The sequence below is a fragment of the Neoarius graeffei genome, chromosome 18 (assembly GCF_027579695.1).
Source record: "Neoarius graeffei isolate fNeoGra1 chromosome 18, fNeoGra1.pri, whole genome shotgun sequence".
Taxonomy (NCBI): Eukaryota; Metazoa; Chordata; class Actinopteri; order Siluriformes; family Ariidae; genus Neoarius; species Neoarius graeffei.
This window is the reverse complement of record NC_083586.1, coordinates 6880243-6952331: the sequence shown is the minus strand read 5'-3', so window position 1 is coordinate 6952331 and position 72089 is coordinate 6880243. Positions and strand designations below refer to the sequence as shown.

At 43.7% G+C, this 72089-nt stretch overlaps 1 pseudogene; it reads left to right on the top strand.

The window, feature by feature from the left end:
* The first annotated feature begins 15077 nt into the window (after positions 1-15077).
* Positions 15078-18387, top strand: LOC132866574 (uncharacterized; annotated as a pseudogene).
* Positions 18388-72089: the final 53702 nt, after the last annotated feature.

Sequence of the window (72089 nt, the reverse complement as noted above, 5' to 3'; positions counted from 1 at the left end):
TGAAGGATGGCAATGTTTGAAGTGGTCCACAGGCCAGGGGCACAGATAGTGGTGGCGGACTACCTCTCTCAGTGGGGGGAGTCAGCTGCAGGCCAGATGGCTCCCCAGCCTGAGTTGCATGGTGGACTTATGTGGCAGCAGGGGCGTGGTCAAGCACCAGTTTATGAATGGAGAGCGAGGCCAGGAAAGGTGAGTGGCAAAGTGGAAGCACCTGCTGTAAATTAATGTGCTGTCTGTGTGTGTTTGTGTACAGTGCAAAGGAACAGATAAAAGGGGAGCAGAGAGTGAGGTTCTCTTCCCCTGGCTGAAATCACATTGGTGCAGTGGCACACAGAAGTTTATTTTGGAAACTGCTGAAAAGTGTGTTGTGTTTTAAACTAACAGTTAAAAAATAATAATGAAAGTGACCTTGATCCCACCTTTCTGTTCCAGTGTCCACTGTACTACAGAAGCTGTTACAGTGAGTTATTCTAATTTTGCAGGGGATGGTTGAAGTCAGCCTCAGTAGCCTGAGTCTGTAGAAAAGCTATGTCTGTCACAAGACAAAGAAAAATGAGAAAACATTGACTAAATGGGTGATTCAGAAACACTTGGGCAAGGTTTGGCCTCTTTGGATGCCTGCTTAGTGATTTGGTCTGCTAAGTGGTTACCACTGGCCTCAGTTGAGTCACCAGAGTCATGACCTTTGGTCTTGATGATGGATATTTGTTTTGGGCAGGGAAGATGCTTCTAAAAGATCTGTGACAAGAGAGGCATGTTTACATTCCAGGGTTTCCCATACATAGACCTTTGTGTGGCGCAGCGCCACACAATGGATTCCTATCGCCACACAATCAGACTCGCGATTTTGAAAGGAAAAAAAACATTCCATTGCATATCGTTCTGTTCATTCATAGTGCTCTTTCTTCTTGTTCATGTGCACACACCCACACACAGAGAGAGAGAGACGGAGAGGCGTGTACACAGGCCTGCCGTTGCGCATATACCCGGACTGCAAGTGGCCTGTTAGGCTAATTAAAAATAATGCAGCCTTCCCGATTCACCTTCCGACCCCTTATTTTAAAAGGTAGCCTATGTTGTGCTCGTGATGAGCTTTATCATAGCCTTCTTGGCTTACATGAAATGGACATCCCTGAGTCAGGCTATAAACCAATTTTGATGCATACAGTAGCAGCTTGATGCAAGGAACCGGCCTTATTGCATCATCCCGTTTATCCCGCTTCAGCATTCATGCAAGTTATTAATAATGGCTTGACATTCACAATAAATAAGGATTTCCCACTAGCCTAAATAAAATGTTGTTATACTCGCAGGGATGCCTAGTTGATACTTTCTGAAGCATACAATCTGAATATTTTAAGAAACATCTTTATTAGCTTTATTGGCGAAGTAGATAAATCATCACTGTATCACTGATATGCACACACACTGGCAGCTGCTTCGCCCACTCCTCCTCTCCACGCATACTGCTCGAGGGCTATCAAGAGGAAAACCCAATGCTGTGTGATATTTAGCACAGAAGACGGTCAACGATATCTGGAGTCTACCAAAGGTTAGTATGATGTACTGTGCTCAAACACACCTGCCCAGTATGTAACTCAAAAAAGGTAGCCTTATGCTAGCGGGATTTCTCAGCTATGAATAGGGTAAGCACATAGAAACTCAGTATTCCTTTGTATATTTTTTTGATGTAATGGAAATTTTTAGTGCTTTGATGATGAAGAAAATATACTTTTTTATCCATAGATTAAAACAGACCTCAGGAATAGGCTCCAAGGGGAACACCTGGCAGCCTGCTTACGAATCTCCATAAATGGTCCCGAACCCAATGACTTCCCTTACAATAGGGCACTTGAGGGTTTTTTTCAGGAAGCCATGCAGAATTAAATGTTCTGATAGGGCATGCAGGCTTTGCACCAATTAGGGTAATGCTTTTTCATTATTGTTAGTTGCCTTGGTGTTACCTTAAGTGGTTTCTTACATCTAATTATGATATTTTATTTTATTATTATTTTGTTGTTACGTTATAATATTTATTTCATTTTAGTATTGGTTGAGGTAAGTGTTGAGTTCAATATTTAAAATAAAAACCTCCAGCTTGTTTTTGCAATTTATTCCTTGAATGTCAACTAAAGAATGATTGAAAGATTGCCACCAAAAAGGCAAAAAACTAAGGTAAAAACTAAACTTTAACTTCAAATTTTGGTGAGTAATTTTCATAAATTTAAAAGATCAACATCAAGCCCAGCAAACTAATAGCCTGCCCTGTAATGTAAAGTTGGGTCGAGGAATGAAACCAGGCAGGGTTCTGGTAAAAATTGTTTTAGCTGTCTTCTCTTAAAGAACTTAAAAGAATTTAGATTGAACTGAATAATCTCAAATGCTTCTTGTAGCTTTAAAATAGTCCCAGCAGGTGACTCTGAAGAAAAATACTGTGTTTGAACACCGCTCGCTGTAAACACTTTGCATACACCCCAATGACCAACTCCACTGACCGCCACGACACCACTGCATACAATTCCCTCATTGGCACAGTGGAGCACCACAAATTGCTACCTGGTCTGTGGGAAACACTGCATTCAGTGGCCTTAAAGCCATGCGAGTGATGAATTTTCCCCAAATCATAAGCAGCCACAAAGGCTAGAGTATCACAGCCACAAAGGCATAACAAGAATCTGTATAAAGAGAATATCCAAAACCTTTATGTTTTGTGTTCAAAACATAAAGGTTTGCCTTTATGTTTTGAACACAAGCTGTCAACAAACACATGTGCACCATGGTCAAAGGGAGTCTGAGACATCTCACACCTCACCGACGAGGTAGAGGTAATTTCCTCGAGACAGTTGTGTTCCAACCATGCTGGATCTTGATTTGTTTTTCAGCATCAGTCACCATGAGAGCAGAGGCTGCAACAGCATGTAAACAAACACAGGCATATCTTGGAGCTATCTTAAAGAGCATTGTATGGACTTCTGAAATGATGCACTTGTTCTGTTATCTGAAACAATCTCTCACATCATCTCTCACATAAGCTACAGGAGAATAATCTCTGCTATGCTCATGGGCCAGTGCCCCCACCATGATCACTCTGACTTGAGACATACAGGTGGAATGGCAGATTGTAGTCAGGCATGCCCAGTGCTGGAGCTGATGTGAGAGATTGTTTCAGATAACAGAACAAGTGCATCATTTCAGAAGTCCATACAATGCTCTTTGCTGCTCTTTGAGGCAAGACTTTCTCAGGATCTTGTCATGACGAGAACAGTCTGGAATGTATGGACAATAATAGTTAATGAGTCTGAGAAAAGACAACATGGCAGTCTAATGTGAGCGAGGAGCCACCTAGAGTATCACAGAGAGTCTATCAGATGAAAGACAATGCTCACCTTGAGAGATATCAAAGCCGAGGTATCATACCAAAGGCTGACAAAACTGCAGTTTGGACCATGCACCTCCAAATCCACACCTAGCCAGGTGCACAACAAGAGCCAGAGAGCCTTATTCACACTTGGACTCATCCACAGCTGGTAGCAGAATGTTGTCTGCATATTGGAGCAATGTGCAGCCATCAGGGAGGGTCAGAAAGTTCAGTGAGTCTCGAACAACAACAGAAAAGACCACGGGGGCATTGATAAACCCTTGAGATAGGTAGGTCTATGTATATTGTTGCTGCTTAAAAGTAAAGGCAAATATAGGTTGAGTCCTGTGGCAGCAGGGGCATGGCCAAGCATCAGTTTGTGAATGGAGGGCAGGGTCAGGGAAGGTTAATGGCAAAGTCAATGCACCTGTTGTCAGTTAGTGTGTGTGTTTGTTGCAGTGACAACATGGGGTAGAAAAGGAGGGAGACAGAGCAAAGAAAAGGGAGCTCTCCTGACCAGAACACGTGTGTGTCTGAGTAGTGAGCAAGTGAGTGAGCGAACAAATGAAGTTGAAAAGCGATGATCATAAAAATAAAGTGTGTATGAACATCAGCTCCCCCCTGCCATGCTTCAGTACTCCACCCACATCAGGGCTTACTACAGTGGTGCCAAAACCTGGGCTACTGAAGGGAACCACCCATGGAGTCCTCCCCATTCAAGGACCTCATCCATGCCCTTACTCCCACCCAACAAAACCAGCATCAAGCACTGATCACCCTCCAAAAGGAGCGGGAGCAACACTTTGAAGCCAGTCCAGCAGGAAGATCACCAGGTGTTCCAGCACCTGCTTGCATCAGCAGGGTCCTCGACTGCCACTGCAGTGGACCCTCCCCACGTCACCCTTATGAAGATGGGCCCACACGACAATCCAGAGGCCTTCATCACTCTCTTCAAGCAAGCAGCTGAAGCATGGGGGGGCAGTCGAGTAGCACATGGTGCACCTTCTTCCACTACTGACCAGTGAGGCACAGTTCGCCCACAGCTGGATCATATATGCAGACTTGAAGCAAGCCATCCTGCAGCGTGTCGGTCGCTCCCTGGAACAATGTCGTCAGTGCTTCTGGACACTGACGTTGGAGAAGGTTGGCCAGTCATTTGCATTCGGCCAACAGCTCCAGGATGCCTGCCGGAGGGCTGAGGGCAGACAACCGTGACACTGAGGAAATCAATCAGACGTGGTGACACTGGAACAGTTCATTGTGTGACTTCCGGAAGGAACAGTGGAGTGGGTCCAGTCTCATCACCAAGCATCACTGGAACAAGCCATCGAATTGGTGGAGGACCATCTGGCAGCAGTTCGGATGGCAGGCGGATGTGTCGCCTCTTCTCTTTTTCTCCCCCCCCCATTTTCTTCCCTTCCCCACCCTGTTCTGCCATTGCGGAGGCAGGGGCCGGCTCTTCCCCAGCTGGCCCATCACACCCATGGTGTACTCCCATCTTCCGCTTCTGTGTCTTCTCCCCCTCAGGTGAGTGACGCCTATAACACTGGTGCAGAGGGGAAGCCTGGGCCTGTGTGCTGGTCCTGCAGGGAGCTGGGACATCTTCAGAATCAAAGCTCTGTGATGGAGGTTGGAGCAGTGATCTGGATCCCCAACGTACCAGAGACTGCCCCCAATTGAGCCGGGGCATATCGCATACCAGTAAGTGTCCAAGGGGATATGTATCACGCACTGGTGGATTCCAGCTGTAATCAGATCTCAATCCACCAAAGCCTGGTGCAAGGTGAAGCATTGGGGAGAGCACAAATGGTGAAGGTTCTGTGTGTGCATGGGGATGTTCACAACTACCAAGTAGTGTCCGTCCACATTTTATTCCAGGGAGAAAAGCACAGAATAAAGGCAGCGGTTAATCCTCGTCTCACCCACTGTCTGATTTTGGGGACTGATTGGCCGGGATTCAAAGGATTAATGGAACATATAGTAAGGGGTGGGTCCTGCATTAGTACATCACAGGGAGATCATGTTGCATTGACTGGGGAAGCTGTCACAGAGCCATTGATGTCAGCACCATGTCAGGGCAATACGAGGAGTGAGGAGCAGCTCGCCCCTCCTCCCTCTCTCAGGGATTCCCTTGAGGATTTCCCATTAGAGCAGTCATGAGACAAGACCGTGCATCATGTGTTTGACCAAGTGAGAGTAATCGATGGTCAAACTCTCCAGCCAAATGCGAAACCAGCCTTCCCATATTTCGCTATTATTAAGGATAGGTTGTACTAAGTGACACAGGACACTCAAACTGGTGAACAGTTAACCCAATTGTTAATCCCTAAGAGCTGTAGGGAACTCGTGCTCCATACAGCTCACTTTAATCCCATGGCTGGACACTTAGGGCAGGGTAAGACACTAGCTGGAATAATAGCCTGGTTCTATTGGCCAGCGATTCACGGGGACATTCGTTGGTGGTGTGCGGCATGCTGTGAATGCCAGTTAGTAAATCCCGTGGCCAGTCCAAAAGTGCCTTTGCACCCTCTCCCTCTAATCAAGACCCCCTTCAAGAGAAATGGTATGGATCTCGTCGGGCCATTAGATTGATCATCATATAGATATTGCTTTATTTTAGTACTGGTGGACTATGCAACACGATATCCAGAAGTGGTGCCTCTCCATAATATCTCCGCACGCAGTATTGCGGAGGCCCCCTTCTGTGTTATCTGCTGGGTTGGGATTCTAAAAGAAATCCTGACAGACCAAGGCACTACATTTATGTCATGCACATTGTGTGAGTTGTATGAGTTATTGGGAATTAAATCTATCCATACCGGCGTTTATCACCCACAAATGGACGGTTTAGTAGAGCACTTTAACCGAACCCTCAAAAATGTAATTCAGAAATTGGTAAGTGAGGATGCACATAATTGGGATAAATGGCTTGAGCCCCTGTTATTTGCAGTATGAGAGATCCTGCAAGCCTCCATGGGATTTTCCCTGTTTGAATTATTGTATGGGAAAAAGCCACATGGCATATAAGACTTCGAAGGACCTTCAAAAACAAAATTCAATATGTTCTCGACCTGTGCTCAAAGCTCCACACTCTTACACGCTTAACTCAGGAGAATTTGTGGCAGGCACAACAATGTCAAGCCTGGGTGTACAACAGGGGAATTAGGGAATTCACACCGGGAGACAAAGTATTGGTGTTACTGCCTACGTTGAGCTCCAAATTAGTTGGCAATGGCAAGGGCCCTTCAAGGTCACAGGGTGAATCAGGGACGTTGACTATGAGGTGAGGCGAATGGATAGGGGTGGGGCTCTGCAAACATACCACCTCAACCTATTAAAACTAGGGAACGAGGGGGTCCCTGTGGCATTGGTAGTTCCAGAGAAGGTGGAGCTGGGCTGGAGGTAAAAAACACTAAAGTGACCACTCAAACCGATCTGGTCTTGTGTGGAGACCACCTCTCACTGGCCCAAGTCACAGAGGTTGCCAAGTTTTAAGAAGAATTTTCCAACATGTTCTCGCCACTTCACGGCCGCACCCACCTCATGGAACACCACATTGAAATACCCAGGAGTGGTGGTGCATAGCCACCCCTACTGCTTACCTGAACACAAAAAAGGTGGTTCAGGATGAACTCAAGGCCATGCTTGATATGGGCATAATTGAGGAGTCGCACAGTGACTGGAGCAGCCTGATGGTCCTGGTACCCAAAACTGATGGGTCGGTCTGGTTCTGTGGAGACTACAGAAAAGTCAACACAGTGTCTAAATTTGATGCATATCTGATGCCTTGCAGGCCGAATGGCTCCCCGCCCTGAGTTGGGCAGTGGGGATATGTGGTAGCAGGGGCATGGCCAAGCATCAGTTTGTGAATGGAGGGAGGGGTCAGGGAAGTTGAGTGGCAAAATCAATACACCTGTTGTCAATTAATGGTGTGTGTGTGTGTGTGTTTGTTGCAGTGACAGCAGGGGGTAGGAAAGGAGGGAGAGAGCGATGAGAAGGGCTTCATCACCTGTGTCTTCCCCAAGTCAGACTCTGAGAAAACAGCAGAAGCAAAAGTTAGGTTATCTGGTGTGCACAGAATAGTAAACCCTCTTCAAGTCAAGTCTATTTGTATAGTGCTTTTAACAATAAACATTGTCGCAAAGCAGCTTTACACAATTTGAACGACTTAAAACATGAGCTAATTTTATTAAATTTAACCCTAATCTATCCCCAATGAGCAAGCCTGTGGCGACGGTGGCAAGGAAAAACTCCCTCAGACGACATGAGGAAGAAACCTCAAGAGGAACCAAACTCAAAAGGGAACCCATCCTCATTTGGGCAACAACAGACAGCATGACTATAATATTAACAGTTTTAACAAGAAGTCAGTTTTGTTGATGTTATAAACTCTTCATTGATGGAAACTTGAGTGCAAAACTGTTCATGACAACTTCAGTCCTAAAGTTAGCAAGTCAACTGTAGTCCTCAGCCATAAAAGCATTACTGTAAGAGTCCAGTGCATCCTCCAAGTGTGACTTATAACTGTCCTCAAGGGCCCATCCTCCACAGGAGCGATGCGATGAGACTCCAACCAGAAACAGGGCACCATGATGGATCAGGCAGGTCCAAGGAGCAGAAGAGGTCAGCATCTCAATCCCAGGACCAACATGTAACTCAGAGGGACAGATTTGGGGGGGGGGGAGAGGGAGAGAAAACACAGGTTGTTAGGTATGACCAATGTCACCTGAATAAGTAGAAACAGTATACATATTGCATTGAGTACAAGCAGGGACTCCTGCAACTAACTATGACAGCATAACTAAAAGGGGCGAGCCAGAAGGTAACACAGGCGTGAGGGAGCCCCAGGATATAAAGCAGCCAGCCACTACACCGTCAACAAACTCGAGTGAGCAAGCAAGTGGGGACTGACAGCATCCATACATCCCAGTTTATCAAAACACTCTATGTCTGAGGACCCTCCAGATCTACACCTTTACCTCAAACACCATTAACAAAAGGCTTGACTAAACAGATATGTTTTCAGCCTTGACTTAAATGCTGAGACTGTATCTGATTCCTGAACATTACTTGGAAGGCTGTTCCATAACTGTGGGGCTTTGTAAGAAAAGGCTCTACCCCCTGATGTAGCCTTCACTATATGAGGTACCAGCAGATAGCCTGTACGTTTTGATCTAAGTAGGCGTGGCGGGTCATAGAGGAGCAGAAGTTCACTCAGGTACTGTGGTGCGAGACCATTCAGTGCTTTAAAGGTCAATAGTACTATTTTATAATCAATACGAAATTTGATTGGGAGCCAATGCAGTGTGGATAAGACAGGGGTGATGTGGTCATATTTTCTAGTTCTAGTAAGGACTCTTGCTGCTGCATTTTGAACTAACTGGAGCTTGTTTATGCACTTATTGGAACATCCAGACAGTAAGGCATTACAGTTATCCAACCTGGAGGTAACGAAAGCATGAACTAGGTTTTCTGCATCATGTAGTGACATTAAATTTCTTATCTTAGCAATATTTCTGAGATGAAAGAAAGCTATCTGGGTAATGTTATCAATGTGAGTTTCGAATGAAAGACTGGGGTCAATAATCACTCTGAGGTCTTTTACTGCTGCACATGAAGAAACAGAAAGGCCATCCAGAGTTACTGTGTAATCAGAAAACTTACTTCTAGCTGCATGTGGTCCTAGTACAAATACTTCAGTCTTGTCAGAGTTAAGCAGAAGGAAATTAATAAGCATCCAGTGTCTAATGTCCTTAACACATTCCTCAATTCTATTAAGCTGGTGTCTCTCATCAGGTTTTGCAGAGACATACAACTGTGTGTCATCAGCATAACAATGGAAACTAATACAATGTTTACGAATAATATCGCCCAGAGGTAACATATATAAAGAAAAAAAGCGGTGGAACCAAGACAGAACCTTGTGGAACACCAAACTTTACCTCAGTGCGTCTAGAAATATCATCATTTATATCAACATACTGATAGCGATCAGTTAAATAAGATCTGAGCCAGGAGAGGGTTGTTCCCTTAACTCCCACAACATTTTCTAGTCTATCCAGAAGAATGGAATGATCAATGGTATCAAATGCTGCACTAAGGTCAAGCAACACAAGTAGCGAGACACCGCCCTGATCAGACGCCAACAGTAGGTCATTTACTACTTTAACCAAAGCTGTCTCTGTGCTATGATGAGGTCCTGACTGATACATTTCATGGATGTTATTCCTACGTAAATATGAGCATAACTGCTGTGCCACAGCTTTTTCAAGGATCTTGGAGATAAAGGGGAGGTTTGATATTGGCCTATAATTGGACAGCTGACAGGGATCAAGGTCAGGTTTTTTAATCAGGGGTTTGCTAGTTTAACTGCTAGTTTAAAGGATTTGGGTACATTGCCAATCGTAAGAGAAGAATTTATTATTTTTAGAAGCAGTTAAATTACTTCAGGTATTATCTGTTTGAATAGGCGTGTAGGTAAGGGATCTAGTATTACTTCAGGTATTATCTGTTTGAATAGGCGTGTAGGTAAGGGATCTAGTATGCAAGTTGAGGCTTTTGATGCTGAGATTAATGAAAGTAATTCAGGGGAGTAAAACATTCTAATTGATGATCTGATACAGTTATACTGTTAACTACAGGGTCACTTACATTGTCTGACCTTAAATTAATAGTTTGAATTTTTTGTCAGATATTCCCAATTTTGTCATTAAAAAAATTCATGAAATCATTATTACAATTACATAGTGCAGGTGTGCATGTGTCAATAGTGGACTTATTCCTGGTTAATTTTGCTACAGTATTAAATAGGAATCTAGTATTATTTTTGTTATCATCTATTAGGGAGGAGAAATATGTTGATCTCGCAGGACTAAGAGCTTTTCTATACTTCAGGAAGCTCTCCTTCCACGCTAATTTGAACACTACCAATTTTGTTTGACGCCATTTACGTTCCAATTTTTGAGTGGTCTGTTTTAATATGTGAGTGCCATCATTATACCAGGGTGCTAATTTTTTGTCTCTGACCATTTTCCTTTTAAGAGGAGCTACATTATCTGAGGTATGGCGGAATGTTGACTCTAAGCATTCAGTTGCCTGATCAAGTTCTGCAGGGACTGACAGTGACCCAGTCAAAATTGATAACTCTGGGAGATCACTTATAAAGCTCTGTGCAGTAGTTGACATGAATGTACTTTTAATACAGTAGTGTGATGAGGTGCATATATTATTACTCAGACGTAGTTTGAATGAGATGAGATAATGATCTGAGATAACTTCAGACTGTGGAAGTAAGACTATATTGTCTACGTTTCACCCAAATGTCAGTATTAGATCAAGGGTGTGACCACCATTATGGGTCGGTCCTATGACATTCTGATTAATCCATACTGAATCTAAAATAGACACAAACGCTGTTTTTAAATGGTCTTCTGGGTTATCGAAGTGAATATTAAAATCTCAGACAACTAAAGCTTTGTCTAAAGAAATAACCAGATCTGAGATACAACCCCGATTCCAAAAAAGTTGGGACAAAGTACAAATTATAAATAAAAATGGAATGCAATAATTTACAAATCTCAAAAACTGATATTGTATTCACAATAGAACATAGACAACATATCAAATGTCGAAAGTGAGACATTTTGAAATTTAATGCCAAATATTGGCTCATTTGAAATTTCATGACAGCAACACATCTCAAAAAAGTTGGGACAGGGGCAATAAGAGGCTGGAAAAGTTAAAGGTACAAAAAAAGGAACAGCTGGAGGACCAAATTGCAACTCATTAGGTCAACTGGCAATAGGTCATTAACATGACTGGGTATAAAAAGAGCATCTTGGAGTGGCAGTGGCTCTCAGAAGTAAAGATGGGAAGAGGATCACCAATCCCCCTAATTCTGCACCAACAAATAGTGGAGCAATATCAGAAAGGAGTTCGATAGTGTAAAATTGCAAAGAGTTTGAACATATCATCATCTACAGTGCATAATATCATCAAAAGATTCAGAGAATCTGGAAGAATCTCTGTGCATAAGGGTCAAGGCCAGAAAACCATACTGGGTGCCCGTGATCTTCGGGTCCTTAGACAGCACTGCATCACATACTGCCATGCTTCTGTATTGGAAATCACAAAATGGGCTCAGAAGTATTTCCAGAGAACATTATCTGTGAACACAATTCACCGTGCCATCCGCCGTTGCCAGCTAAAACTCTATAGTTCAAAGAAGAAGCCGTATCTAAACATGATCCAGAAGCACAGACATCTTCTCTGGGCCAAGGCTCATTTAAAATGGACTGTGGCAAAGTGGAAAACTGTTCTGTGGTCAGACGAATCAAAATTTGAAGTTGATTTAAATTTGATTTATGGAAATCAGGGACGCCGTGTCATTCGGACAAAAGAGGAGAAGGACGACCCAAATTGTTATCAGCGCTCAGTTCAGAAGCCTGCATCTCTGATGGTATGGGGTTGCATTAGTGTGTGTGGCATGGGCAGCTTACACATCTGGAAAGACACCATCAATGCTGAAAGGTATATCCAGGTTCTAAAGCAACATATGCTCCCATCCAGACGACGTCTCTTTCAGGGAAGACCTTGCATTTTCCAACATGACAATGCCAAACCACATACTGCATCAATTACAGCCTCATGGCTGTGTAGAAGAAGGGTCCGGGTACTGAACTGGCCAGCCTGCAGTCCAGATCTTTCACCCATAGAAAACATTTGGTGCATCATAAAACGGAAGATACGACAAAAAAGACCTAAGACAGTTGAGCAACTAGAATCCTACATTAGACAAGAATGGGTTAACATTCCTATCTCTAAACTTGAGCAACTTGTCTCCTCAGTCCCCAGACATTTACAGACTGTTGTAAAGAGAAAAGGGGATGTCTCACAGTGGTAAACATGGCCTTGTCCCAACTTTTTTGAGATGTGTTGTTGTCATGAAATTTAAAATCACCTAATTTTTCTCTTTAAATTATACATTTTCTCAGTTTAAACATTTGATATGCCATCTATGTTCTATTCTGAATAAAATATGGAATTTTGAAACTTCCACATCATTGCATTCCGTTTTTATTTACAATTTGTACTTTGTCCCAACTTTTTTGGAATCGGGGTTGTAAAATCTGCAAATTCAGAAAGAAACTCAGAATATGGCCCCAGGGGCCTGTAAATAATAAGCAATGGAATTAACTGGGTAGACTTATTTTTCGAGGCTACATACATTATATGAGTATGAAGAACTTCAAATGTATTAAATTTATAACTAGGTTTGTGTGTTACACCTAGATAATCATTATAAATAACCGCACCGCCTCCTCCTCTGCCAGTTTGACGAGGCTGGTGTATATAACTGTATCCAGGAGGACTTGCTTCATTTAATGCTATATATTCATTTGGCTTAATCCATGTTTCAGTTAAACAAAGTACATTAAACTCCTGATCAGTAATGAGTTCATTAACCATTAGCGCTTTAGATGTAACAGATCTAATATTTAATAGCCCCACCTTTAGATCAAAGGTGCTGGCAGCAGCTGTACAGTCAGTATGATCTAATTTTATATTGATTAGGTTACTGGAACAAACTCTCTGAATGTGTCTGGTAGAAATAGTCTCGATGTAGTGGACCCTGAGTGACAACTCTGTGCAGCTAGCAGACAGTCGGTTTAGCCTGTTTGTCTGCTCCCTGGCCTTGGCTCTGGATTGTCAGAAATTAACTAGGCCTGTTCTGAGACTATGACCTATGCTGCAGGAAATGAGAGCAGCACTTTCCTGAGTGGGATGGATACCGTCCCACCCTAACAGGCCAGCAGTGCCCTCAAAATTAGCCCAATTATCTATAAAGCCCACACTGTTTTCAGAGCACCACCTGGACAGCCAGCAGTTCAGCGACCATAACCTGCTGTAAGCTATATTGCCATGCCGCATTGGGATGGGGCCAGAGCATACTACAGCATCAGACATCGCCTTCGCTAATTTAAACACCTCTACAAAGTTACTCTTCGTACCCTCAGACTGACAAAGGTGTATATCATTAGCTCCTGCATGGATCACTATCTTTGAGAACCTGTGCTTGCCTAGGACCCTAAGATTCCCTGCTATGTCTGGCACCCTGGCTCCCGGTATACACCTGACTAAAGCTGCTGGTGCCCCTGAAGGCTGAGCTAATTTCACGTGCCATATGATAGAGTCCCCTATAACCAGAGCTCTTTCAGGTTTCTCAGTGGGTGCATCACTAAGGAGAGCAAACCTGTTCGACATGTGACACAGAGAGGAGTGGTGCTCCCATGGGCGAGCCTCAGTGGTAGCTTTGGCTCTACGCTTATGCCGCCGAGCCGTCACCCATTTGCCCCGCTGTAAGGGCTCTAATGCCGGAGTTGGGGGATAACTAACTCCACCTAGGGCATCCAGACTTTCCTCTACAGAAACTACACTGTTCTCACGCTCACTGACCTTCTCTAAAGCCTGGACATGTGCTTCTAGCACTGTAATCTTCTCCGTCAGAGGGCTAACTAATCTGCACTTATCACAAATAAAGCTAATAAAGCTATTGCTAGTGATGGAGGCAGAATGACTAAACACCTTGCTCAAAAGAAAGAGTTTAGTCAAAACATCACAGCCTAATAGATTAAAAAGGGAGCTAGGAATGACAACAAAGCAATGCATGAAACGCAATTTAGGATTATCTGGTATGGTCACAAGTAGGGGAAACATCTTAGGGCATCTAACAGGAACTGCATTTATTCCCACAGAGTTAATAAGACATCCATCCATCCATTATCCATATCCTGTGCAGGGTCATGGGCAAGCCAGAGCCTATCCCAGCTGACTATGTGCGAGAGGTGGGGTACACCCTGGGCAAGTCTCTAGATCATTGCAGGGCTGACACATAGAGACAATCAAAAATTCAAGTTCACACCTATGGTCAATTTAGAGCCACCAATTACCCTAAGCTGCATGTCTTTGGACTGTGGGGGAAACCAGAGCACCTGCAGAAAACCCACACAGACACAGGGAAAACATGCAAACCCTACACAGAAAGGCCCCCATTGGCCACCGGGCTCGAACCCAGAACTTTCTTGTTGTGAGGTGACAGTGCTAACCACTACACAACTGTGCTGCCCACAGAGTTAATAATGGCCCTTGATACTGGCCCATTGTAAGATTTCCCACTAAAATATGATCTAGTGGTACCTGTGTCAACCATAAAGGGATATGTACTATCTATGCACTCAGAGACTCAGATTGTTTTGCAGGTCAAGGGGCCCACAGGGCCCCTCCTGGGAAAAAACAGGGGGCCCATTTCTACAATGGGGGCCCAGTGATTATCCTTCAGTTGAAGCAAACCTAGTGAGTGAAGTGAGCCCAATGAACAGCTGGGGCAGCCCAGGGGCTGTTTTTTTTTTAATTCTGTTTTTTTTTTAATATTAGAAGCCATATGAAGCAATGTAGATGACAAAAATCAATTCTTCAACCAAATATATTGAGATATTGTTTAATTAGTGGCAATATTTTTGGAATTCAACCACAGGCCACTATATCACATCTATATTATCTCCTCCTTGTAAATTATAATTTATTTTATTAACTTGTTTTCAGTTTGGTGTAGGTCTATAGTAGTAGTAGTCACCAGTGAACACACCCCCAGGGGAGCCCGAGAGGGGGGGAGAATGAGCACCCCAACTGGACGGACAATCAGGCAATGACCCATGCAAACGGACAACCGACAACGAATACCACATGCATATGTGGCAAGAGCTGTAAAAACCCGCGGGGTCTGAAGGTCCACCAGACCAAGATGGGATGTTTGGTGAAAGTGCAGCCAGAGCAGCACACAAGGAACAGCCTCAGTGAGCTGCAGGAGGAGCCAGTGTGGGATGGGCCCCACAGCCCCCTACATACTCCAGAGGACCTTGGTGAGACGCAGGAGGATCCGGGCCAGGAGTCACCCCACAGTGCCCAGAACCTCCATGCTCGGAGCCCAAGCACCAGACATCCCACAACACCAAAAACGGGTCAAGTGGCCTCCAGCCAGCAAAGCGAGTGAGTGGCAGAAGCTTGATGATGATTTGGATGGTATCCTGGAAGCCACAATGAAAGGAGGGGCAGACAGGAAACTCCAAATAATGGCCACCATGGTCATCAGCATCACCACTGAAAGGTTTGGAACAGTTGAGAAGCATGCTGCTGCAAACCCCTACTCCAAGAACCGCAGGGCAGAGAAGATCTCACAACTGCGACGGGAACTCCGGGACCTGAAGAACCAGTTCAAGGGTGCAAGCGAGGACCTGAAGCCGGGGCTGGCAGAAATTCGCTGTGTCCTGAGGAAGAAGTTGCTTACCCTCAAAAGAGCAGAGTGGCATAGGAGGCGGGCTAAGGAAAGAGCTAAAAGATGCGCTGCATTCCTAGCTAACCCCTTTGGGTTCACCAAACAGCTGCTAGGCCAGAAGCGCAGTGGCCATCTAACCTGCGCAAAAGAGGAGGTAGACTCGTACCTCCATGAAACATACAGTGATGCAGTGAGGGAGGAGGACCTAGGTGAATGCAGAGACCTGATCAAGCCACCTGAGCCAGCTTGTGAGTTCAACACCAAAGTTCCCACCTGGAAAGAAATTCAGACTGTGGTCAAGGCTGCATGGAACAACTCAGCACCTGGACCCAATGGAGTCCCCTACCTGGTGTACAAGAGGTGCCCCAAGCTCCTACACCATCTGTGGAAAATCCTAAGGGTGATCTGGAGGAGGGGGAAAGTCGCCCATCAATGGAGATCTGCAGAAGGGGTGTGGGTTCCAAAGGAAGAGAAGTCTACCACCATCGAGCAGTTTAGGACCATCTCGCTGCTCAATTTCTAGGGGAAGATATTTTTCAGTATCCTTTCCCACCGGCTGTCAGACTACCTTCTTCAGAACCAGTACATCGACCCCTCTGTGCAAAAGGGCGGGATCTCAGGGGTACCAGGGTGCCTGGAACACAGTGGTGTGGTGACACAACTGATAAGAGAGGCTTGAGAGGGGCAAGGGAACCTATCTGTGCTTTGGTTGGATCTAGCTAATGCATATGGCTCTATACCCCACAAGCTGGTGGAGGTGGCATTGGAGAGGCACCATGTCCCGTGTAACATCAAGGTCTTAATCATGGACTATTATAACAGCTTTTACCTGAGATTCTCCTTTGGCACAGTTACATCAGAGCGGCACTGGCTAGAGAAAGGGATCATCACTGGATGTACCATTTCAGTGATTCTCTTTGCCTTGGCCATGAACATGCTGGTCAAGTCTGCTGAGCCGGAGTGCAGAGGGCCCACAACCAAGTCCGGGATTCGTCAGCCCCCCATCAGAGCATTTATGGATGATCTGACAGTAACAACAACATCAGTTCCAGGATGCAGATGGATCCTCCAGGGCTTGGAGAAGCTTACCACCTGGGCCCGCATGCACTTCAAGCCGGAGAAATCCAGGTCTCTAGTCCTGAAGGGAGGGAAGGTGACCGACTGGTTCTGCTTCTTCCTAGGAGGCACCCAGATCCCATCAGTCACAGAGAAACCTCTGAAAAGCCTTGGGAAGATCTTTGACTGCTCCCTGAAGGATACAGCCTCCATCAGGGCTACCAACGAACAGCTGGAGGGCTGGTTAACTACAGTGGACAAGTCAGGTCTCCTGGGGAAGTTCAAGGCATGGGTGTACCAACATGGCATCCTGCCCAGGATACTGTGGCCATTGCTGGTCTATGAATTTCCCATATCCACCGTAGAAGGGTTTGAGCGGAGGGTCAGCAGCCACCTCCGATGCTGGTTGGGGCTTCCTTGGAGTCTCAGCAGTATCACCCTCTACGGCAACAACAACAAGCTGACCCTACCACTCAACAGCCTTACTGAGGAGTTCATGGTTGCCAGAGCAAGGGAGGTTCTCCAGTACAGGGAATCTAAGGATCCAAAGGTTGCTCAAGCTGGCATCGAGGTGAGGACAGGCAGAAGGTGAAAGGCGCAAGAGGCGGTGGACCAGGCAGAAGCTCGGCTGTTCCACAAAGAGTTTGTGGGATCTGTGGCGACCGGTCAGGCAGGACTGGGAACCATATCAACAACTCACCTCAGCAGGCTCAAGGGCAAGGACAGGCGGGACCGGGTCCAACTCGAGGTGCGGGCTGGAGTTGAAGAGCAGCGTGCAAGCCAGTGGGTGGGGCTAAGGCAGCAAGGCGCATGGACTAGATGGGAGGAAGCCATGGACAGGAAGATCTCGTGGCCGGAGTTGTGGAGGGCTGAATCGCTCCACATAAAATTCCTCATCCAGTCTGTCTATGATGTCCTGCCCAGCCCGTCAAACCTCTTCCTTTGGGGCAAGGGTGAAACTCCATCATGTACCTTGTGCCAGGGAAGGGGAACTCTGGAGCACATCCTCAGCAGCTGTCCTAAAGCACTTGGAGATGGTCGCTATCGCTGGCGCCACGACCAGGTGCTGAAGGCAGTTGCTGAGTCCATCCACTCTGCCATTGACTACAGCAAGTGCTTGCAACCACTGAGGCATGGAATAACATTCATAAGAGCTGGGGAACAACCTCCTCCCCAACCAAAGGTCCAAACAGGACTTCTGGGAACAGCGAAGGACTGGCAGCTAAGGGTGGACCTAGGAAAACAGCTAAAGTTCCCTGAAAACATCTTGGAAACCAGCCTGAGAACAGACATCATCCTACACTCAGAGTCTTCCAAGCAGGTCATCATGTTGGAGCTGACGGTGCCCTGGGAAGAGAGAATGGAGGAAGCCAGTGGGAGAAAGAGGGAGAAGTACACCGAGCTGGTGGAGGACTGCCGCAATAGGGGGTGGCGTGCAAGATGCTTGCCCATTGAGGTCGGGGGAAGGGGCTTTGCAGGGAAGTCACTCTGCAGGGCCTACAGTCTCCTAGGCATCACAGGGGCATGCAAGAGGAGAGTCATCTGCTCAGCTTCAGAGGCCGCTGAGAAAGAATCGCGATGGCTGTGGATACAGAGGGACAAGGCATGGATGAGTGCTTCTTGGACACAGGCCGGGAACTGATCACTCCAGGTCGGGTCGCCTGGGTGAGGGGGTCTGAAGTTGAAAGACCCGAAACCTCCCGTGACCCCAGGTACTATCACTGATGATGTGTCCAAGATTCTGCATCACAAGATGTATCTAACAACTGTAGTAGTAGTCGGCAGTGGTAGTAGTAGTGGTTGCTGTTGTAGTAGTTGATGTTGTTGTAAATCTAGTATGACTAATTACCTTGGGTATCAGGGGTATCAGTTTTTTCAGGTGAATGTACTCTCTTTCTGCAAAAGAATGACAAAATAGATGTATTTTTCTTTTTTTTCTTATCCATGTTTTCTTGTCTCTTTCGAATATTCGTACATAGACCGTAAGACGCCACCTAGCGAAAGACTTGGATCAGGTTTTACTCACTTGGGACGCTACAAACGGGGCAGCATAAATACACGAATGGGTCTGATGTATATTCAATATGGCGGCGGTCAAAACAAATTCATCCGATGCTGAAATCTGTTGAATATCCAGATAATTATATTGAAAATTGCATATTTGTGCAAGACTTTCGATATTGGGACCATGAAGTCAAGTAATACGCCACGAAACATTCCAAATAGGGTATAAAATGCTTGCATCCATATTGGCCCCTGACCCTCTCGACAATGCGTTCATTAATCGAAATAGTGCGTCTTAGACGCGGGCGCGCCAACAATCTGAGTCTCTGTGCACTCAAGATCTGTGAAGAGGATGATTGTCAGCTTTTTTGCAGACAGAAGATCAGGAAGGCACCCGGCCCAGATGGTGTGTCACCCTCCTGTCTGAAGGTCTGTGCTGATCAGCTGGCCCCCATCTTCACCCAGATCTTCAGTAGATCCCTGTAGCTGTGTGAAGTCCCCTCATGCTTCAAACGCTCCGCAATAATCCCGGTTCCCAAGAAAACCACCATCACAGGATTGAATGACTACAGGCCTGTAGCCCTCACATCTGTAGTCATGAAGTCCTTTGAGAGACTGGTGTTGTCACACCTGAAGGACATCACAGACCCCCTGCTGGACCCCCTGCAGTTTGCCTACCGGGCAAACAGGTCAGCAGATGATGCAATCAATATGGGACTGCACTACATCCTGCAACACCTTGACTCTGCAGGGACGTATGCCAGGATCCTGTTTGTGGACTTCAGTTCAGCATTCAACACCATCGTTCCAGACATCCTCCACACCAAGCTCACCCAGCTCACTGTGCCCTCCTCCACCTGTCAGTGGATTATAAACTTCCTGACTAACAGGAAGCAGCAGGTGAGGCTGGGGAGCATCACATCCAGCACCCGGACTATCAGCACTGGTGCCCCCCAGGGGTGTGTGCTCTCCCCACTGCTATTCTCCCTTTACACCAACGACTGCACCTCAAGAGACCCGTCTGTTAAACTCCTGAAATTTGCAGACGACACAACGGTCATTGGCCTCATCCGAGAGAGTGACGAGTCTGCATACAGACGGGAGGTTGAACAGCTGGTCTGTTGGTGCGGTCAGAGCAATCTGGAGCTGAACATGCTCAAAACTGTGGAGATGACACTGGACTTTAGGAGGAGCCCCACCCCCACCCTGCCACCCATCACCAACAACACTGTGACTGCTGTTGAAACCTTTAGGTTTCTGGGCTCTACAATCTCCCGGGACCTGAAGTGGGAGACCAACACAGTCACCATCATCAAAAAGGCCCAGCAGAGGTTGTACTTTCTACGCCAGCTCAGGAAGCTCAACCTGTCTAAGGAGCTGCTGACACAATTCTACTCTGCCATCATTCAGTCTGCTCTCTGCTCTTCCATCACTGTTTGGTTTGGATCAGTCACCAAGCAGGACAAGAACAGACTGCAATGGACAATAAGGTCTGCAGAGAAAATTATTGGTGTCAGCCTGCCCTCCATCCAAGACCTGTACCTGTCCAGAGTCAGGAAACGGGCAGGTAACATTTCTGCAGACCCATCACACCCTGGGCACAAATTGTTTAAACTTCTCCCCTCTGGAAGACGCTACAGATCACTGTACACAAAAACAACCAGACACAAGAACAGTTTTTCCCCTCAGGCTGTCTCTGTGATGAACAGCTAAAACCAGACTCAAATAATCAATAACATCAACTGTGAAATATCTGCACACTCATATTGTCATTCTGTGCACACTGTATATTTAGGGCCTGAGCACCGTGCGGTGCGAAGACCCTATAGTTTTTCGAAGGATTATTTATTTTTTTTCTGTTGCACTTGGCTTTTTTTGAGGAATTTCCCATGCACGAAAACTCATGAAATTTGATACACACATCAGTCATTGTAACCGCTTCTCAGCCACAGACATTTGGCCCCGGGCATGGCCCAGGTACTTCATAGCGCCCCTTTTTCCATTTCCCATTGAAACAAATGGGTAGGACTTTGGAATGATGATGTCATAAGGTCATTTGGAGTGATGATGACACATGGTCATTTTTAACTTACTCCTCCTAGACAGTTCATCAGATTCATGTCAAACTTGGCAAACATGATGCCAAGATATTGCTGAAGTTGAATTGTGAAGGGATTTTTGATGTGGTGTTATATGTTGAAATGGCAATAATGTCCCAGGGACTTCATAGCGCCCCCTATGCATTAGCCACGCCCAACAGGGCATGAGATAATTGGGCTTATATGCATTTGGACACATGACCATTTTTAACGTACTCCTCCTAGACGGTTCATCAGATTCATGTCAAACTTGGCAAACATGATGCCAAGATATTGCTGATGTTGAATTGCAAAGGGATTTTTGATATGTTGTAATATGTTGAAATGGCAATATGTTCTCAGCCACAGATGTTTGGCCCCAGGCATTGCCCAGGGACTTCATAGCACCCCCTAATTGAAACAAAACCCTTTAGAACTTATGGCTAGAACCTTACTCAGAACCCTTAGATCAGTACAAAAATGACATGAATCATGATAGTTGTCCTAGCAACCTCATAAGATCTTAAGAAGGGATTGGGCAACATGCACATCACCTTTGAACATTTGATGTATATATGACACATGACCATTTTGTTGGGTGGCGGAATGTCCTGGGTTGCAGAACCACACGTGCGAGGGCCCGTCAAGGCTGCTAGTGGCTTTAATTATATTTATATTTACTATGTCATCCTTGCACTATGCACCATTTTGCACCAAAACATTCTACATGTACATAGCTTTTTGTTTTGTTTTTTGTCTATGCTTTTTTTTATCTGTTTGTACTAAGAGAGCTAAGTGAAACCGGAGTCAAATTCCTCATGTGTGTTCGCATACCTGGTGATAAAAGTGATTCTGATATATGTTGCCATCTACACAAAGTTCAATTATGGGCAATGTGCTGGAATCAGTAGCAAGAATCAGGGACAGCATATTGGGGTTAGTGTCACCCTGCAGGCATCCCCATTGCTGTGATAAACTCCCATGCATTGGGATACTGCAGTGCACCTGTGTGTCTGAGTTTGATGTCTGTGGAGAATTAGGCAGAATACAATGTTCAACATGATGCTACCTTTTCTCCTGTCTACGTCACTTTTTCTGGCATTCACATTCCCAGTGACCAAGTCTACCACAGTAATAGCATTGGCCAGACTTAACATTGAACTTTCAGTCACCGGGGAATGATGTCTGCATTGTGACATCAACTGACGATTTACGCTTACCCATTGGAGACTTGGGCTTAATCACAGGGTCAAAGGCATCAGCAGAATCCAAGTCTTGAGTCTTACGTCCCCCTTCTTCAATGCTAATGTCATTTAGGGCACCTGCGGTAGAAATTCTCATACACAAGCATTTTCAGTTAACAGATTATTCAGAAAAGTTATGAAAAGCATGGTGAAATGCTTACCATCTGCAAGATCAGAAGGAATCCCTGCATGCTCATTCTACGCAATTTTAAAATGTAAAAAAAAAAGGTGGTGCAGGATTCATTCTGGTCTTGTTTAACACCTGTTATTTGAGCAAGATCAGAAGCAGATTGAAATTTATTCTTCAGAAACTTGATTAACTGTTCAAACATACTTGTAATGTGTTTTGCATCAGACCATGCAAAATAATACTCCCAATCATCCTCTGACCCCTGTGTAGGTTTGAGAGGCAGGTCATAGTAATCACTTAAAACTCTCACCACCTCCTATAACATAGCATCAGTGACCTCCAGCCCCAAAATGCATGTGAGAATACAGTGATAATCAGGACCAGTGAGTTGAGCACAAGTGTGAGAGTGTAATAAATCACAAATGGCGTTTACATCTTTAGGGCTAGGAAGTGCTTGGATAATAATAAGCATTAATATCAGATAAAATTGGGGAGGTGAAATGTGGTCATTCTCACCCATAACCACAAAAGGGAAGGCTGGGTTAGGTTGTGTATCAAGTGGCTATATGGGTTTGCAAATTTTCTGTTGAGCATTAGGTTTATTTTGAGAGCAATAAGTTGCATCTCGCCTGGAGAAAACAGGTACAATATTTGCATTATTTTCAATAGGGAGAGTCAGCTCAGAGGTGGGGTTAATAGAGGCTACAATGAGAGCGCTAACTGCTTCCACATGTGTGTTAGTCTGCAGAGGCACTGTGGGCTGAGCACGGTTCATAGATTCATAACACTGCGGAGCTGGAGCCTTTCCATGCATTTACAGATGATACAGGGACAGAGCACACCACCAATGCAGATTTGGTCAATTTCACATCTTTTTTCTATTAATTTTACCAGCCTTTCTTCTGCGAGTATGGGCACTATCCCAATTATGTTTCTGATTATGCCAAGCATTCAAGCACAATCAAAAGTGTGTTGTAGCAATGTGATTGGGTGATGATGATTGAATTGACAAAGCTAAGTTATATATGTATCATATAAATAGAAGATGACATCACTGGTTTTGACTATACTACTGCAGTGGTTTTCAAAGTGGGGGCTGCCAGGGGGCGCTAGGGGGGCCTCAGAAAGTTGGAGGGATGATAACAAAAAAATTGCGCAAAAAAAATATACTTATTAAAAATAATTATTAAATATATTGTAATTAGTTTTTAATCATTATTATAAAATATAATTATTAATAATAATACATCATATCGAAACGTTGTTTGCCATGCTCATCTCTCCGATTGCCTGTGATGTTGCAGTTTGCGCCATTTATCAAGCTGCTTTGCTCCTCAAACTAGTGTATTGCTAGCGCAAAATGGACAGGTTTTCAAAGAAGAGACCGAAGGAACAAACCAACAGCCCTGCTGTGGAGGACACTGCTACGAAAAAAACTAAGAAGTCCTGGCTAAATAAAATCCGAAAATATGAAGCAGCATACATTAAGTACGGCTTTACAGCCATACAGAAAAATGGCTATGATTGCCCGAAATGCGTCCTCTGTCTGGAGACCCTGTCAAACGAGTGCTTAAAACCTTCGAAACTTCAGCGTCACTTGGTACAAAAACATCCGACAGATGCCGAAAAAACAGTAGATTTCTTCAGACGCAAAGAAGAGCATTTGGTCAGGCAATCTGCTGCATTCACCCAGCAAGCTACTGTCCCCGAGCAGGCCCTGAAGGCATCATTTTTAGCCTCGTACCACATTGCTCATGCTAAAAATCCTCACTCAATTGGAGAAGATTTGATTTTACCAGCCACCAAAGACATTGTCCGAGAATTGCTTGGTGAGGATGCTGCCAAAAAAATCGATGCTGTCCCACTCTCTGATAACACCGTGAGCCGACAGATTGGTGACATGGCTCAAGACATATCTGCTCAGCTGTTGGAGCAGGTGAGAGCCAGCGAATACTTCGCACTTCAGCTGGATGAGAGCACAGATTTATCCAATGAGGCCCAACTGCTTGTGTACATCAGATTTATTTCACAGGAAAGATTTGTGGAGGAAATACTATTTTTAAAGCACTTGAAAGAAGAACTACTGGGAAAGACATTTTTCAAGTTTTGGATGATTACATCGAGTCTAACAGATTGGACTGGACCCGTTGTGTGGGGGTGTGTTCGGACGGAGCCGCGGCGATGACCAGGAAGATCAGTGGAGTGACCGATCTCATTAAGCAGAAGGCCCTGCATGTAGTGGCCACACACTGCATGCTCCATCGTGAGGCACTGGTCGCAAAAAGGATGGATAACGAGTTGAATCAGGTACTACAGGAGGTTATACGTTTTATTGTTCAGTGCGAAAATATTTATGTTGAAAACATGTTAGTTAATAATATTCTTATGCTAAACAAATGTAACAATTATTGAATATTGAATAAAAGTAAGAGAAAACATTCTAAAAGTTGATGTTTCTTTACATATTTTGTAGCATTGTCTGTGGGTTTGCAAAGGGGGTCCCCGGCCGGAAGCTAATGCTGTTTGGGGGGCCTTGGCATGGAAAAGTTTGGGAACCCCTGGCTTAACCAACACTTCAGCTGGGGTAAAGGAGCAGTAGGTGGACCAGGAGGGGAGAAGAGGGCTTGGGAATGAAGAGGCAGGTTAGCTCAATGGCAGGTGGATGGCACTGCTGATGAAAGGGAAAAAAGGGAGAGAGATGAAGTGGGGGCAAGGGAAGGCTCTGTCTGGCATGGGCTGTGACAGTTTTACCTCATGATTTTTTTTTAAATAAACATGAAAGAAATTTTGATTCTTGCAACACATTTCAAAAAAAGTTGGGATAGTAAAGGATTTACCACGTTATAATATTGCCATTCCTTCTCACAACACTTAAAAGATGTTTAAGGGCCTGAAGATACCAAGTAATGAAGCATTTCAGGAGTTATTTTGTCCCATTCTTCCTGCAAATATGTATTAAAGTGTGTAATAGTACAGGGTCATCACTGGCATATTTTTAATTTCAAAATTCACCACACATTCTCTATTGGTGAAAGAGGAGACAGGCAGCTTCTTCTTCTGCAGCCCTGCCTTTGTAATATCTATAGAATTTGATTTTCCACTATGTTGGTGAAATATTCCTGGAAAAGATGTCATCTTGAAGGCAGCATATGTCACTCCAAAATCTCAATGTACTTTTTTTAAATTAATGCTGTATTCACAGAAGTATAAATTACCTAGGAGCACTGACATAACCTCATACCATGACAGACCCTGACTTTTGGACTTGTTGCTGGGAACATTCCAATGGTCATTTTTGTCTTTGGTCTGGAGCACACTGCATCCATTTCTTCCAAAGAAGACATGTAATTCTGATTTGTCTGACTACAGTACATGCTTCCACTGTATGATGGTACATTTTAGATGCCTCCAAGCCCAGAGAAGTCAGTGGTGCTTCTGAACACAGTTAACATAAGGCTTCCTTTTTGCACAGTAATTTTATTTATTTCATTTTTAATTAATTTATTTATTTGGGTAACCACTACAGCTTACGCCAATTACAGTGGCCCCATTGTACCTAATCTGCATGTCTTTTAATTGTGGGCAGAAACCAGAGCACAGACAAAGGGAGAACATGCAAACTCCACACAGAAAGGCCCCACTGTCAGCCATGAGGTTCGAACCTGGAATCTTCTTGCTGTGAGGCGACTGCATGCCATGCCACCCATCAAAAGTTTTAACTGGCATCTGTGGATATAATTCTGTCTTGTAGTGCTTGACAAAGGTTTGCCAAAGTAATCCCAAGCCCATGTGGTTATATCTGCTATAGATGAATGATAGTTCTTTATGCAGTGCTATTTGGAAAGGTGGTCAGCTTAGGCTTGCCCCTTGCACCAAAATTCCTCCAGATTCCTTGAATTTTTTAATGACATTATGCACTGTACAGGGTGAAATATCAAAATCCCTTTATATCTTTCTTTGAGGAACATTGTTTTTAAACATTTCAATAATTTTCTCATTTCTTGACAAACTGGAGATAATCTTTGCTCATTAAAGACTAGGCCTTTCCTGGATACTGATTTTGTACAAGATAATGATTACAATCATCTATTTCAAATTGCATCATTATTTAAGTGTTTTACCTCATGACTAGCCCTAAACTGTCCCATCCCAACTTTTTTTTGGAATGTGTTGCAGGCTGAAATGCAGGAATGGATGCATATTAACAAATGAAATAAAGTTAAATCAGACAAAACATGAAATATTTTGGGTTCGTACTGTCTGCAATGAAACACAAGTCAAAATAAATTCATAAATCACTGCTTTCTTTTTTATTTGCATTTTCCATACTATCCAAACTTTTTTTTTTCTGATTTGGGTTTGCATATTGGGTTGTACTCTAGATTATACTCTGAATTGTATACCAGGTAACACAGGTTTTATAGTCTGAATTATGCACAATATTAGACTCTGGATTGTACATTGCATTGTTCTCTGGATTATACTCGGGTTAAATTGGGCCGGGGCTGTCCGGGGCTGAGCCCCGGCACATAAGCTCGGAACGGATGGCATATGATCACGCACACATCAAAAGCAACAAACCCTTTTCACGATTTTCAGTTCTGAATAATTAAATATTGTTTTATTAATCAATAAACCCATGACTTTAATAAGATAGATCATAGTTTTCCTGATAACAAGACGACCTGTCAAAGCTATTTAGAACAGAACTTGCGATCAGAGATTCTGGTTTCTGGAACACTGCGTGGGTTGCCAATTCTGCTTTTTATAAGTGACTTTGGGGTTTCTTTTTTTGTGAGCTCGCTTTAAAAAAAAATCAGAAGTCGTGGTTTGTGGGTTTTTGGGCTTGTGTTTCAGCGTTGTGACTTGTTTATAATTTTCTCTGTACACCGTCTCCCCTTTTACCTGCATACTATCCTAATCCATCAGAGGTGCTTGAACGAACTGTCTGTGCATTTGGCGAGTTCAATTTCCATAGTCCCCAGTTATCGACAGAAATTAGCCAGGGGGAAGGGGGAGATGTCAGTTCATTATCATATTTTTTATTATTAAAAACAAAATATCAAATAATACTGAAGAGGGGGAAAAATAATACTGATCTAAATATGTTGTTTTTATTTTTAGACAGTATGTGTTTAGCAAAACACATACTGTCTAAAAATAAAAACACAACATATTTAGATCAGTATTAAAACACATACTGTCTAAAAATAAAAACACAACATATTTAGATCAGTATTATTTTTCCCCTCTTCAGTATTATTTGATATTTTGTTTTTAATAATAAAAAATATGATAATGATTATGTTCACTGTATTGTTAATATTATTAGTGTTTTATTATTTATTGTTAATATTTAATTTAATGTTAATTTATTATTATTTATTGTTAATATTATTAGTGTATTATTAGTGTAATTATTATTGTTATTATGTATTCAATTATTTATTTGGCATGTGGTGCTTTTTGCATTGTCTAGAACATACATAAGATGAGCATATTATAGCAGCAAAATAGAAGCATTTTGCTGCATTCAAATGATTGTGCTTCTATTTTGCTGCTATAATATGCTCATCTTATGTATGTTCTAGACAATACAAAAAGCACCACATGCCAAATAAATAATTGAATACATAATAATAACAATAATAATAAATGCTTCCAATGTTATAGTGTTGTTTGTATTTGGTTGCATTCACTGCGTGAATATATTTGATTGATAATTTGACTGACAGTGTTTTGGCATATTTAACATTTATCCTCCAAAATAAATCAACTGTTTTGGTTTAAGATTGTGCAAGCCTTCAAATTTTCTCACTGAACATTTCTCCTTCACATTTTTCACCTGTAGGCATGTGACAAGATTTAAAATGATATTGCTCAACCTACCTCTGTAAAGTCAGCTAACAACTTATTAAAATGCACCAGAATTCAGCAAATAACATGTATGATAATAAAAAAACTTCTGGGGGAGGACCCCCAGACCCCCCACTAATCATTTCCTTCAAACCAATGTACAATAACCTGTACAATCTGTTACATTGGCCAACCAATCTACATTCAAACTGTCATAATATGTAGGGGGGGCACTACAAGACACACATAGGCCTACAACACACAGATAAGGTGTATATCTCTGTGCAATATGATATGGTTATCAAATTAGAGGGTTATTTTCCAAAAAGTATATTGGGGCAGGGCGGCGGGGGCAGGGGCGGGTACGAGGCAGAGCCCCCCCACATAACCAATCCCAATTTAACCCCTGATTATACTCATGATTATACACTAGATTAATTAGTGTCATATGACCCCATATCAATGGCAACCACGCCACCATGACAGGGGGTGCAGCCCCTCAGAAAATAGTACTATGCCAATCACCTCAGAGAATCCATAATTTCAAACAGAACCTCTCAGTGCATGGCAGTGGCAGCTGGTAGTCTTTCAAACAGGGGAGGCTGGTCGGTTACGATATTTCCAGATTTTAAAAGAAAAAACATCAATTTTGCCCATACTCTTGCCTCTGATCTGGCTGATTGTTGGCAGCATCACAAACTGAAATAACAGGTTCTTTTGGCCCATTAGCCTACTGTCCAATATATATGATGGTGGTGTTGGGGGGGGGTATATTTTAACATTTTATATTTTAAAATTGTGGCATGTTGTTTAAAAATTGACCATTATTGAAAGCAGCTCTTTGTCAGGAACCTCAGCAGTAGAGCTGGGTGCCACACATTTCATTCAATGACACTTTCCCTATATTTTACTTATTTTGACTGAGAAATGTTTTACTGACAATTTTGATAACCCTTCACTTTTAATCCAGGTCTGTAGTGTGAAATGTTCTCGGCTGTGTTTTTGTTTAAAAATGTTTTCCAGATTGTAGCTGTGTTTAATTCATGTCCAGAAAAATATATATTCCAATATAATATACTCAGCATAAACATTTTAAATAGATTCTATATTTTTGGTCCATCCATGACATATTACTAAAGTAGCCTATTTACTGTTGTTGATGTGGGTCACTTGCTGTTAGCCAATTCACTTTCTCGTACCAGGAGAGCTGAAGGGAATGAGTATTATTCCCTACCTTTTTCACCAAGTCAATTTGAGGCGTTGGTCTACCCTGCTCTTTAATTTTAATTTTTTCCTCGAAAGGAAGACTGGCAAATGGCTTCGCCAAAATTAAATCAGCAATGCTTGGCCTCCGTGCACAGCTTTCTTGCTAGCTGACTAGCCCCCTCAAGTTCAAGTTCAGTCACTCAAATAAATGAAATTTCTGGAACTAAGATAGCAAACTTGACAACACTATATTTACGCTTTATTTACAATGAAAATATATACAAACTAAAAAAGCTGGTAGAAACCGTATGTAATGAATGAAATCGAAATGTAAGCTGATCTCTTACAATACACCACAGCACTTGCGAATCCACATGGGACTGAACTGAAATTCACCGCTGCCTGTCTATAGTTGAAACGAGCTGTCAATCAAAGAAAATATCCGGCCGCTTTCACCAATCGCCAGTCTCCTCGTGGAAACTGCCATGTCCGTCCCATGTGAGGCTCGGAGTCCATAGGCGGGCATTTTCACAGTATTTGTCCAATAACTGTCTTGCATTTTGAGATTGAAAAGCGCATAACTCCCAAATGCCATTGAAGTCCACTGAGGCTGGGAGTCCGTGGGCGGGTGTTTTCGCAGTATTTGTCCAATAATCGTCTTGCATTTTGAGATTGAAAAGCGCAGAGCTCCCAAATGCCATTGAAGTCCACTGAGGCTGCGCTGCATCGTGCTGTCACGAGGGGGAAAAACTCACGCACACATTAAAGTTATAAGGGCATTTTTAGAGGAGGCTGAGCCTCCCTCATTGTCTTAGAGCAATCGCCCGTGGTGCATGGTATATTTGATTATTATACAGATTCACATGACCAGTATTACAGTTACAGGATTTAGGACTGGTATTGTAACTGTGTATACAACTGCCTTCTTATTCACCCCACAGGGATAGCTGAGGGATGTTTGTCTTACTTATTTTATGCTACATCCACACAGTACAAGGAAGTACACATTGCTTGGAGCCATTTTGAATCCAAATGGCCAGTTCACTTGTGTCAGCAGCCATCAATGGAAAACAGAAGTTGCCAATTGATACCATTATTTTTCTTCAAGTGAACAAAGGAAATTATTGTTGCAGTTTCTTGTTGCATTATGAGTTATGTAGCTGGATTAATTCATTTGGAATTTTTTTTTAAATGTCAGACATCTATCACACTACACTCTTAGCCTGTAATATATAAATATTTACTATTCACTAAAACACCTAATAATGATTATTTTATAATACTATATAACATTAACACATCATTTCCAGTCTAATCTAGCTATACATGATGGCATGAAGCTGAGGAATAATGGAACTTGAAGTAGAGAATGAAATGCCAAATGTACAGAACACAGTGAATTATTTTAATTTCAGTATTTGAGAAAACATGACATCTTTACAGTGAGAAAAATACCCAGCTTTACTGAGGAGTGCTGAATGTTCCACTGATGAGCTAAGTGAGTGACATTTTAATAAATAGATAACATTAAGTTTAAAATGGCCAAAAACAGCAATATAGCAAGTTTGAGATCAACAGGATGTCATACTGCCACAGTGCCAGAATCTTAAAAAGAGCTTTAGTTCTTTCCTTTCCCACACCAGAATAAAACAGGTCCTCCTCTAGATGGCACTGTCCACTTTCCACCCTTTCCTCTGGACTCATTCCATCTCCCACCTCTTTCTCCTTTCTTTCTTCAGAATCTAAACCAAAGTAATTGCCTGTGGCGGGCTTCAGAAAGCCGCGGCTCAGAGTGACGCATGTCTCATCTCATCTTATTATCTCTAGCCACTTTATCCTTCTACAGGGTTGCAGGCAAGCTGGAGCCTATCCCAGCTGACTATGGGCAAAAGGTGGGGTACACCCTGGACAAGTCGCCAGGTCATCACAGGGCTGACACATAGACACAGACAACCATTCACACTCACATTCACACCTACGGTCAATTTAGAGTCACCAGTTAACCTAACCTGCATGTCTTTGGACTGTGGGGGAAACCGGAGCAACCGGAGGAAACCCACACGGACACGGGGAGAACATGCAAACTCCACACAGAAATGCCCTCGCCGGTCCCGGGGCTCGAACCCGGACCTTCTTGCTGTGAGGTGACAGCGCTAACCACTACACCGCCACCAGTGATGCATGTCTGGATCATTATTCATAAGAGTACCAAATATCTCCCTTCCCCTCCTTTCAGGGTTTGGGACACAGCCAAACCAAGTAGTGCACACTACACTGATCCTACTCACAAAATAACAAGGTGAGGAGAAGTAATTCTGATATGGCTTTTAGTGGGATGGAGGTGGGCAGGGTGGGAGTGAAGATACACACACACACACACACACACAGGATTGTGGGACAATTTCATAGATAGCTAAAGTAAGATGATGCAACTCATGAAAAAACTCAGTCACTTTTCAGGAGCAAGAAGGACATGATGTCACTTTGACGTCACATTCCTGATTTACTCTTCAAAGAAAAAAAAAAGCTGCAAGTGGTGATCACTGGGGCCCAAGCAACCTTGCAGAAGTTGCAAACAATGATGGAATTAGAAGTGGTTCAATGTATTCAACAGCATAAGTGGCCAAGATATTGCAATGTTTCTGTTGTAGAACCCCTGATGGATAAAATACCACAAAATTTGCTGTGCTTCCAAGGAAGGTGATGAAGTGGTGATTAAGGTTCATGAAATGTTCACATTTAGTTCACAAGATACTGGCCATAGAGTCAACTGGGGTCACTCTTTAAAATTTCATTGGCTCAAAACTTTGAAACAAATGTGCTTATTACAGCTATTCTGACCAATTTGTTTCATATTTGGTACATGGCTACTATGTGCCAATAAGCATGAGTCTATAAAATTTGAAGTTTAATAAGGAAAAAAAGTAGTAAAAGAAATTTGGCCATTCATAATAGCAAATACTGTCTGGTTTGCTTTGATTGGCTGTTTGGTGGTGATTTTGGTGAACCAGCCATTTGACACTTTCAAACATGTAGGCAAATGGGGCCAAATATAAGTACACCAAATTTCAGATTCTTAGCTTAAGTCATTCTTGAGATATGGCCGTGTTAATTGTAGCACCCCCATGGATGAAATTTCATGAAATTTGGTGTATAGAATGTTGTACTCTTAGTGACTATCAAATTTCATTAAGTTTGGACCCTGACATCACAAGATATTAGCCATAGAGTCATTATAGGCCACGCCTTCAAATTTGATCGACACATAACTTTGAAACAGGTACTCAGATCAGCCTCTGAGGAGTTCATTGTATTTCCTGGTGCTGGTGGATTGATGCTGGTGATTGGTGATAGTAGACTGTTCACTAAGGTGGGCTGCTGGTATGCTGGAGAACCACACTGAATGTTGGTATGATGATAAAAGCCAGTGCACATGAAAATATTGCAGGTGTTTATGTGACATGTATGCTAGTAACTATCAAAATGAAGAAAATGTAAGGTTTTCTTAAGTTTGTTCAGTTAAGTTTTAATAAATAAACATACAAAATAACACCATGACAATATGAATATTTTTAAAACAAAAAGTAACAAGGAAATTATGACTGCACATCCACGGCACATTATTTCTCACATCCGTGCGTGTTCACACTAGGCATGCTTCAAGTCTCTACTCACATGCACACTGCACTCTGACTGACAAGGACTAATTATACACTTGTTCATGATCAAAGCACAATTATGGCATGTGCATATAAGGCCTTGGACAACACAGAACTTTGCAAAGTAATACGTTTGGTGCCTCCTGTCTGACCCTACCGAGTCTTTTGTTTCTATTGTTATTCTGGTTTTTGGACTTCCGGCTATATTTTGGACTTTGCCTTTTGTCTGTGCCTCCGATATTCTGTTTGTGCCCTGCCTGACCACTGATGATTATTCTACTCAGATTTTGCATGTCTATTTGGATCCGTTTGCCTGCATGTTTTTCAATGAACACTCTTCTGTGATAACATCCATTCATCCACTTCCATCAGTACCTGACCAATTACTTTGCCAAAACATAGATGGAGTCGAAGAGAGCAAGCACATTCCTCAATGCCATGCAAGGGTTTCTGTTCTTCAGTCTAAATCAATCATTTTTCTGCAGAGGCTAGAGTTGGACATACCAGCACCCTATAATGGAATAGATTACCCACCAGACAGATTTTTGTTCCAGTACAGATTATTTTGCCACAAGTTGGCCTAGTGGTTACCATGTCTGCCTCTTAACTGGGAAATTGTGAGTTCTACTCATGGTTGGGACATACCAAAGACCAAATAAAATTGGTACCTACTGATATCTGGTGAGGCACACCACAATACAGATGTGAGTTGGGAGCCAAACTCTCATGGTTACCAGAGGACTAGCCCTCCACTGTAACCCTAGTTATAGGGTTACAGTGGAGGGCTAGTTATAGTTAGTTGAGGGCTACCAAAATGGAGGTCAGTGATGTGGTATGGGGAGGACTTTGATTTGATTGCAGATTATTTTACAAGAACCTGCTGCAAATTTATGGGTGGGATGCGGCATGCTCACTGGGTGAGCATGCTGGTGGGCTGAGTACCTACTAATGGTGGAACACCCATGCCTCCAAGTCATTCGGCACAATGCTAATGTACTTGTTCCAGGCTCTAGTAATACGTTCAGTGCCTTGTGTCTGACCTTACTGAGCCTTTTACTTCTATTGTTATTCTGGTTTTCTGAATCCCCACTGTATTTTGGACTTTGCCTTTTGTTTGTGCCTTGTCAAGTCAAGATTATTTGTATAGCTCTTTTAACAATAAACATTGTCGCAAAGCAGCTTTACAGAATTTGAAGGACTTAAAATATGAGCTAATTTTATCCCTAATCTATCCCCAATGAGCACGCATGTGGCGACGGTGGCAAGGAAAAACTCCCCTCAGACGACATGAGGAAGAAACCTCGAGAGGAACCAGACTCAAAAGGGAACTCATCCCCATCAGGGCAACAACAGATAACATGACTAACATAAACAGTCCTAACAAAGTCAGCTTTGTTGATGCTATAAACCCCCCACCGACGGAAACCCAAGTGCAAAACCGTTCACAACAACCGTAGTCCCAAAGTCAGCAAGTCAACTACAGTCCTAAAGTCAGCAAGTCAACTGCAGTCCCCAGCCAAAAAAGCACCACTGCAAGAGTCCAGAGCATCCTCCAGGCATGACCCCCAACTGTCCACATGGGGCCACCCTCCACAGGAGCGATGCGATGAGACTCCAACCAGACGCAGGGCACCAGGATGGATCAGGCAGGTCCAAGGAGCAGAAGAGGTCAGCATCTCCATCCCAGGACCAACATGTAACTCAGAGGAACAGATTTGGGGGGTGGGAGAAGAGAGAGAAAACGCAGGTTGTTAGGTATGCCCAATGTCACCTGAATAAGTAGGAACAGTATACATATTGCACTGAGTACAAGCAGGAACTCCAGCAACTAACTATGACAGCATAACTAAAAGGGGAGAGCCAGAAGGTAACACAGGCATGAAGGAGCCCCGGGACATAAAGCAGCCAGCCACTACACCATCAACAAACTTGAGTGAGCAAGCAAGTGGGGACTGACAGCATCCATACATCCCAGTTTATCAAAACACTCTATGTCTGAGGACCCTCCAGATCTACTCCTTTACCTCAAACACCATTAACAAAAGGCTTGACTAAACAGATATGTTTTCAGCCTTGACTTAAACACTGAGACTGTGTCTGATTCCCGAACACTACTTGGAAGGCTGTTCCATAACTGTGGGGCTTTGTAAGAAAAGGCTCTGCCCCCTGATATAGCCTTCACTATACGAGGTACCAGCAGATAACCTGCACCTTTTGATCTAAGTAGGTGTGGCGGGTCATAGAGGAGCAGAAGTTCACTCAGGTACTGTGGTGCGAGACCATTCAGTGCTTTAAAGGTCAATAGTAGTAAAATTTTAAGTTCGTTTCTTAGACAAGGATATTTTTTAAGCTTGTTACCTCGTTAACAGTTTCGGCGAGAATCTCCCGCCTTCTTCAGAAACAGTCACCAGATGTCGAGTGGTGACGTGCCTTATCAGCTGATGTTGCGTTACGGAGGCGTGAACGTCCCGCCCAATTTGACAGGTAGTTCACGCCTCCTGCTGTCAGGTCGCTCCTCCAGGACGGTGCTCCAGGTGTGCGACAGTGCATACGCTCCCTCGTCCCGGTTCATCGTCCTCTGCGCCCGCTTACGTATCTCCACTGCCTCTAAAATCCAACGCTGGAATCTATTTTCTTCAGCGCGAATGACTCTGGCCTCTTCCCAATTCATTATGTGATTTTGCCGTTTGCAGTGGTCTGAAATGGCTGATTTTAGGTTTTCTTGGTTTGCTTTTTCTTTTTCGGATCTTGTGAGTCTTCTTGTTGTTTCTTTTTCACACTCTATTTGGTGTTCTTTCCTTCGAGTATGGAAGCATCTGCCCGTTTCACCAATATAGACTTTATTACATGAACGGCAAGGGATTTCATAGATGACGTTGCATTTATTGTCCAGTTGTATTTTGTCTTTGGGGTGAACTAGCAGCTGTCGGAGGTTCTTGTATGGTTTGACCGGGGTGTTGATGTGGTATTTCCTCATGGATTGTTGGATGCGTTCTGTGACTCCTTTTATGTATGGTAGTGTGACAAAGCCCCGGTTTGTTTTTTCAGTGTTTTTTCTTGTTTCTTTATTTTCTTTTATTTGTGTCTGTAATTTCCCTTTCCGAATTGCCCACAGTGGATATTGGCAGTTTTTTAATGCCTGTTGGATGTGTTGTTCCTCCTCCTGTCTGTCTTTCTCCTCTGTGATGCTCTGTGCTCAGTCGTATAGTGTTCTGATTACTGATATTTTGTGTGCGATGGGATGTTCAGATGTCCAGAGAAGATATTGGTCGGTGTGTGTAGGTTTTCTGTATGTTGTAATTCTAATGTTCCCTTCTTCTGTGTGGTGTATTTTTAAGTCCAAAAAAGCTATTGTCTTGTCCGTTTCCTCTTCGTGTGTGAATTTTATGTTGCCTGTCTTGTCTATGGAGTTTAAATGATCCGTGAGTTGTTGTGTGTGTCCTGTTTTGGTTATTTCGAGAATGTCATCAACATATCTTTTCCAGAAGATAGGTTTGCAGTTATCCGGTGCTGTTTCTATGGCTCGGGTTTCCAGATCCTCCATAAAAAAGTTACATAGAGTGGCAGATAGTGGGTCCCCCATTGCAAATCCCTCTTTTTGTCTATAGATTATGCCTCTAAATTGGAAAAATGTGGAAGTGGAAATGAAATGTAATAGTTTTGTTATGTCCTGTGCTGTAAGTTTTGTGCGTTTTTTCAGGGTTCTGTCTGCTTTTAACTGGTTTTCTACTATGTTGAGTGTGTTTGTGACCGGTGTTTTTGTAAAGAGGGATATGATGTCATGCGATACAAACATTTCATCCTTTTTTATCTTGATTTCCTTTAATTCTTTCGCCAGTTGTTTTGAGTTTTTGCAGTGGTATTCCGTAAGTCCGAGGAGTGGTTTGATTATGTCTGCCAGCGTCTTGGAAAGGTTGTAGGTAACTGATCCTATACTGTCTACTATGGGTCTTAGTGGTGCTCCGGGTTTATGAATTTTCGGTGTGCCGTATATCCGGGGGGTGATGTCTGCTGTGGGGATGAGGTGGTTGTATGTTTGTTTATCGATTTTGTTGTCATCCAGTAACGGTTTGAGTAATAGCTTCAGCAGGAGGCGTGAACTACCTGTCAAATTGGGCGGGACGTTCACGCCTCCGTAACGCAACATCAGCTGATAAGGCACGTCACCACTCGACATCTGGTGACTGTTTCTGAAGAAGGCGGGAGATTCTCGCCGAAACTGTTAATGAGGTAACAAGCTTAAAAAATATCCTTGTCTAAGAAACGAACTTAAAATATTTGTAATAGTTAGACATAATGAACATCCACTACGTATTAAAAATAAGTTATGGAGAAGATTGTGCCAAAGAGGTACGCTACCTGGAAAAGCTAGGAAAAAAATTGGCGCGACAAAGAAACCATCTCCGCTTCAATCTCCGCTGCCGAGACGAAGGCGTCATTCCAGCAAGCCTCTACATAAAAAATCCGATACCAACAAGAAACGCAGAAAGGACCATCGAAAGAGCGCGAATGACTCTGGTAAGAGAAAGAATCAGATGCACGACTAACAAAATCAACAATTTAAACACAGAAATAGCACAAAGAAAACAAGAATTCAAACGCCGGTTCAAATTCAGCAGTGAAATGGAAAAAAATATGGAAGAACATCTGAATGCAATACAAGAACAAGAGTTTTCAAAAACAAAAACACGCCATATTAAAAAACTGAACAGACTTATCAATAAGAAACAAAATAAATGCAAGGACAAGCAAATAAACGAAAAATGGATTTGCAACCTGTCTAAACACACACTAACAACAGCAGAACGCACCATACTCTCACGGGGACTAAACTATGCCATCACACCAAATAAAATCCCGCATGAAGAATTCGTATTAGCCACGGAACTAGCGTGCAATATGATACAGGACCAAGGACAGAAAGCTGCATTAAGGAACGAAATAGCAGGCATCCTCACCTCAGCTAAACCGCCACCCAGAAACATAACCAAACAGGAAATGGAAGCCATCAGAACACTTACAAAGAACAAGAAAATAACAATATTACCGGCTGATAAAGGGAGGACCACGGTTATCCTGGACACTAATCAATATGAAAAACAAATGAATGAAATGCTCACGGACCCAAACACATATGAAGTATTAAAAAAAGACCCGATGGAGGAAAAGAAAAGAAGACTAAAGCTATTACTCAAACTGTTACTGGATGACAACAAAATCGATAAACAAACATACAACCACCTCATCCCCACAGCAAACATCACCCCCCGGATATACGGCACACCGAAAATTCATAAACCCGGAGCACCACTAAGACCCATAGTAGACAGTATAGGATCAGTTACCTACAACCTTTCCAAGACGCTGGCAGACATAATCAAACCACTCCTCGGACTTACGGAATACCACTGCAAAAACTCAAAACAACTGGCGAAAGAATTAAAGGAAATCAAGATAAAAAAGGATGAAATGTTTGTATCGCATGACATCATATCCCTCTTTACAAAAACACCGGTCACAAACACACTCAACATAGTAGAAAACCGGTTAAAAGCAGACAGAACCCTGAAAAAACACACAAAACTTACAGCACAGGACATAACAAAACTATTACATTTCATTTCCACTTCTACATTTTTCCAATTTAGAGGCATAATCTATAGACAAAAAGAGGGATTTGCAATGGGGGACCCGCTATCTGCCACTCTATGTAACTTTTTTTATGGAGGATCTGGAAACCCGAGCCATAGAAACAGCACCGGATAACTGCAAACCTATCTTCTGGAAAAGATATGTTGATGACATTCTCGAAATAACCAAAACAGGACACACACAACAACTCACGGATCATTTAAACTCCATAGACAAGACAGGCAACATAAAATTCACACACGAAGAGGAAACGGACAAGACAATAGCTTTTTTGGACTTAAAAATACACCACACAGAAGAAGGGAACATTAGAATTACAACATACAGAAAACCTACACACACCGACCAATATCTTCTCTGGACATCTGAACATCCCATCGCACACAAAATGTCAGTAATCAGAACACTATACGACCGAGCACAGAGCATCACAGAGAAGAAAGACAGACAGGAGGAGGAACAACACATCCAACAGGCATTAAAAAACTGCCAATATCCACTGTGGGCAATTCGGAAAGGGAAATTACAGACACAAATAAAAGAAAATAAACAAACAAGAAAAAACACTGAAAAAACAAACTGGGGCTTTGTCACACTACCATACATAAAAGGAGTCACAGAACGCATCCAACGATCCATGAGGAAATACCACATCAACACCCCGGTCAAACCATACAAGAACCTCCGACAGCTGCTAGTTCACCCCAAAGACAAAATACAACTGGACAATAAATGCAACGTCATCTATGAAATCCCTTGCCGTTCATGTAATAAAGTCTATATTGGTGAAACGGGCAGATGCTTCCATACTCGAAGGAAAGAACACCAAATAGAGTGTGAAAAAGAAACAACAAGAAGACTCACAAGATCCGAAAAAGAAAAAGCAAACCAAGAAAACCTAAAATCAGCCATTTCAGACCACTGCAAACGGCAAAATCACATAATGAATCGGGAAGAGGCCAGAGTCATTCGCGCTGAAGAAAATAGATTCCAGCGTTGGATTTTAGAGGCAGTGGAGATACGTAAGCGGGCGCAGAGGACGATGAACTGGGACGAGGGAGCGTATGCACTGTCGCACACCTGGAGCGCCGTCCTGGAGGAGCGACCTGACAGCAGGAGGCGTGAACTACCTGTCAAATTGGGCGGGACGTTCACGCCTCCGTAACGCAACATCAGCTGATAAGGCACGTCACCACTCGACATCTGGTGACTGTTTCTGAAGAAGGCGGGAGATTCTCGCCGAAACTGTTAACGAGGTAACAAGCTTAAAAAATATCCTTGTCTAAGAAACGAACTTAAAATATTTGTAATAGTTAGACATAATGAACATCCACTACGTGTCAATAGTAGTACTTTATAATCAATACAAAATTTGATTGGGAGCCAATGCAGTGTGGATAAGACAGGGGTGATGTGGTCATATTTTCTAGTTCTAGTAAGAACTCTTGCTGCTGCATTTTGAACTAACTGAAGCTTGTTTATGCACATATTGGAACATCCAGACAGTAAGGCATTACAATAATCCAACCTGGAGGTAACGAAAGCATGAACTAGTTTTTCTGCGTCATGTAGTAACATTAAATTTCTTATCTTAGCAATATTTCTGAGATGAAAGAAAGCTATCCGGGTAATGTTACCAATGTGAGTTTTGAATGAAAGACTGGGGTCAATAATCACTCTGAGGTCTTTAACTGCTGCACGTGAATAAACAGAAAGGCCATCCAGAGTTACTGTGTAATCAGAAAACTTACTTCTAGCTGCACGTGGTCCTAGTACAAGTATTTCAGTCTTGTCAGAATTAAACAGAAGGAAGTTAATAAGCATCCAGTGTCTAATGTCCTTCACACATTCCTCAATTCTATTAAGCTGGTGTCTCTCATCAGGTTTTGCAGAGACATCCAACTGTGTGTCATCAGCATAACAGTGGAAACTAATACAATGTTTATGAATAATATCACCCAGAGGTAACATATATCAAGAAAAAAAAAGCAGTGGACCCAAGACAGAACCTTGTGGAACACCAAACTTTACCTCAGTACATCTAGAACAGTGGTTCTCAAACTTTTTTCACCAAGTACCACCTCAGAAAATACTTGGCTCTCCAAGTACCAGTAGGCCTCAGTATTCTTTAAAAACAAGGCGGAGGTTTTATTTAACAAGTATATTTAATATTGTTGGCCACTGTAACATTACACACAGTACTTTGAACAGTAACACTGTGTTTAAATATAGGAAAATAAAGCACTGTACTTAAATAATGAATCAAATAAAATTAATTGCACATAAAAGTGAAATAAACATTGTACTAAAATAAATATTAAAAGACAGTTCTTAAAGATTAAATGAAAATGTACTTAAAAGTTAAATAACTACTGTACTTAAATGTTAAGTAAAAAAAAAGCTCTGTACTTGATGTACTTGAAAAAAATCAAAACAGGCTATGCATAGCTGCTATTCTTGCCATTTCTTAACTCCAGTGACTGCTTTCTGAAACAGAAACACACACCCACAAACAGAGGAAGAACAATAAGATTAAGAATAAAACAAAAGTGAGGAAAAGCATTAAGAATAACAGCTGTAGTTAAATATACACAGACTATTGACTGATTGACTATTGATTGACAACTTACTGAACTTAATGTGATGGGTGTGCATGCCTCTGTGAACACAGTCCTGCAACGTCTGGGTCAATGGACGTCAGCTTCAGTCTCAGGTTTGGCTCAGCATCCACCCTGCTTCTGTACTTTGTTTTTATGACAAGTGAAGAGAAGCCTTTCTCGCACAGGTAGGTGGTCACAAAAGGAAGGAGAAATCGCACAGCCTTGTCAGAAAGCACAGGGTATTCACTGTACTGCTTTATCCAAAAGTCCAACAGAGTGTGCTTTCGGAAAGATGCCTTCAGTGTCGATATGAAGCTTCCTGTGCTTTGGCTACGGGTGTACCATAGGACAGAATGGTGGACTTGGACTGTTTCAGTTCATCACGTTTTCATAACAAAAAATCCATTGGTTTGTCCTTTAGTGCTGTGTGTTTGGTTGTAAGATGCCGTTTGAGATGCGATGGTTGCATGGACTCATTGCTCAGAATGTCGCCACATACAACACACTGCGGCCTGGGCAGCTCCTCTGTCCTGCTCCAAATGAATCCCAGTTTTATGTATTTTTTGTCATACTTCCTCCTCACTGATTTCTGCCGTTTGCTAGCAGTTCTGGGGCTGGTTTTGCCACTGTCGTTAGCATCTGCGCTCGGCTCACACACGTCCTCTTCAGTTCTCCCTCTCTCCTGATCCACGCTCCCATTCGCGGATTTAAGCCACGACAGTAATTTTGTCGTACTCATCATAATTAGCAAAGCCACCTCCACCTTTTCCCATCACAGCCTAGTCTGTAGCTACCAATGACGGATAACCGTCTGTCAGCGGAACTGGCGGGAATGCGTACGTACGCTACGTATGCTACGTACGCAAACTTTTTAAAATTATTAACTTTATTTGTATCTCCTTTCATTTTCTTGTCATCGGTTGATAAGATATTTTCATCTATTCAGATATTATGGACAGTATTTCACGTTTTATTTATTTAAAATTTATTTATATTTAATTAAGTGATTCTTTGGCGTGGGGGTGGTATGGTGGTGTAGTGGTTAGTGCTGTCGCCTCACAGCAAGAAGGTCTGGGTTCGAGCCCTGTGGCCGGTGAGGGCCTTTCTGTGGGGAGTTTGCATGTTCTGCCCGTGTCTGTGTGGGTTTCCTCCAGGTGCTCCGGTTTTCCCCACGGTCCAAAGACATGCAGGTTAGGTTAACTGGTGACTAGGGTGCATCAGTTGTCCTCACTTTTGTAAAATCTGATGCATTTTTGTTTGGGTGTTCCTTTTCACCAATAAAGACATCCTGTCAAATTTTTTGACCATATTCAAAAGTCTAATGGTGGCACCATGACTTTCATTTTTTGCCAAAAAACACTTATTTTATGTTTTTGTGTAAGGTTTGAATCACAATGTTGGACTCCATTTATTGATTTCTTGTGACCCAGAGATCATGTTTAGAACCTTTGCAAGGGATTGAGAAGCATTAATTTGATTCATAATGCATTTGTATTGTTTAAAAGTAGTTGAACAATGATTCAATGAACAGCTAAAACTCAAACTGTGCTTGATAATATATTTAGAATATGTACTAAAAATGTGTATCTAAGATATTTGATATACTCTATAAGGTGCCATAATGTTTCATGAAAAGTGATCGAAATGTTGTCATAAAAGTCATAAAATAGCAGCTTTTTCAATAACTTTGAGCTCCTGGTGCCACCATTAAACTTTTGAATTTTGTCAAAATATTTCACCCAGTGTGTTTTCTTACCAAAAGGAACATAAAAACAAAAATACATCATGATTGGAGGAACTTTTCATTTTTAGGGGGCAACTGATGCACCCTACTGGTGACTCTAAATTGATCGTAGGTGTGAATGTGAGTGTGAATGGTTGTCTGTGTCTATGTGTCAGCCCTGTGATGACCTGGCAACTTGTCCAGGGTGTACCCCGCCTTTCACCCGTCGTCAGCTGGGATAGGCTCCAGCTTGCCTGCGACCCTGTAGAACAGGATAAAGCGGCTAGAGATAATGAGATGAGATGAGATGAGATGAGATGAGATGACATGAGATGAGATGAGATGAGATGAGATGAGATGAGATGAGATGAGATTCTTTGACATACCACTAGATGGAGCCCACGTACCACTAGTGGTACGCGTACCACAGTTTGAGAATCACTGATCTAAGGTATGGCGGTATGCTGACTCTAAGCAGTCAGTTGCCTGATCAAGTTCTGCAGGGGCTGACAGTGACCCAATCAAAGTTGATAACTCTGGGAGATCATTAATAAAGCTCTGTGCAGTAGTTGATGTGAATGTATGTTTAATACAGTAGTGTGGTGAGGTGCATATATTATTACTCAGACATAGTTTGAATGAGATGAGATAATGATCTGAGATAACTTCAGACTGTGGAAGTAAGACTATATTGTCTACGTTTAACCTGAATGTTAGTATTAGATTGAGGGTATGACCACCATTATGGGTCGGTCCTGACATTCTGATTAATCCCTACCACGGGTGATTGCTCTAAGACAACGAGGGAGGCTCAGCCTCCTCTAAAAATGCCCTTATAACTTTAATGTGTGCGTGAGATTTTCCCCCTCATGACAGCGTGATGCAGCGCAGCCTCAGTGGACTTCAGTGGCATTTGGGAGCTCTGCGCTTTTCAATCTCAAAATGCAAGACAATTATTGGACAAATACTGCGAAAACACCCGCCCACGGACTCCCACAGACTCCCAGCCTCAGTGGACTTCAATGGCATTTGGGAGCTATGCGCTTTTCAATCTCAAAATGCAAGACAGTAATTGTACAAATACTGCGAAAATGCCCGCCTACGGACTCCGAGCCTCACATGGGAGGGACATGGCAGTTTCCGCGAGGAGACTGGCGATTGGTGAAAGCGGCCGGATATTTTCTTTGATTGACAGCTCGTTTCAACTATAGACAGGCAGCGGTGAATTTCAGTTCAGTCCCATGCGGATTCGCAAGTGCTGTGGTGTATTGTAAGAGATCAGCTTACATTTCGATTTCATTCATTACATATGGTTTCTACCAGCTTTTTTAGTTTGTATATATTTTCATTGTAAATAAAGTGTAAATATAGTGTTGTCAAGTTTGCTATCGTAGTTCCAGAAATTTTGTTTATTTGAGTGACTGAACTTGAACTTGAGGGGGCTAGTCAGCTAGCAAGAAAGCTGCGCACGGAGGCCAAGCATTGCTGATTTAATTTTGGCAAAGCCATTTGCCAGTCTTCCTTTCGAGGAAAAAATTAAAATTATAGAGCAGGGTAGACCAACGCCTCAAATTGACTTGGTGAAAAAGGTAGGGAATAATACTCATTCCTTTCAGCTCTCCTGGTACGAGAAAGTGAATTGGCTAACAGCAAGTGACCCACATCAACAACAGTAAATAGGCTACCTTAGTAATATGTCATGGATGGACCAAAAATATAGAATCTATTTAAAATGTTTATGCTGAGTATATTATATTGGAATATATTTTTTTCTGGACATGAATTAAACACAGCTACAATTTGGAAAACATTTTTAAACAAAAACACAGCCAAGAACATTTCACACTACAGACCTGGATTAAAAGTGAAGGGTTATCAAAATTGTCAATAAAACATTTCTCAGTCAAAATAAGTAAAATATAGGGAAAGTGTCATTGAATGAAATGTGTGGCACCCAGCTCTACTGCTGAGGTTCCTGACAAAGAGCTACTTTCAATAATGATCAATTTTTAAACAACATGCCACAATTTTAAAATATAAAATGTTAAAATATACCCCCCCCCCCAACACCACCATCATGTATATTGGACAGTAGGCTAATGGGCCAAAAGAACCTGTTATTTCACAGTTTGTGACTGTAGCGCGAACACTGTGTGGGTGGAGCACAGAGGACGGCAGGACAACGTTTTGGAGGTAGAGAAGGCTTATTTATTTTCCCCAACTTTTCAGTCTAGGCAACGTAAGCACATGCACTCTCAGACACATACACTCTTCCTCCAAGCCCGGGTCGTGCTCCCTCTGCTCTCTCTTAGCCTCCTTAAATAGGGAGTGGTTTACTGGGGAAAACACGCACAAAACACAGGTTAATTACCGTCAGGTGTAGCGATTCTGCCACTCACCTTCCCTGGCTCCACCCTCCTGTCACAGACCGACGCTTGACCACGCCCCCACTGCCACATACCCCCACCGCCCGACTCAGGCCGGGCGCCCGTCCGGCCCACAGCCGAATCCCCCCCCCCTTGACGGGAGAGGAAGTCCGCCACGACCATCTGCGCCCCCGGCCTGTGGACCACCTTGAAGTTGAAGGGTTGGAGTGCCAGATACCAACGGGTGATCTGCGCGTTGGCATCCTTCATGCGGTGGAGCCACTGGAGGGGCGCGTGGTCTGAACAGAGGGTGAAAGAGCGCCCCAGCAGGTAGTAACGGAGGGCGAGGACCGCCCACTTGATCACCAGGCACTCTTTCTCAATTGTGCTGTAGCGCCCCTCATGCACTGACAGCTTCCGGCTGATGTATAGGACTGGGCGATCCTCCCCCTCCACCTGCTGGGACAAAAGGGCCCCCAGCCCTCTGTCCGACGCATCCGTCTGTAACAAAAAAGGGAGAGAGAAGTCAGGGGAGTGTAGAAGTGGCCCCCCACACAGTGCAGCCTTTACCTCAGAGAAAGCCCGCTGGCACTGCTCCGTCCACTGGACCGGATCTGGTGCCCCCTTTTTAGTGAGGTCAGTCAGCGGGCTGGTGACGTCCGAATAATTAGGTATAAACCTACGATAGTAGCCAGCCAGCCTCAGGAACTGTCTCACCCCCTTTTTGGTCTTGGGCCTCGGGCAGGCCGCAATCGCTGCTGTCTTATTAATTTGGGGACGCACCTGCCCGTTACCCAAGTGGAAGCTCAGATACCGTACTTCCACCCGCCCAATCGCACACTTCTTCGGGTTGGCAGTGAGCCCCGCCCGCCTCAGCGACCTAAGGACGGCCCTCAGGTGTTGCAGGTGCCACTGCCAGTCATTACTATAAATGATGATGTCGTCTAGGTAAGCGGCCGCATAGGTGGCGTGGGGCCGGAGGACCTGGTCCATCAGCCGCTGAAACATAGCGGGCGCCCCAAACAGCCCAAACAGAAGTGTGACGAACTGGTGTAAATCGAACGGTGTGGAAAAGGCCGTTTTTTCCTGGGATAATGGAGTCAAGGGGATCTGCCAATATCCCTTCGTCAAATCCAGTGTCAAGTAAAAGCGAGCTGTGCCTAGTCGATCGAGCAGCTCATCAATACGAGGCATTGGGTACGCGTCGAATTTAGACACCGCGTTGACTTTTCTATAGTCCGCACAGAACCGGACCGAGCCGTCGGCCTTGGGAACCAAGACCACCGGGCTGCTCCAGTCACTGTGGGACTCCTCGACGATGCCCATTTCGAGCATGGTCTGAAGTTCTTCCCGAACCACCTTTTTTTTGTGTTCGGGTAATCTATAAGGACAGCTACGCACTACCACCCCCGGGGTCATCTCTATGTGGTGTTCTATGAGGCTAGTGCGACCGGGCAGGGGCGAGAACACATCCGAAAACTCGGCCTGCAACTGGGCGACCTCCGTGAGTTGGGTCGGGGAGAGGTGGTCTCCCCAGGGGACCGGAGAGGTACGTGATGCCAATGTCCCTTTTTGGACCTCCAGCCCCAGCTCCGCCTTCTCCGGAACTACCGACACCAATGCCACGGGGACCTCCTCGTTCCAGCGTTTCAGCAGATTGAGGTGGTAGATCTGTAGTGCTCCCTCCCTGTCCATTCGCCTAACCTCATATTCGACGTCCCCGACTTACCGTGTGACCTCAAAGGGTCCTTGCCACTTGGCGATTAATTTGGAGCTCGACGTGGGCAACAGGACGAGTACCTTATCTCCCAGAGTGAACTCTCTAAGGTGTGTGCCCTTGTTGTACAGGCGGGTTTGCTGTTCCTGGGCCTGCCGCAAATTCTCCTGAGTTAGGTGGGTGAGCGTGTGGAGTTTTGCGCGCAGATCCATAACGTACTGAATTTCGTTTTTGCTCTGGGAAGGTCCCTCCTCCCAGTTTTCCCGCAGTACAACTAAGATGCCGCGCGGCTTACGCCCATATAATAATTCAAACGGGGAGAACCCCGTGGAGGCTTGGGGGACCTCTCGCACTGCAAACAGCAGGGGTTCGAGCCACTTATCCCAGTTACGTGCGTCCTCACTTACGAATTTTTTGATAATATGCTTGAGGGTGTGATTGAACCGTTCAACTAAACCATCCGTCTGTGGGTGATAAATGCTGGTGCGGATCGGCTTAATACCCAGTAGCCCATACAGTTCGCTCAGTGTTCGTGGCATAAACGAGGTGCCTTGGTCAGTCAGAATCTCTTTCGGGATTCCAACCCGGGAGATGACGTGGAAGAGGGCCTCTGCAATACTGCGTGCTGAGATATTGCGAAGAGGCACCGCTTCCAGGTATCGCGTTGCATAGTCCACCAGAACTAATATAAAGCGGTACCCTCGTGTTGACCGATCTAATGGCCCGACGAGATCCATCCCAATTCTTTTGAACGGGGTCTCGATTAATGGTAGGGGGCGCAAGGGCGCTTTTGGAATGGCCGCTGGATTTACTAACTGGCATTCGCGGCATGCCGTACACCACTTCCGGACGTCGCCGCGAATCCCTGGCCAATAGAATCGGGCCATTATCCGGGCGAGTGTCTTATCCTGCCCGAGGTGTCCAGCCATGGGATTAAAGTGAGCCACCTGGAATACCAATTCCCGGCGGCTCTTTGGAATTAACAACTGGGTGACTCGCTCTTTCGTCTGAGTGTCCTACGTCACTCGGTATAACCTATTCTTCAAAATGGAAAAATAGGGGAAGGACGGGGTGGTGTTCGGCTGGAGCGTTTGAGCATCGATTACTCTCACTTGGTCAAACGCGTGTCGCAGAGTCTCGTCTCGCGATTGTTCCAGTGGGAAATCCGCGAGGGATTCCCCAATAGAAAGAGGAGGGGCCAGCGGCTCCTCGCTATGTCGTGGAGATGACATAGACGGCTCTGCGACCGCAGCTCCAGCCAAAGCGACACCGGGACCTTCCCCTGTCAACTGGCAGGACCCACTCTTTACTAGGCGTGCCATTAAACCCCGAAGTCCCGGCCAATCAGTCCCCAAGATCAAAGAGTGGGTAAGGAGAGGATTAACCGCCGCCTTCACTATCAATTTTTCCCCTCTGAAATGTATGTGGACCGACACCAACAGGTAGCTGTGAATATCCCCGTGCACACACAACACCTTCACCCCTTGTGCTCCCCCCAATGCCTCGTCTTGCACCAGGCTTTGGCGGATCGAGGTCTGATTGCAACCTGAATCCACCAACGCCTGATATGTAGCCCCTTGTACACTTACCGGTATGCGATACGCTCCAGCCCGATCGAGGGCAGCTTCTGGCGTGTCGGGGATCCGCACCACCGCCCCCACCTCCATCGCTGCACACTGTTGCTGCAGGTGGCCCGGTTCCCCGCAGCGCCAGCAAACCGGCCCGGGCCTTCCCTCTGCAGCTGTGTTCGGGGGCTCACTCACCTGAGGGGGGGGAGAGACAGACACAGAAGGGAAGAATGGGAGGGCACCACGGGTGCGGCGGGTCGGCTGGGGTGGAGCCAGCCCCCGCCTCCGTGGTGGGGGAATGGGGCGAGGACGGGACATGGGGGGGGGGGAGAAAGAGAGAGAGAAGAGGAGAGAGAAGACGCTGTCGTCCGTTGTCCTGCCGCCGGAACAGCCGCCAGATGATCCTCCGCCAGTCCTACGGTCTGATCCAGCGACGCCGGGCGGTGGCACTGGACCCACTCCGCGGTTCCGGCTGGTAAGTGGGCGATGAACTGTTCCAGCGCCACCTGGTCGATGATTCCCTCGGCGTCGCGATCTTCGGCCCTCAGCCACCGCCAGCAGGCGTCCCGGAGCTGCTGGCCAAAAGCAAACGGGCTGCCGACTTCCTCGATCCGCAGCGCGCGGAAGCGCTGACGCTGCTGCTCCGGCGTGCACCCCACGTGCTGGAGGACGGCCCGGCGAAGGTCAGCGTAGGCCAGCTGGCGGTCGGCGGGGAGCTGTAGTGCGGCCAGCTGCGCATCTCCCGTCAGGAGGGGGAGGAGGCGCGCCGCGCGCTGCTCCATCGGCCACCCCGAGGCTTCGGCGACCTGCTCAAACAAGGTGATGAAAGCCTCAGGGTTGTCCTGCGGGCCCATCTTGGTCAAGGTGAGGGGAGACGGGCCCGCGGCCGGGGCGCTGGTGGACCCCACCGACGCAAGGAGACGCCGGAACGCCTCTCGATCTTCCTGCTGGGCCAGCACCAGGGCTTCGAAGCGGCACTCCTGCTCCTTTCGGAGCGTGACGAGTGCCTGGTGCTGGCTCTGCTGAGCCGTGGCGAGGGCGTGGACCAAGTCCGTGAACGGGGAGGATTTTATGGAGCTGCAGGACTGGTGCTCCACCTTTCCCGGGTTTCGGCACCACTGTAGCGCGAACACTGTGTGGGTGGAGCACAGAGGACGGCAGGACAATGTTTTGGAGGTAGAGAAGGCTTATTTATTTTCCCCAACTTTTCAGTCTAGGCAACATAAGCACACGCACTCTCAGACACACACACTCTTCCTCCAAGCCCGGGTCGCGCTCCCTCTGCTCTCTCTTAGCATCCTTAAATAGGGAGCGGTTTACTGGGGAAAACACACCCAAAACACAGGTTAATTACCGTCAGGTGTAGCGATTCTGCCACTCACCTTCCCTGGCTCCACCCTCCTGTCACAGACCGACGCTTGACCACGCCCCCGCTGCCACAGTGACGCTGCCAACAATCAGCAAGATCAGAGGCAAGAGTATGGGCAAAATTGATGTTTTTTCTTTTAAAATCTGGAAATATCGTAACCGACCAGCCTCCCCTGTTTGAAAGACTACCAGCCGCCACTGATCCCTACTGAATCTAAAATAAACACAAATGCTGTTTTCAAAGGGTCTTCTGGGTTATTGAAGTGAATATTAAAATCTCCGACAACTAAAGCTTTGTCTAAGGAAATAACCAGATCTGAGATAAAATCTACAAATTCAGAAAGAAACTCAGAATATGGCCCCAGGGGCCTGTAAATAATAAGTAACGGAATTAACTGGGTAGACTTATTTTTCGAGGCCACATACATTATATGAGTATGAAGAACTTCAAATGTATTAAATATATCACCAGGTTTTTGTGTTACACCTAGATAATCATTATAAATAACCGCGACACCACCTCCTCTGCCAGTTAGATGAGGCTGGTGTATATAACTGTATCCAGGAGGACTAGCTTAATTTAATGGTATATATTCATTTGGCTTAATCAATGTTTCAGTTAAACAAAGTACATTAAATTCCTGATCAGTAATGAGTTAATTAACCATTAGCGCTTTAGATGTAAGAGATCTAATATTTAATAGCTCCACCTTTAGATCAAAGGTGCTGGCAGCAGCTGTACAGTCAGTATGATCTAATTTTATATTGATTAGGTTACTGGAACAAACTCTCTGAATATTTCTACTTTTTTGTTAAACTCGGGGAACAGACACAGTCTCGATGTAGTGGACCCTGAGTGACGACTCTGTGCAGCTAGCAGACAGTCGGTTTAGCCTGTTTGTCTGCTCCCTGGTCTTGGCTCTGGATTGTCAGAAATTAACTAGGCCTGTTCTGAGACTATGACCTATGCTGCAGGAAATGAGAGCAGCACCTTCCTGAGTGGGATGGATACCATCCCGCCCTAACAGGCCAGCAGTACCCTCAAAATTAGCCCAATTATCTATAAAGCCCACACTGTTTTCAGTTCACCACCTGGACAACCAGCAGTTCAGTGACCATAACCTGCTGTAAGCTACATCGCCACGCCGCATTGTGATGGGGCCAGAGCAGACTACAGCATCGGACATCGCCTTCGCTAATTTAAACACCTCTACAAAGTTACTCTTAGTAACCTCAAACTGACAAAGGTGTATATCATTCGCTCCTACATGGATAACTATCTTTGAGAACCTGTGCTTGCCTAGGACCCTAAGATTACCTGCTATGTCCGGCACCCTGGCTCCCAGTATACACCTAACTAAAGTTGCTGGTGCCCCTAAACGCTGAGCTAATTTCACGTGCCGTATGATAGAGTCCCCTATAACCAAAGCTCTTGTAGGTTTCTCAGTGGGTGCATCACTAAGGAGAGCAAACCTGTTCGACACGTGACGTGGAGAGCCCAGATAGCAAAAATCAGTTGAATCAACATTGAAATAGCATTTGGCAGAAAACATTGAAATAATGTTGAAATGATATTGAAAGTGTCCCCTTGAATTTGGGTTGAATCAACGTTTAATTTTCAACCCTATCAGCATTGAATCAATAGTGATTCAACCATCATCTAAATAGAAACTTACATTTAAATTTCCGTTGATTTCATGTTGAAATAATATACTGAATCAATGGTGATTCAACCATCATCTAAATAGAAACTTACATTTAAATTTCCGTTGATTTCATGTTGAAATAATATACTGAATCAATGGTGATTCAACCATCATCTAAATAGAAACTTACATTTAAATTTCCGTTGATTTCATGTTGAAATAATATACTGAATCAATGGTGATTCAACCATCATCTAAATAGAAACTTACATTTAAATTTCCGTTGATTTCATGTTGAAATAATATACTGAATCAATGGTGATTCAACCATCATCAAAATGGAAATCGACATGTCATGACACTGAATCGATATCTGTTTGACCATTATCTAAAAGGTATATATGCTAATAGAGTATAATCTCATCTCATCATCTCTAGCCGCTTTATCCTTCTACAGGGTCGCAGGCAAGCTGGAGCCTATCCCAGCTGACTATGGGCGAAAGGCGGGGTACACCCTGGACAAGTCGCCAGGTCATCACAGGGCTGACACATAGACACAGACAACCATTCACACTCACATTCACACCTACAGTCAATTTAGAGTCACCAGTTAACCTAACCTGCATGTCTTTGGACTGTGGGGGAAACCGGAGCACCCGGAGGAAACCCACGCGGACACGGGGAGAACATGCAAACTCCGCACAGAAAGGCCCTCGCCAGCCCCGGGGCTCGAACCCAGGACCTTCTTGCTGTGAGGCGACAGCGCTAACCACTACACCACCGTGCCGCCCTAATAGAGTATAATTACTTTTATTATTCATTCAGAGTTACTTCATGGGTGTCTATCAGCCTACACAGACAGATCAAACACTGCATACAACCACATACATTCATACATATTTGTCAATTACTGAATGAAATAACAGAAGAGGGATTGTTTGTTATTGTTGTTTTATTGTGTCAGTAACAACAGAAAAAAAAGACTTCAATCCTGAAGTGGAGGCTGTGGGAGAAGCAGAGGCAACATTTATGTCAGTGCTCATGATAGAATGTTTTGCAGACAGCAAATACTACAAATCACCTCTTGCTTTTACAAAACAGCAATTTAGGAATATCAAGTTCACTTATATCTAGTTCCTTTTCTTTCCCCCGACACGCCAAGGGGCGTACCGAAGCCAATTTTTCACCAATTCGCTGAAGGCCTGCTGGGTAAGCCTAGCCATTTCTAGCATAGCAGACCTGCCTCACCTTATGAAAATCACGATAATACAGGTCAGGTTAATTGTCACAGAGAGCTGTCCTTTTATAGCTACCATTTCACTACTACGAAGCCTATACACTTAACCACTATTTTTAACCACACTTACCACAAAGAGGAGAACTGGCCAGTGTTGTTGAAGCAAATTTCTTCAGTCGCAAGCACGGACAGTCTATGGTCATAAGTCTCGTTGTCAACAGAGCTCGAGCTCTTCTGAAAGTTCTTCTGAGAGACGGTTATTTGGACCATTCCAAATAGCGGCCGGTACGGTAGAAAATGGAGATGTTTGTTTTTCTGTTCATTTTTTCCTTACATGTTGCACACACAATATTTGCACATAACCATAAATAATAATCTATTCTTCATAGTTCCTTGTGCTCTATTAAAATTCTAAATTAAATAAATGAAATTCAATGAAATATAGGAAACCCCCCTCCCACAAAATGGTCTCACCCAGAGTGCACCCCAGGCTCCCGTCCAGTGGTGCAGTGTATGATGACAACAAAATCAACATATATTCAACATTGTTCAAATGTTTCCTTCAACTATTACATTGAATCGAACACATTTTTTCAACTTTTTATTTTAGACTGGTACCAAAATCCAGAATTGTGACACCCAAAGGCATTTTTGAGACAAAGTCGGCAAACAGTCTTATTTTGTCAATTTGGGTGTGCCGAATTCAAATCTGCAATATGCCGAGCTCTATCTGACCTCTGTTAACCTCTAGAGGTCATTGAACTTTGGGCCTGTAAACGTCTCAGCTGAACCCAGTTTCTCAGCTTTCTAAGGAATGAAATGTACTAAAATGATTAATGAAGTTAGCAAATGGCCTTGTTTGTTAAATGTTTGGGTGCTGAATTCATTTTTCATTTGTAAAACGACATATGACCTCTGATAACCTCAAGGTCATTAAACTTGGCCTATAGGCCTATGCATTTAACGGCATTTTTAAACTGACTTTACTCCCCCAAAAAGAATATGAACAGACAAAAAACAAATAGAAAGGAACAAATACAACATTAAATGCCAGTCCATGTACATGTGACTTACTTTTCACAATGAGAATGCCTAGGCGATCACCTTACATAACATTGCATTACATTTAGCGGTTATTGTTTATACAAAGCTACTGAAAAAAGGACAGATTCAGCAGCATACAAAATGTGGGGGCATACAGGGTATACAGGTTAATCAGGGTTAGTATATACAAGAGTTTTTTTTCTTTGTTGTTTGTTTTTTGTTTTGTTTTGTTTTAAACAGTGTAAAGCCTTTACAAAAAACAAAGAAAAAAAACTCTCATATATACTAACCCTGATTAACCTGTATGCCCCCACATTTTGTATGCTGCTGAATCTGTCCTTTTTTCAGTAGCTTTGTATAAACAATAACCGCTAAATGTAATGCAGTGTTATGTAAGGTGATCGCCTAGGCATTCTCATTGTGAAAAGTAAGTCACATGTACATGGACTGGCATTTAATGTTGTATTTGTTCCTTTCTATTTGTTTTTTGTCTGTTCATATTCTTTTTGGGGGAGTAAAGTCAGTTTAAAAGTGCCGTTAAATGCATAGGCCTATAGGCCAAGTTTAATGACTTTGAGGTTATCAGACGTCATATGTCGTTTTACAAATGAAAAATGAATTCAGCACCCAAACATTTAACAAACAATGCTGTGGTAATTTCCCTGTGGGTGGGTGGAGCACAGAGGACGGCAGGACAGAGATCAGGTAAAAACAAGGTTTTTATTGCCACACTTTTCAGTTTAACAATGTGTCGGACGCACAGAGACACACACATCAGCGTCTCGTCCAGGGATGAGCTCCGTCCGCTCTCGCTCTCCCTCCTGATATAGGGCGCGGTCACTGGGAAGACACACAAACACAGGTTAATTGCTCTCAGGTGTAGTGATTCGGCCACTTACCTTCCCTGACTCCGCCCTCCTGTCACAGACCGGCGCTTGACCACGCCCCCGCTGCCACATACCCCCACCGCCCGACTCAGGCCGGGCGGCCGTCCGGCCTGCAGCCGACTCCCCCCCCCCCCCCCCCCCCCCGACGGGAGAGGAAGTCCGCCACGACCATGTGCACCCCCGGCCTGTGGACCACCTTGAAATTAAAGGGTTGGAGCGCCAGATACCAACGGGTGATCCGCACGTTGGCATCTTTCATGCGGTGGAGCCACTGGAGGGGTGCGTGGTCCGAACAGAGGGTGAAAGGGCGCCCCAGCAGGTAGTACCGGAGGGTGAGAACCGCCCACTTGATGGCCAAACACTCTTTCTCTATGGTGCTGTAGCGCCCCTCATGCACCGACAGCTTCCTGCTGATATACAGGACAGGGCGGTCCTCCCCCTCCACCTCCTGGGACAAAACCGCCCACAGCCCTCTGTCCGACGCATCGGTCTGCAACATAAAAGGGAGAGAAAAGTCAGGGGAGTGTAGAAGTGGCCCCCCACACAGTGCAGCCTTTACCTCTGAGAAAGCCCGCTGGCACTGCTCCGTCCACTGGACCGGATCTGGTGCCCCCTTTTTAGTGAGATCAGTCAGCGGGCTGGTGACGTCCTGAATAATTAGGTATAAACCTACGATAATAGCCAGCCAGCCCCAGGAACTGTCTCACCCCCTTTTTTGGTCTTGGGCCTCGGGCAAGCCACAATTGCTGCCATCTTATTAATTTGGAGATGCACCTGCCCATTGCCCAAGTGGAAGCCCAGATACCGTACTTCCACCCGCCCAATCGCACACTTCTTTGGGTTGGCTGTGAGCCCCGCTCGCCTCAGCAACCTAAGGACGGCCCTCAGATGTTCGAGGTGCCGCTGCCAGTCATTGCTATAGATGATTATGTCATCTAAATACGCTGCCGCATACGTGGCGTGAGGGCGGAGGACTCTGTCCATCAGCCGCTGAAACGTCGCGGGCGCCCCTAACAGCCCAAACGGAAGGGTGACGAATTGGTGTAAACCAAACAGTGTGGAAAAGGCCGTTTTTTTCTCGGGATAGTGGAGTCAAGGGGATCTGCCAATATCCCTTCGTCAAATCCAGTGTCGAATAAAAGCGAGCAGTGCCGAGTCGATCGAGCAACTCATCAATACGAGGCATTGGGTACGCGTCGAATTTAGACACCGCGTTGACTTTTCTATAGTCCACACAGAACCGGACTGACCCGTCGGCCTTGGGTACCAAGACCATCGGGCTGCTCCAGTCACTGTGGGACTCCTCGACGATGCCCATTTCGAGCATGGTCTGAAGTTCTTCCCGAACCACCTTTTTTTTGTGTTCAGGTAGCCTGTAAGGACGGCTACGCACTACCACCCCCAGGGGCGTCTCTATGTGGTGCTCTATGAGGTTAGTGCGACCGGGCAGGGGCGAGAACACATCCGAAAACTCGGCCTGCAACTGGGCGACCTCCGTGAGTTGGGTCGGGGAGAGGTGGTCTCCACCGGGGACCGGAGAGGTACGTGATGCCATTGTTCCTTTTTGAACCTCCGGCCCCAGCTCCGCCTTCTCCGGAACTACCGACACCAACGTCATGGGGACCTCCTCGTTCCAGAGTTTAAGTAGATTGAGGTGGTAAATCTGTAGCGTCCCACCCCTGTCCGTTCGCCTCACCTCATAGTCGACATCCCCGACTCGCCGTGTGACCTCAAAGGGTCCTTGCCACTTGGCGATCAATTTGGAGCTCAACGTGGGCAACAGTATGAGTACCTTATCTCCCGGAGTGAACTCTCTAAGGCGCATACCCTTGTTGTACAGGCGGGCTTGCCGTTCCTGGGCCTGCCACAAATTCTCCTGAGTTAGGTGGGTGAGCGTGTGGAGTTTTGCGCGCAGGTCCATAACGTACTGAATTTCGTTCTTACTTTGTGAAGGTCCCTACTCCCAATTTTCCCGCAGCACGTCCAGGATGCCGCGCGGCTTACGCCCATATAATAATTCGAATGGGGAGAACCCCGTGGAGGCTTGGGGGACCTCTCGCACTGAGAACAGCAAGGGTTCGAGATACTTATCCCAATTACGTGCGTCCTCACTTATGAATTTCTTAATAATATTTTTGAGGGTGCGGTTGAATCGTTCTACTAAACCGTCCGTTTGTGGGTGATACACGCTGGTGCGGATCGGCTTAATCCCCAATAACCCATACAGTTCGCGCAGTGTTCATGACATAAACGTAGTGCCTTGATCAGTCAGAATCTCTTTCGGGATTCCAACTCGGGAGATGACGCGGAAGAGTGCCTCTGCAATACTGCGTGCTGAGATATTGCGCAGAGGCACTGCTTCCGGGTATCGCGTTGCATAGTCCACCAGAACTAATATAAAGCGGTACCCTCGTGCTGACCGATCTAATGGCCCGACGAGATCCATCCCAATTCTCTCAAACAGGGTCTCGATTAACTACCGTTAATCGAGACCCTGTTTGAGAGAATTGGGATGGATCTCGTCGGGCCATTAGGTGCTTTTGGAATGGCCACTGGGTTTACTAACTGGCATTCGCGGCATGCCTTACACCAACTACGGACATCGCCGCGAATCCCCAGCCAATAGAATCGGGCCATTATTCGGGCTAGTGTTTTATCCTGCCCCAAGTGTCCAGCCATGGGATTAAAGTGAGCCGCCTGGAATACCAATTCCCGGCGGCTTTTCAGAATTAAAAGCTGCGTGACTCGCTCTTTAGTTTGAGTGTCCTGCGTCACTCAGTATAATCTATCCTTCATAATTGCGAAGTAGGGGAAGGATGGGGTGGCGTTCGGCTGGAGCGTTTGACCATCGATTACTCTCACTTGGTCAAACGCATGCCGCAGAGTCTCGTCTCGCGACTGCTCTAATGGGAAATCCACGAGGGATTCCCCAATAGAGAGAGGAGGAGCCGGCGGCTCCTCACTCTGACGCAGAGATGATGTAGACGGCTCTGTGACAGCCGCTCCTGCCAAAGCGGCACCGGGACCTCCCCCTGTCAAATGGCAGGACCCACTCTCTACTAGGCGTGTCATTAAACCCCGAAATCCCCGCCAATCAGTCCCCAAAATTAACGAGTGGGTAAGGCGAGGATTAACCGCCGCCTTCACTATAAATTTTTCCCCTCTGAAAATAATGTGGACCGACACCAAAGGGTAGCGGTGAACATCCCCGTGCACACACAACACCTTCACCCCTTGTTCTCCCCCCAATGCCTCGTTTTGAACCAGGCTTTGGCGAATTGAGGTCTGATTACAACCAGAATCCACCAACGCCTGATATGTAGCCCCTTGGATACTCACCGGTATGCGATACGCTCCGGCCTGATCTAGGGCGGCCTCTGGCGCGTCGGGGATCTGAACCACCGCGCCCACTTCCATTGCTGTGCACTGCTGTTGAAGGTGGCCCGGCTCCCCGCAGCGCCAGCAAACCGGCCCGGGCTTTCCCTCTGCACCAGTGATCTGGGGCTCACTCACCTGAGGTGGGGGAGAGACAGACACAGAAGGGAGAAACGGGAGGGCACCGCGGGTGCGGCGGGCTGGCTGGGGTGGTGCCGGCCCCCACCTCCGCGGTGGGGGAATGGGGCGAGGACGGGACACAGGAAGAGGGGGAGAGAGAGAGAGAGAGAGAAGAGGAGAGAAGAGACGATGCCATCTGCTGTCCTGCCGCCAGGACAGCCGCCAGATGATCCTCTGCCAGCTCGACTGCCTGATCCAGCGACGCCGGGCGGTGGCACTGGACCCACTCCGCGGTTCTGGCTGGTAAGCGGGCAATGAACTGTTCCAGTACCACCTGGTTGACGATTCCCTCGGCATCGCGATTGTTGGCCCTCAACCACCGCCAGCAGGCGTCCCGGAGCTGCTGGCCGAACGCGAACGGCCAGCCGACTTCCTCCAGTCGCAGCGCATGGCCTCCACTTGTGGTCTTTACACAGGAGGAGAAAAAAAAGAAAAAGAAAGCTTCCGGCCTCGGCGTTCTTCTGAAAAAAGAGAGAGAAAAAGAAAAAACTGAGAAAGGAAAGCAACAGTACAATAAAAATAAAGAGGATAATGGAAAATTTTTTGGAGAAAAAAGTTAAAAAAGATTTGTAATTAACACCAACACTCGCGGGAAAGAAAAAAAAAAGACTTGTCGCAAACAACTCAGGAACCAGGACGTGCATAGCACCTAATGTTCATGCACAGCCCAAATGCCAATCAGAGCGATTGGGCTGTGGTGATTTTATACCCTTACACTGTGATTGTGTGCTTCAATTTCACTGTACTGTAGGGTGCAGTGACAATAAAAGAATATTGAATCTTGAATCTAATGTAAATACACATGTTACCATGTGTAGTGGGCTGGTAATTAATCAGAATAGAATAAGACACCCCTATATATTTTTTTAAATTATTATTCTGATTTCCTTCCTAACTTAGTCTGACTAACAGTCTAATACCCTTTTCAATGATATTTAAGCTTTTCTGTGCTAGTTACATGCCATGCCTGTAGATGGAGCTATGCCAGTAGTGATGGGGAGAAGCCTTTGGTTCTGACGGTGAAAAGCGAAGCAAATTAAAGAATTCATCAGAACATCTAACACATAAATATGTGACCCCTCACCGAATCCAGGGACACATGTCGGCCGAAACGAATCCGAGATAATCGCAAAAGAAGCATTTTTTTCGAAATTTGTGATTTTTGTTTTTTTCCATCATGTGCAAGTTGAGATCTTGAAGAATGCAATCAGTATTTCAGATAATAGATTGTTTTGTTGGAAAAGCATACATTTTTTGTTGCAAATTGTCTCATTTTTGTCAGGACTGTAGCCTGCTGGGGGGTGTGGGTAAATTACCATATGGGCTATTCACATGATGATTTAAGTCTTTTTTTTTCCGCGAATCAGCTGTATGATCCGAGCTGAGCGCATGGCTACTTAACTGCATACAGGCGTGTCATTTCACTATGGAATGAGTTACTAAACAGAGCGCAGAGGAGCTGACACACATCGGAGATCACCATTTCTAGCAAAAAAAACCGCAACCTCGTTTTCCAGATTGAATGGAATACTTCAATGATTGGATGATACACGGACCGTTCTAGGATTACATTCCATCGGAAGCATTGGTGTGTGCAAGGCGCCGTTTCTCTTTCTGATGGGGTAAGTTTATTAATCTAAGGTTGTGTGGTTATTTTTGCATGTAACGGAGAGTGTTGTGGTTTGGTTAAGCCTAGGTCACAACCGGACGTACGATTTTTTGGCCATGTGATTTTTGGCGTTTCCCAAATCGTTGCGGTTTTTTTTTGTTCATGGAGAAAGACACGCATTGGCCGTAAGTTTGTCTTGCAACCTGAAAAAACCGTAAGCGCCCGTAGAGTTTGTTTGACATGACAAAGAAGGTCTGCGGCTCGAAAATCAGCACATCACACGCGCGCTCTCGTGCTTTTCACATGCGCGCTCTCGTGCGTTTCATGTGCGCTCTCCGTGTGTTTCTTGCATTTTTTGAATCCCGCATAAACCACCTCTGTAAGACCTTCTACCACCTCAGAAATATCTCCAAACTCCGCCCCATTCTCTCCTTCTCAGATGCCGAAAAGCTAGTCCATGCCTTTATCTCTTCCAGACTGGACTACTGCAATGCACTTCTCATTGGGATCCCTAGCAAGAGCCTGCAGAGGCTGCAATACATCCAAAACTCTGTAGCTAGGATCCTGATGAGAGTGCGCAAATACGAGCACATCACCCCTATCCTCCATTCACTCCATTGGCTTCCTGTCTCTGCCCGCATCCAATACAAAGTTTCCCTCCTCACACACCAATGTATCCATGGACATGCCCCCCCTTACCTCAAAGAACTTCTTCTCCCACATAGCGCACCACGTTCCCTCCGCTCCACTCACTCAAACTCTCTCCAGATCCCTAGAACCAGGCTGAGGACAATGGGAGATAGGGCCTTCTGCACTGTTGCACCTAGGCTGTGGAATGCCCTCCCTGACACCCTGAGGGCACCACAGTCCACTGACTGTTTTAAAAGACATTTAAAGACATTTCTTTTTAATAAAACTTAGTCCCACTTTTTAGTAGCTTCTCTTTTTAGTAGTTTCTCTTTTTAGTAGTTTCTCTTTTTAGACTCTAATTTCTCTTTTTAACCTGTAGCCCTTTGAGATCTTTGGATGTAAAGGGCAATATAAATAAAATGTATTATTATTATTATTATTATTATTTTTGCATGTAGACCGGCCGTAGGAGCCCGTACTGTATGGCCGGTTGTGACCGAGGCTTTACATGAAACTAGTTTTGTGTTAGTTGTGTCATCATCGTGCTATCTTTCTTTCTTATGGTGTGAGTAATTTTTCAACCACAAAACATTAAAGTATACTTTAGGACTTATTTTTGTACTTCATAATTGTTTTGGGCATACTTTGCATGGAAGGAAAATTGACGTGGTGATCTTTGTTTACATGAAAGTAGTATCGTGCTAGCTAGTAGGGGGTAGGGCTTTCCTTAATGTCATGCAGATGAGCACCATTATGTGCCCGCCCTACACCCAGAGTAGCTGAGATGGAAAACTTTGAGGGCGATTTTCTCCCTTTTCTGTTTTAAGAAGTATACACTTTCAAAAGGCCACACATTCTTCAAATATTGTCAGATCTCCACATGGAAGGCATCATTGGAAAGCTTAGAAACTGTACTTTCTGAATCTGTCAATAACTCAAAATGCCCCTGGGCAGACATGTGTCCCTGGATTCTGTGATCTGCCACATATGTGTCTGGCTGTCTCTTAATCCTGTCACTCATTTCAGGTGGGTAATCTCATGAAATACGTAGGGTACCTTGGGTAACTGTTAATTATGGAAGCATATTAGGGCCACTTGGAGAAAATATTTTTTTCAAAATTCCGAGATTAAAAGTCGGAAATTTCAAGAAAAAACTCGAAATTCTGAGATTAAAAGTCAAAATTCCGAGATTAAAAGTCGAAATTCCCGAGAAAAAAAGTCGAAATTTTCGAGAAAAAAAGTCGAAATTATTGACATACAAAGAACGCATGCTCTAACTGCTGCCATGGCAACGAATGGCCACCAGAAAGGGAAGTCGTGGAAAGTGGCTGCCAACCAGCCTGGCCCTGAACATGTGAACTTTGTGACGTTGACTCTGAATGCAAGACACAAGGGATGCAGTTGAAAGGTAAGATTATCATTCTGTTCTGTTTGATGTTACATTGCATTGCGGATATGGTTAAGGGTACATAATATCAATTAGGATCAGAAGTGACACTTACTACCATGCAGGCTGCATGCTACAAGCACAAGGCATACTATCTCTGCTAGTTTAGAAACCTGGACATGACACTACCCTTAGTAGCCTATCATGTCCGAGTGCTAAACGTTTGTGCGTACAGTGAAATGACACAATTGGTGTCCGTATAATGACTGCAGAAACCCATTTCATCTAGCTAGTATTGCTAATATTATGCTAACGCCACTACAGTATGCCTAAGCCTCGTCTGTAGAGCAGAAGGGTTTCCAAGTCACTTCTAATATTTCAATCTAGAGACATCAAACATATAATTTGCCTCGGCAGGCTAGATGAATAATTCCACTTGTACCTACCTGAAGTGTCATGAGTCCAGGACTTAAATTCCTATTAAACGTTTTCTGGTGAGATTAGCCCACTGAATTGTTTTCGTTTTGGATTAATTGGCTATGAAAGTAGTTTAATCAAGGAAGATAACGTTAGCCTAAATTTGGGCTCAGCATGGGATGACTTTTGATGTTATCAGGGAAACCTGTGGGGATAAGATGGAACAGGCATATCTCTCCATACAATGTGATAGTAAAATATTGTGATTTCTACAGAAAGTATCATATGTGAACGTTCTTTTATGACTTTTCTCAGTTTAACGCACTGATTTTCATATTTTCCTGTATGAAGTAGTGTTATCACACATGAAAATTAAATACATGATGTCAGAAGCACTTTGCAAATATTATCTGGTGCTACTCAAATTCTTCAGTGTTATAATTTAATATGACTGACTACTAAAATAGACACAGCATTGACTGTCACAGCTTTTCCCATAAATATTAAGCCAAATTCACTAGGCATGTGCAATCTTGAAGTCATCAAATTCACAATAAATTTTGGGTGCTGCCATATAGCTTCTTATCAAGGAGAATCCAGACAGTAGCCCAAGTCTACACTACCCTTATAGAAGCCTTGTCCTTTATCAAATAAGCGCTTTGTTACACATGGCATTACACAATAGTGCCTAAGCCTAAAAAACGGCCCCTACTACTGGGTCCTGGATAATGAATCCCACTTTGCCTCCCATTTCAACAGCCCTGCTCCTGGTTTGTTTGTATTGTGCCCACCCCCTCTCCCACCCAAATGAAACCATTTCAACCACTCCATCTTAAATAATCAGGATACTGTTACTGAAACTGTAATACAGAATTTATATACTGAATATTATGTCTGATCTCTAGGAAGAAGTTGATGGGGTTGTATCGACTTGGAATGACCACAGAGTCCATCAAGTTCACAACTCTCGTTCACCTCATGGACGTCCCTCCATATTACATGCAGTCCCTCAGCTGTATGGAGGCAGAGACTATTTGCAGAATGTGGACCTGGAGAAAGTTGAAGTCTGCCTTGAAGAGTGTATGTTCAAAGACTTTCCATGTGATGAGGATGTGTTTCACATTTGTGTGGACCTAATGTCAGAGCATAATCTGTCATTAACAAATGATGTGTTTGAAACAGTTAACCTGTATCTCACACTCAGACAGCTGATAAACAATGATCTTGGTGTAAATCATTAATTTTATTGGACCCGGTCTTGTGTCACCTGTTGTAAGATGAGATAGTACTGTATTCAAGCATCCCGTAACATCCACAACAAGATACACATGATGTCAAGGTTGCCATGGTCATGGACACCTCAACAGGCACAGGCCATTTCAGAGATGTCTTTTTGTTTTTTCCTTTGCCCATTTTATTCACAATTTGAAATATTGCAGTTTAACTGATTGCCAATTAAAATATGTTTTTTTTTTACTTGTAATACCTGCTTTAAAAGATGTAGCTTCTTATTTTCACAACAAATGTATTAGCAGTCAAGTTATTTTGTTCTACCATTCAACATTTGCAAATATGAATAAAAATGCAAAATCCTAACAAGTTAACTGAATTATTTATTCAGATATTTAAAAGATCACAATACAAAGAATGCAAAACTATATAATTTCATTGGAACTGTAATGCCACCTTAAAATCTTCACAGAAGGAAGCCTTCAAAAGTAACAGATTTTTTTTTTGTAAACAGCAACTGTATGGAGTAAAACAGTGGTTGCCATGAGAAATGTAAACAAGTAGTTATACATTGGTAATTCCGACTAAAATCCATGACATCTCATCTGAAATTATTTATAAAGATAACTGGAATTTTCTGCTGATAACTCTTCCCAGGCAGACAAAACAACAACGGTAGGCCTAATCCATTATTAGAAGGCATTTTGTTGTCCTTAAAGCACACAACAGGTATTCACAATTCTCTGCAGCATACCACTTAAAGTTCATGCCACTTAAAGTGCGTAAAGTAAACTCAAAAACAAAATACAAAAAAAAAAAGTGGTCAACAAGGCGGTGACACTAACATCTAGTGAATGCTGCTGAAAGTCAGTTAACTCACAGTCAAAATCATCAAGCTTCCCCTCTGCATTTCTTCCACCTGGAAAAAAACAACTGCACAGTTTTATCAGTCAAGTCTGATTTTTTACTTTCCTTCTGAACACTCATTTTTCTGGTTCCACCTCCTTTTTTGGTTCGTACCTACACAAATTCCCCTTTCCTAAAATGCAACCATCCCAATTCAATTTTTCTCTCATTCTTCTGAGCATTTCTTGCTGTGGTTTGACACTCACTCTCAGACACACGATCAGCTTTTTTCCCCTGCAATCTTTGCTTTAAGCCGCTCAAAGACCTTTGACTTGTGACTTCTGGGTTCTTTTTCCTTCTGTCTGCAGTATCCAAAAACAGCCAGTCGGTCACCATAGGAAGGCAGATAGGAAGGCCTTAACTGGTCATATGTCATTAGGTTTATGATGCTGGAATCAATCTACAATAAATATATACATTATGAATTCTCAGATCAAGTGCATTAAATTATAACACTGAAGAATTTGAGTAGCACCAGATAATATTTGCAAAGTGCTTCTGACATCATGTATTTAATTTTCATGTGTGATAACACTACTTCATACAGGAAAATATGAAAATCAGTGCGTTAAACTGAGAAAAGTCATAAAAGAACGTTCACATATGATACTTTCTGTAGAAATCACAATATTTTACTATCACATTGTATGGAGAGATATGCCTGTTCCATCTTATCCCCACAGGTTTCCCTGATAACATCAAAAGTCATCCCATGCTGAGCCCAAATTTAGGCTAACGTTATCTTCCTTGATTAAACTACTTTCATAGCCAATTAATCCAAAACGAAAACAATTCAGTGGGCTAATCTCACCAGAAAACGTTTAATAGGAATTTAACTCCTGGACTCATGACACTTCAGGTAGGTACAAGTGGAATTATTCATCTAGCCTGCCAAGGCAAATTATATGTTTGATGTCTCTAGATTGAAATATTAGAAGTGACTTGGAAACCCTTCTGCTCTACACACGAGGCTTAGGCCTACTGTAGTGGCGTTAGCATAATATTAGCAATACTAGCTAGATGAAATGGGTTTCTGCAGTCATTATACGGACACCAATTGTGTCGTTTCACTGTACGCACAAACGTTTAGCACTCGGACATGATAGGCTACTAAGGGTAGTGTCATGTCCAGGTTTCTAAACTAGCAGAGATAGTACGCCTTGTGGTTGTAGCATGCAGCCTGCATGGTAGTAAGTGTCACTTCTGATCCTAATTGATATTATGTACCCTTAACCATATCCGCAATGCAATGTAACATCAAACAGAACAGAATGATAATCTTACCTTTCAACTGCATCCCTTGTGTCTTGCATTCAGAGTCAACGTCGCAAAGTTCACATGTTCAGGGCCAGGCCGGTTGGCAGCCACTTTCCACGACTTCCCTTTCCGGTGGCCATTCATTGCCATGGCAGCAGTTACAGCATGCGTTCTTTGTATGTCATAATTTCAACTTTTTTTCTCGAAAATTTCGCCTTTTTTTCTAGAAAATTTCGACTTTTTTTCTCGAAAATTCCGACTTTTAATCTCGGAATTAAAAAAAAAAAAATTCTCCAAGTGGCCCTAATATGCTTCCGTAGTTAAGGCATTTAGGAAGATGCAGAGATCGTTGTAGGGGAGTATTACTTTTGTGTAATCATTATTTTTGGAACTTCTGTGAATATTAGTCTCCTGCGATTGGATGCTAATGCTTGAAATGAATCCAGTTCTGCTAAGGTGAACGAGAGAATAATTTTGAAGTTATCACTGTAATCTGCAGGAATGTAATTGCTGTTGTATAAGTTAAACGAGTTGGAATGCCAAAAATGTAACGTTTATCGCGCCATTTGTGCACCATGTAATTAGAGGGTGCGTCATAGTTCTAAGATGGCGTCTCCCATGAATTTACATGCGTGCCATGTACGATCAGCTGAAATGCATGAAATGATGGCAGCGTAACGTTCTGAAAACTTACTAAGGTTAAAATAATTTCTTACTGATAAGTTACACATTCTTATTGATGTGATGACACTATTGGTGTTATGTGAAAGTTAAGTTCATGAAAGATGTTAAGAGACAAGACACAAGATACTGGTAATGAGCCATAGAAATTCCAGTTTATTATTTTCTTTGTATATCCAAGGTTGAAGGTCAGTAACAGAGATTGCACCTGTGTTTAGGCTATGCATTGATGAATGGACTGATGATTGAAAATGAGTTATAGTTAAGGAAAGGAAAAGAAAAGAATTCGTCAGAACATCTAACACATAAGCCTGTGTCCGGCTGTCTCTTAATCCTGTCACTCATTTCAGACACCCAGTCTGGGACCGGTAATATATGTACATGTCTTGATATCATCATATAAACAATAATTTGGTTTATGATGATTCTATTTTGATTTATATGTAACCACACACACCTTGATGTAATCACATAAGCAGTAATGTGGTTTATAATGACTTATATATTGATTCAAAGCCAAGTATGTTGATTTTCAGTAAAGAGTAAATGAAGTTGATTCGATTAAAGTAATAATACACTGATTTAATGTGATTTATATGAATGATCATAATTATAGTAAAATACAATAGACATTGAGATTACTTATACTTAAAGGTTGTTTTCTGCTAAATCACAGGCCTATTCAAAAGGTGTATTATTCGAATTCCAGTACCTGCAGTGTTATATGTTGCAATGAGTTAGGCAAGGCCATGTTAAATCGAGCAATTGTTCAGTTTGAATTGGCTATTGAATTGGCCTTCTCTCCGCCTACTCAAGCGAGTAGGACGCTCCTTTGCTTTGCTCCTGCTTTGCTCCTTCTTGATCTTTATTTTATTTTACTTTCTCATTTAATTTCCGCTATTTTTTTCATTTTATTTTTCATCTTTATAAGTTAGCTTTTAAAACAAAATGCCAGGGGGCAAAAAGTCCAGGAGATCTTGCAGAAAATGCACAGAACTAGAACAGAGGATTTCTATCCTGGAATCAAAGATTGATGCTCTGCCAAAGACGGACGAATTAAGAGCGATATCTCAGGAAAGGAGTACAGAAACAGTGGCTGAGAATGCAGAGATTGCACCTCGACAGGCCGATGGCATTGCAGATCGAGTGGATGAATTCATTGATCTAACAGGGCAAAATGTGAGTACAGAAAACTGGCACATGATGGGTGGCAGGCCCAAAAATAAAAACAGAAGAGTAATTACCTCAACACCAGCTCGTTCTGATACTATGCAACCCATGCTCCACAGCCATGCTATTAGAAATAGAGCTAGGTCTACAAATTACAATAGGATTTACAATCCTATGGAAAATCCACAGCCCATAAGGCTTCAGAACAAATTTGAATGCCTCAGGGATGTGGAAGTGGAATTTTCAGGCAGACAAACACATCGTAGAATGAGATCGCACCACAACCGAAGAGCTGTGGGAAGAGGCAAAAAGCAGCTCATAACACCACCTGATCCCACAACCCTTGTTCTTGGTGATTCCGCTGTAAGACATTTAAAAGGACATGGGATGATTATTTGCTGCCTTCCAAATGCATTCATCTCTGACACCAAAGACAGCATTTTGAAACTCATGTCTGAGCATAAAACTATCAAACGTATTGTTGTGCATGTGGGAGCAAATGATGTTTTCAGAGAACAGCTGTTTGTCCAAGATGATTTCAGAAAACTTTTTTCTGATCTCTATAAGACTGGAATACAATCTTTTATCAGTGGCCCACTCCCTGCAAGGGGAAGCTTTGCATTTACTCGACTCTTCAGTCTTAACACCTGGCTTGGAAAAACTTGTTTTTCATCTGGTATGAACTTCATAGACAATTTTAACCTTTTCTGGAATCGCAGAGAATTCTTCAAGCCAAATAGCACTGAACTCAGCTGGATTGGGACCAAAGTCTTAGCGGATCATTATAGACTTGCTCTACAACATGCAATTTTCTCTCAGCCAACATTGAGGAAAACAGTTGATAAGATGTCGCAGACTAACCTAGTAAAGCCAAAACAATCATCTATGCAAGTCTTCACCAAGGACACACAGCCATCTGGGGCAGACTGCCAAGAACCATCTGGGGCAGACTGTCAAGGACATCAACAATCCCATGGAGAATGTGAGCATGCGATTCCATCATGCAATTCCATCCAGATTGAGGACCTGACCAAAGATAATCATGTCAAGGCTGCATCATCCACATCTCGACCTCATGCAAGTATCACAGAGACTATCAGGGAGACAGTCACCACAGAGACAGTCATGGAGACACTTGCAAAGACCTCACTAAAGTCTCGCTCTTCTGATTTTATTGTACCATCTCCATCTCCCCCCTGCATGGATTTCCCTAATAGTATGCAGAGACTGCTGCCAATGGCTACACTCTCTTTTTCCAGTCCAAATCTGTCGCAACAAGCAGTGTACCCAGTTCATCAAAAATCAACCAACAGACTGAACTGTGTTCGCCCAGGACTTTCAGCTGGCTACCAATCTTTTTCACCATCTAAAAGATACATGACATCTCCAATCCTTCCACCCTCAAACCAAATGGAACATACAGAGAGTCTTGTATGATGTGCTGTGGGTCCCTGCATTGGGTGTAGTTTTGAAAACAAGCTGGGACCCAGTATGCCTATGCCATTCTCTATTCCTGTGTTGATAAGAAATAGAAAACATAGAGCATATTTAACCCAGGGGGTAAACCAGTCTAGTCTCCTTCCTGTTTCAAAACAACATCAGAGTGCCCAAGCGGATATTACTTCTAGACTTTCTGTAAAGCTAGCTTTTCTGAACGTTAGATCACTTTCAAACAAGTCATTTTTAATTAATGATCTTATCTGCAAACACAATCTTGATTTTTTTTGCTTCTAACTGAAACTTGGCTGGATCAAGCAAATAGTGCTACCACCCTTATTGAAGCAGCTCCCCCAAATTTTAATTTTATGAATGTTACCCAACAGGGGAAAGGTGGAGGGATCGCAAATATATTCAAAGCCTCTTTTCAATGTAAACAATCCTCACTTGGTGATTTTACATCCTTTGAACACTTATGTGCACTTGTTACATGCTCTCCTAACATATTGTTATTAACTATTTACAGGCCTCCGAGACATTCAGCCAAAGTTTTTCTGGAAGAGTTTGGTGAACTGTTGTCAGTCATTTGCTTAGAGTTTGACTGTCTTATTATATCTGGGGGTTTTAACTTGCATGTAGATAATCCTGAAAACACTTATGCCAGAGAACTACTTGCACTTATTGACAACTTCAACCTAGTACAACATGTACAGTGGCCGACCCACTCTCGTGGTCATACCCTTGACCTCGTCATCACAAAGGGTCTTACTGACTACTGTTGTTGACCTGGCCTTATCTGATCATTTTTGTGTTTTCTCTGATGTTTCTATGTCTCCTCACATTCAGAACAGCTCAACAACTATGGGTAGGAGAGTCATAAATGACAACACGTGTTCTCTTTGAGCAAGCTCTCTCTCGGATCTCAACCAAAATGTCAGACTCTGTAGATGATTTACTGGAAATTTTTAATTTACATATGACCCAAATTATGGATGATATTGTTCCATTCAAAATCAAAAGAGTCAATGACAAGCAGAAAGCACCATGGAAGCAATGCCCAGCTGTTAAACTGTTAAAGAGAGAATGTAGAAAGACTGAAAGAAAATGGCACAAATCTAAACTTCACATCCATTATCAAATCCATAAAGAGATGCTTTGTAAATATAATTATGAAATTCGTAAAGCAAGACAGTCTTTCTTCTCCAACATCATAAACAGGAATATGAACAATGCCCGTGTGCTATCTAATCCCCCACCACAATTAGCACCTGAGCTTCTCTCAGTTAATAAATGCAATGAGTTTGCATCCTTCTTCAAAGGTAAAATTGATAAAATACGGCAGAATATTGCTCATAATATATCTCAGTTGCAAATAATTGAAAAACTGCAATCACCAGTGACACAGACAGATAACTTCAACACAATGTCAGAATTTTGTTTAACTGATTATGAGACTTGAAAAAACTGTACAAAATCTCAGTTCCTCAACATCTGAATTGGACATTCTGCCCACCAACTTTAAGTCTGTTCTTCATCTTATAATTACAGATGTGCTTCAAATCATAAATACATCCCTAGAGACTGGCATTGTTCCTATGTCCCTGAAAAAAGCTGTTGTAAAGCCCCTACTTAAAAAGAATAATCTGGATGCTTCAGTATTAAACAACTACAGGCCAATATCAAATCTACCATTCATCGGGAAAATCCTTGAAAAAATTGTCTTCAATCAATTAACTGCCTTCTTGATGTCAAACAGCTGTTTTGATAATTTTCAGTCAGGATTTCGTGCCAATCATAGCACTGAAACAGCGTTGATTAAAGTTATAAATGACATATGTCTTAATACTGATGCAGGCAAAACATCGGTCCTGGTGTTACTGGACCTCAGTGCAGCTTTTGATACTGTTGATCACAACATACTGCTATATCGACTTGAACACTGGGTTGGGTTGACTGGTAAAGTTATCAATTGGTTAAAATCATACTTAAAAGATAGAAGCTTCTTTGTTACCATGGGAAATTGTACCTCAACATCAATGTCCTTGACCTGTGGTGTCCCCCAGCGGTCGATTCTTGGACCATTACTATTCAACCTTTATATGCTCCCACTTGGGCAAATTATCAAGAACAACTCAATTTTGTATCACTGCTATGCAGATGACACCCAAATTTATTTTGCTCTATCACCTAATGATTATACCCCCCCTTGAATGTCTCTACCAGTGTATCGACCAAATCAACAACTGGATGTCACAAAATTTTCTTCAGCTGAACACAGATAAAGCAGAAGTAATTCTATTTGGGAAAAAAGATGAAAGACTCAGCATTACCACTATTCTTGACACAAAGGGGATTAAAACAAAAGAAATGGTTAAAAATCTTGGTGTTTTCATTGATAGCGAGCTAAATTTTGACAGTCACATGAAAGCAATCACTAAAACGGCGTTTTATCACCTAAAAAACATTTCCAAACTAAAAGGACTTATGTCAAAAAATGATCTGGAAAAACTTATACATGCCTTCATCTCTAGTAGGGTTGATTACTGCAATGGCCTTTTCACAGGCCAGCCAAAAAAGACCATCAAACGACTTCAGCTGGTTCAAAATGCAGCGGCTAGGGTTCTCACACGAACAAAAAGAACAGAGCACATTACTCTAATTCTAAGGTCCCTTCATTGGCTTCCAGTAAGCTACAGAATTGACTTTAAAGCATTGCTGCTGGTGTACAAATCTTTAAATGGTACAGGCCCAATTACCTCTCTGATATGTTACAGCGGCCTAACCCAATCAGATCTACCAGATCACAGCAGAAAAATTTACTGGTAAAACCTGTTGTTAAAACAAAGTGTGGTGAAGCAGCTTTTAGCTACTATGCAGTACAGCTATGGAACCGACTGCCAGAGGACATCAAAAATGCTCCTGCTGTTGGCAGCTTCAAATCTAGATTAAAGACCAAGCTGTTTTCAGATGCTTTCTGCTAAATTATTAATATTGTCATCTCTACATGTTTTAAACTCTTAACTTTTACAGTCTCTACATGTTTTAAATTTTACTTAACTTTTATTCTATTTTATTCTGCT